Here is a 72,089-nt window from a genome sequence, read left to right on the forward strand (position 1 = left end):
TTCCTATTTCATTTTCATACTTTGACTTCAGCCTTTGACTTTTAAAGTTGTGTTCAGGCTATTGTCTCAGAAGATAATTCCTGTGATTCTTTGAAGAAAATCAAATTGTCTACAAACTACCTTTTAAATCATTTCCAAGTTGTAACCAATGAACCTTGAATAAAACAATTCTTATTTGCACCTGACAAGTTTTTAACTTGAATTTCTACTGAGTTTCAGCAATGTCTCAACAACAACCGGCAACCGTAATTTAAACAAAACTGGATCAAATCCTTAAGATACTACACCGAGCCATGATCACCCTACTCAAACCCACGTATCCACCCCATACCCGTAACCCAACAACCCCCCCCCCCCTTAACCTTACTTTAATTAGGACACTACGGGCAATTTAGCATGGCCAATCCACCTAACCCGCACATCTTTGGACTGTGGGAGGAAACCGGAGCACCCGGAGGAAACCCACGCACACAGGGGCAGGACGTGCAGACTCCACACAGACAGTGACCCAGCCGGGAATCGAACCTGGGACCCTGGAGCTGTGAAGCATTTATGCTAACCACCATGCTACCCTGCTGCCCCTGTGCTCTGTCAGAAGGGTATGGTACAAAGTCCCCACAAAATAAAAACATTGTGTTCAGATGATCCTGGAAAAGGAAAATCAGTCCCTAAAAATGTCTCAACATTTAGAGATCAGCAGAAGAAATCGGAGACAAAAGAAGAGAGAATCTTTTAATTTGGATAAGGATTTAAGAGGAGTTTATATTTTGTGCTGGATTATCTTCCTTTCCTGAGCTCCCACATATATCTGATGTAACTTTATTGCTGAGATTAACCCCATTGTACTGACAGCTCCTGGCTCCCCAGTGCCTCACATTAAAGTTCTGATCCTTGTGTTTAAATCCCTTCATGGCCTCATCTCTCCCTCTCTCCATTGTCGCTCTCTCTCTCCATGGGTAGAGCAGGGACAGGAATGGTTGTTGCAGGTTCCAGGATTTAGATGTTTCTGTAAGAACAGAGAAGATGGTAAAAGAGGGGGGGGTGTGGCATTGTTAATCAAGGAAAGTATTACGGCGGTAGAAAGGACGCTTGAGGACTCGTCTACTGAGGTAGTATGGGCCGAGGTTAGGAACAGGAGAGGAGAGGTCACCCTGTTGGGAGTTGTCTATAGACCTCCGAATAGTTCCAGAGATGTAGAGGAAAGGATTGCAAAGATGATTCTCGACAGGAGCGAGAGTAACAGGGTAGTTGTTATGGGGGACTTTAACTTTCCAAATATTGACTGGAAATACTATAGTTCGAGTACTATAGATGGGTCAGTTTTTGTGCAGTGTGTGCAGGAGGGTTTTCTGACACAGAATGTAAACAGGTCAACAAGGGGCGAGGCCACATTGGATTTGGTACTGGGTAACGAACCCGGCCAGGTGTTAGATTTAGATGTAGATGAGCACTTTGGTGATAGTGATCACAATTCGGTTATGTTTACTTTAGCAATGGGCAGGGATAGGTATATACCACAAGGCAAGAATTATAGCTGGGGGAAAGGCAATTATGATGATATTCGGCAAGATTTAGGATGTATAGGATGGGGAAGGAAACTGCAGGGGATGGGTACAATCGAAATGTGGAGCTTTTTCAAGGAACAGCTACTGCGTGTCCTTGATAAGTATGTACCTGTCAGGCAGGGAGGAAGTTGTCGAGCAAGGGAACCGTGGTTTACTAAGGAAGTTGAAGCACTTGTCAAGAGGAAGAAGAAGGCTTATGTTAGGATGAGACATGAAGGCTCAGTTAGGGCACTTGAGTTACAGGTTAGCCAGGAAGGACCTAAAGGGAGAGTTAAGAAGAGCGAGGAGAGGACACGAAAAGTCATTGGCGGATAGGATCAAGGAAAACCCTAAGGCTTTCTATAGGTATATCAGGAACAAAAGAATGACTAGAGTAAGATTAGGGCCAATCAAGGATAGTAGTGGAAAGTTGTGTGTGGAATCAGAGGAGATAGGGGAAGCTTTAAATGGATATTTTTCGTCAGTGTTTACACTGGAGAAAGACAATGTTGTCGAGGATAATACTCAGGTTCAGTCGACCAGGCTAGATGGAATTGAGGTTCACAAGGAGGAGGTGTTAGCAATTTTGGAAAGTGTAAAAATAGATAAGTCCTCTGGGCCAGATGGGATTTACCCTAGGATTCTCTGGGAAGCCAGGGAGGAGATTGCAGAGCCTTTGTCCTTGATCTTTATGTTGACTTTGTCGACAGGAATAGTGCTGGAAGACTGGAGGATAGCAAATGTTGTCCCCTTGTTCAAGAAGGGGAGTAGAGACAACCCTGGTAATTATAGACCTGTGAGCCTTACTTCGGTTGTGGGTAAAATGTTGGAAAAGGTTATAAGAGATAGGGTTTATAATCACCTTGAAAAGAACAAGTTGATTAGCGATACTCAACACGGTTTTGTGAAGGGTAGGTCATGCCTCACAAACCTTATTGAGTTTTTTGAGAAGGTGACCAAACAGGTGGATGAGGGTAAAGCGGTTGATGTGGTGCATATGGATTTCAGTAAGGCGTTTGATAAGGTTCCCCACGGTAGGCTATTGCAGAAAATAAGGAAGTATGGGATTGAAGGTGATTTACCGGTTTGGATCAGTAATTGGCTAGCTGAAAGAAGACAGAGGGTGGTGGTTAATGGCAAATGTTGATCCTGGAGTTCAGTGACTAGTGGTGTACCGCAAGGATCTGTTTTGGGGCCACTGCTGTTTGTCATTTTTATAAATGACCTGGAAGAGGGTGTAGAAGGATGGGTTTGTAAATTTGCAGATGACACGAAGGTCGGTGGAGTTGTGGATAGTGCTGAATGATGTTATAGGATACAGAGGGACATAGATAAGCTGCAGAGCTGGGCTGAGAGGTGGCAGATGGAGTTTAATGCGGAAAAGTGTGAGGTTGTTCACTTTGGAAGGAGTAACAAGAATGCAGAGTACTGGGCTAATGGCAAGATTCTTGGTAGTGTAGATGAACAGAGAGATCTCGGCATCCAGGTACATAAATCCCTGAAAGTTGCCACCCAGGTTAATAGGGCTGTTAAGAAGACATATGGTGTGCTAGCCTTTATCAGTAGGGGGATTGAGTTTCGGAGCCACAAGGTCATGCTGCAGCTGTACATAACTCTGGTGCGGCCGCTCCTGGAGTACTGCGTGCAGTTCTGGTCACCACATTATAGGAAGGATGTGGAAGCTTTGGAAAGGGTTCAGAGGAGATTTACTAGGATGTTGCCTGGTTTGGAGGGAAGGTCTTACGAGGAAAGGCTCAGGGACTTGAGGTTGTTTTCGTTAGAGAGGAGAAGGCTGAGAGGTGACTTAATAGAGACATATAAGATAGTCAGAGGGTTAGATAGGGTGGACAGTGAGAGTCTCTTTCCTCGGATGGTGATGACCAACACGAGGGGACATAGCTTTAAATTGAGGGGTGGTAGATATAGGACAGATGTCAGAGGCAGTTTCTTTACTCAGAGAGTAGTAGGGGTGTGAAATGCCCTGCCTGCAATAGTAGTAGACTCGCCAACTTTAAGGGCATTTAAGTGGTCACTGGATAGACATATGGGTGAAAATGGAATAGTGTAGGTCAGATAGGCTTCAGATGGTTTCACAGGTCGGCGCAACATCGAGGGCCGAAGGGCTCGTACTGCTCTGTGATGTTCTATGTTCTATGTCTCTCTCTGCCGCCAAACAGCCCAATCCTTTCACTGTGCCCAGTTACGCATTCCCCCACCCCTCCTCGAACCACCTTTGGTAGCTATGCCTTCACTGGTCCAGGCCCCGATGTAATTCCCATCTAAAATCCCCTCGCCTCGTTCTCCTCCTTTCAGATTGTCCTTGAAACCCTTGACCAGGATTACAGCCGCCCCTCCCTTACACCCCTCCTTCTTTGGATCACTTCCACTAATGCAACTGTGTGAAGCCCCTTTGGTGGTTTTCCTCTTTGAACCATTCTTTGAATTGAGGCGCGTCTGTAAAGTGACTGCTCGGCTCTGTGGAATACACGGACTGTATGCATGAGGACCAACAAGTGACTGACCCACAGGGCTTTGTCAGCCTGGTCAACTCAAACCCTGGTGACCAGGATGTGCAGAATTGAGTACATAGACACACAATAATCTGCTGTAGACCAGGCGAGGTTGGAGGGGGACCTGCATTCGGAGTATCTTTATGGTGTTTCCTCACTGCTCCTATTATGCAGTGTAGGCTCGGCACATTGTGAATGGCTGTAGTCTCTGCTTCCACAACCCCTGGTGAAAATGTCCAACTCAACACAATGTGACCTAAACGTGGGACTCTTCCTTGCTCCTGTGGGTCAGGAGGAACATTTCTATAATCCTATAATTCTATATAATTATTTCTGTCTGCAATTGGCCCAGTCTTCTTCAAGGTGCAGCAGTGCTGTCTATGGACAGAAGGTCGGTACTGCAGTACAGGAAAAGTGATCTATCTCGTTTCCCAAAAAAAAACCCTGGATAAACTGAAAGAGAAAGAGAGAGAGGTTTCTATTCATTTCTCTCACTCCCCCCCCCCCCCCCCCCCCCCAGTCTCCTATCTAAGAAAGGCATTTCTTTGGCTGTTGCCAATGGAAACCAAAGTGAATCAATCGCAGCACAGTCAAGGTAATCATCAGCTGACAAGATGTGGCAGCATCTTTTACTCTAGAAAGGACAAGTGCAGAGAAGGCCGGTCACAAATTGTGTCCATGTGGTCCTGATGTACAAGGTGCTGAAGGTTGGAGATTGTAACTCAAACCTCACAAGGTTCTGCAGGAAGAAGGGGAAAATAATTACTGCAGTTTGCAAAAGACGAAGAAGTGGAATGAAAACTACTTTTTCCAATACTTATCCTAGTTTTAGTTGACTAATTTACTCTCCCCCTGCTCCTCCTCCTATCTTAAAGGTATGGACAGTTGAGTTAGAAGGTTGTTGGTTCAAACTCCGCTCCCTTGAGCATAAAACCTGGGCTGCAGCTCCGACCGAGTGGATGGTGAACTGTCCGAGGTACTGAAATGTTAAACTGAAGCACTAGAATGTCCTCTTGAGTGTGTAAAAAGTCCCAGAGCATCATGCGAAGAACAGATGGGGCAGTTCTCCTCTGTGCGGATTTAGTTATTTCCCTCAGACAATATTGCGAGAGCAAACCATCTTGGTCAATAACTCAATACTGATTGTGGGATCATGGTTGGTATAATTTGGCTGCCACATGACCTATATTGTAACAGTGACTGCACCAAAATTATTTTACGAGAAATGAAGTAGCTAAGAACATAAGAAATAGAAGCTGGTGTAGCCCACTTGGCCCCTTGAGACTGCTCCGCCATTCATTAAGATCATGGCTGATTTGATTGTGGCTCTGACTTCACTTTCCTGCCTGTATCCCATAAATCCCAACACCCTTGTAGGTAAACAATCTGCCTAACTCAGCCTTGAATGTATTCAACACCCGAGTCTCCTCTGCTCCCTGCGGAAGAGAATTCCAAACATTCACAAGCCTCTGAGAAAAGAAATTCATCCTCATCCTGGTCTTAAATGGGACAAGTTTTATTTTTAAATTGTGCTCCCCCCCAAACCAAAGTTTGCGATTCCCACAATGAGTTGAAACATTCCCTCAGCAGCTACCCTGTCAAGTGTCTTATAAGATCACCTCTCATTCTTCTAAACTTCAATAAGTGTGGACCAAACTTACTCCACCTTTCCTCAGAAGGAAACCTCTTCATCGCAGGAATCAACGGAGTGAACCTTCTGTCAACTACCTTGAAGCATATTCCTTTTAGAGTGAGGAGACTAAAGCAGTCCTCTCGGTGTGGTCTCACTAACTCCCTGTGTGCTTGTAGCAACACTTCCCACTTTTATCCTCCATCCACTTTGTGATCAAGGCCAACATCCCATTTGCCTTCTAATTGCTTGCTGTACCTGCAGGCTAACCTTTCATGTCCGAGGACACCCAGCTCTCTCTGTATGGCAGCATGCTGCAGTCTCTCTCCATTTAAATAGTATTCTACTTTCCCATTCTTCCTGTCAAAGTGGACAATCTTACAGTTTCCCTCATTGTTGTCCATCTACCAATTTCTTGCCCGCTCACTGAATCTATCTAAATCACTTTGCTGATTCTTTGTGTCCTCACAGTTTGCTTTCCGACAGATCTTCTTATTGTCAGCAGATTTGGTTACAACATACTTGCTCGATTCAACCAAATTGTCAATATACTAAACAGTTGAGGTCCCAACACTGATCCCTGTGTCACACTAGATATGGTACACCAATCTGAAAATGAGCCACTTATCCAGACTCTTTGTTCCATGTTAGTTGGCCAAAGCTCTAACCATGCTAACATATTATGTCATATGTGGTAATCTTTTATGTGCACCCCATTAAATGTCTTTTTTACATCCAGATATACTACATCTACCAGTTCTCCTTTGTTCATTCTAATTGTTACATTTTCAAAGCACTCTGAAGCAGCAAAAGTCCCCAGTCCTTTCCCCATCTATTTTAGTTCATTTTATTCAACACATTCATTGAATAATTAATGTTATAATGTACTCTTACAAACTTTAGCATCCTCTGGGGAGAGAGAGGGAGGGACAGTGCTTGAAGAGGGGGAAATGGCACTTATTACTAACCTCGGGTCTGTTTCAGAGCCACAATGTTCTCTAACATCAATATTCCAGTAGTCTGTTTAAATAGCCTGTAATAGAACACAGGCAACTTAGGATATCTGCCTGCATTGGAAGAGGAGAAAAGAACAAAATATCGGAGTGAAAGAGAGACACACAAACATTTTAATATCGCAGTTTGTAGAGTCTTAAAAGTTTTTACAACATAGAAAGAGGTCTTCCAGCCCATCGTGTCTGGGCTGGCCATCAGGCACCTATCTACTCTCATCCCATTTTCCTGCTCTTGGCCTGTAGCCTTGTATGCTTGTCTAAATACTACTTAAATGTTGTGAGGGTTCCCGCCTCCACCACCTTTTTCAGGCAGTGAGTTCCAGATTCCAAGCACCCTCTGGGTGAAAAAGCTTTTCCTCAAATCCCCTCTAAACCTCCTGCCCCTTACCTTAAATCGATTCCCCCTGGTTACCGACCCCTCGTCTAAGGGGAAAGGTTTCCTCCTATCGACCCTATCTGTGTCCATCAGAATTTTATACACCTCAATCAGGTCCCCCCTCAGCCTTCTCTGCTCGGAGGGAAACAGCCCCAGCCTAACCAGTGCCTCTTGATAGCTGAAACACTCCAGCCCAGACATCACCCTGGTGAATCTCCTCTGCACCTTCCCGAGTGCAATCATTTCCTTCCTATAATGTGGTGACCAGAACTACACACAGTACTCCAGCTGTGGCCTAACCAGCGCTTTTTACAACTGATTCATAACCTCCCTGCTCTTATATTCTATGCCTCAGCTAATAAAGGCAAATATCCCATCTGCCTCATTAATCACCTTATCTACCTGTCCTTCTGCCTTCAGCGATTTATGGACATGCAGACCAAGGTCCCTCTGGTCCTCTCACCTTCCTAGTCATCATTCCCATCATTCATTGTATATTCCCTTGCCTTGTTCATCCTCCCAAAATGCATCACCTCACACTTTTCAAGGGTTAAATTCCATTCGTCACCGTTCTGCCAGATAACCAGCCCGCCCATATCACCCTGTAATCTAAGGCTTTCTTCCTCACTATTTACCATACCAACAATATTTGTGTCATCTGTGAACTTACTGATTCCAACCCTCCACATTCACATCCAGATCATTAATGTACACTACAACAGCAAGGGACCCAGCACCAATCCCTGTGGAACACCACTGGACATAGGCTCCCAGTCATTTAAAGAACCCTTCGACCATCACCTTCTGCCTCCTGCAACTAAGCCAATTTACAATCTAATTCACTAAATTGCCCTGGATCCCATTGGCTCTTACCTTCTTGACCATTTTCCCATGTAAGATTGTTTCAAAAGACTTATTGAAGTCCGTGTAGACTACATCAACTGCACTGTCCTTATCTACACACTGAGTCACCTCCTTGAAATATTCAATCAAATTTGTAAGCCATGAGATCCCTTTCACACAGCCATGCTGACTATCCTTGATTAATCCTTGCCTCCCCAATAATTTCCCTCCCACTACAATTAGACTAACTGAGCTGTAATTTCCAGGTTTATCGCTGTGACGATATTGAATAATGGAACCACATTAGAATCATAGAATGCCTAGAGTGCAGAAGGAGGCAATTCAGCTCAGCACATTTGCACTGTCTCTACGAATGAGCAGCCTTTCCATGCCCACTCCCCCACTCTAAAAGCATAACTCCACCTTCGCTGCCCATCTTTGGACACTACAAACTCCACACAGACATCATCCAAGGCCGGAATTGAACCTGGGTCCCTGGTGCTGTGCGGCAGCAGTGCTAACCACTGTGGGCTGACCTCCAGTCCACTCGGACCTCATCTCTGGAGAGAGAAGATTTGGAAATTATTGGGCTGGATTCTCCACCACACCGTCTGTAGCGTAAGTGGGGGGAGGGTGGGGGGGGGGGGGGGGGGGGGCAAGGCCAGTGGAATCAATACCCTAGAGTTGAAAGTTCAGCAATCGGAAGAAGGCAAAACAAAACCAGTCTTTTTACAAACCCAATATATAGGAATAGGAACAGGAAGATATCTTTCGGCCCCTTGAGACCTGCCCAGTCCAGGTTTGCAAGGTTGGCGGGCTTAACCTGATTTACTGGCTTGCTTGGAATGATAGAATCTTTCAACAGTGGAGACCATTCAGCCCATCATCCCTGTGCTAGCTCTTTGAAACAACAGTCTAATTTAATCGTACTCCCCAGAAGTTATCCCGTAACCCTGCAAATCAGGCCACCCTTTCAGGTGGTGCGTCCCAGATCTGAACAAACCTCAGCATTGAATGAAAACCTAATTTCCTCTCCAGTTCTTTTGCCCATTATTTTAAATCTGTGACCTCCCATGGCTGACCTGCTTTCCAGAGGAAACAGTTTCTTCCTATTTGCCTCTATCGAAACTGTAATGACTTAGACCAGGCCTTTGAGATTGACCAATTGGAATACGAGTTCCCTGATTTGTGGGCCAAGCAGAGAACCTCTACTTTGTATATCACAGGGAGTGTCAGTACCTCTGCACTCCCAGTATGGACAGCAAGCTGAATGCACCTGGTCGCACTGCTGTTGTTTTTGTTAATAAAATGGATTCTGGTGAAGGGAGTTCTGCCTCCGTGGACTTCTTACAGTGGCAACGAGGAAAATGCAATGACTGAAGGAACCTGCTCATTATCAGCCACCACATATTGAGGGTAAGCCATTGACAGGCAAAATGCCTTTATTTGGGAAGTTGGATTCTTTTGACACTCCAGTGGAAGACTGGGCTCAATATGTAGAGCCGATTAAGTGCTTTTTCAGGGCGAACAATATAGTTCCGGATGAAAACAAGTGGGTCATTCTGCTGACCGCATGTGGGCCAACAGCTTTTGCCATTTTGTGCAGTTCAGGAGGCACAGGACACAAAAAATTTCCAACAATTGACGGACTTAATAAAAAAGTACTATGACCCTAAGCCACCTCTGATCCTGCAAAGGTAACGGTTTTACTCCATATTCCGAGACACGGGGAAGTCAATCACTAATTTTTTTAAATGATTATGACGATTAGCAGACGCTTACGAATTTGTCCTGACGCTAAATGAGATGGCCCGAGACCGATTGGTGTGCGGAATAAATAATTTAGCAATACAAAAAATTCTGTTAGCCGAGGCCAAGCTGGATTGCAAACAAGCATTGCAGTTTTTGTCCTTGGAAAAAGTGGTGAGCGGAGCACATGAGTTCCAGGGTACTCCAATGGAGGTAGACGCCAACACCAGTGAAACTGAGTTAAGGGACTACCACTGGGGGAAAAGGCAATTGCATAGCCACCCTCAGGAACGACTTGGATACTAGGGAACCCGGGCCCACTTGCCGAACCACTCCCCAAAAAGGGAATATTAGGACCATACAGACTTATGCCTGGCAAGAAATTATAGTTGTTGCCCGAATTCAGAGCCAGTAAGGAAAATAGAAGTCAAAAACCAACATTTCAGAGAAGGACATGTAGGCCAGGGTACAATAGAATGCACACCCATGGAAGCCACCTACCTCCGATGAGGAACAACTAAATTGTGTAACGATGATTAAATCAAGACCCATAAAATTAACCATAAAGCTGAACGGACGTCCAACATTAATAGAGGTCAAGACGGGAGCAGCTGTATCAGTGATAGGAGAAACAGTATTTAATAAAATTCGCACTGGACTCCAACCCTTATCCCTAACCAGGACCTTGGCAAAACTGAGGACATACACAGGGGAACGACTGAGAGTGTTGGGCACAACGCATGTACCTGTGGCTTATGGAGAGCAACTGATTAGGCTGCCTTTAATGGTAGTGGCCAAGCGTATTGGGACGAAACTGGCTAAAAGAGACCTAGCTGGATTGGGTGAACATTTTCCAGCTGGAAAATGGTTGCCTGAGCGAAGTCCTGTGCAGATCACCAGAGGTTTTCCGAGAAGGGCTCAGAACAATAAAGGGGGAGAAGGCGACATTACATGTAGATCCAGAGGCAGTCCCAAAGTTCTACAAGGCCCGACCGGTACCTTTCACATTAAGGGAGAAAGTCGATACTGAAATCAAGAGATTGGAGTGTGAAGGAATAATAAAACCAGTCCAGTTTGCAGAATGGGCGGCACCCGTCGTGCCTATTCTTAAGCTGGACGGCTCAGTTGTCTGTGGAGATTTCAAACAAACGATTAATCGCTACTCACAATTGGACAAATACCCAATTCCCCGGATTGAGGATTTTTGTGCAAAGCTGGCTGGAGGACTCCTATTCTCAAAGCTGGATATGAGCCACGCGTATCTACAGCTGAAGTTGGACAGAGTCCCAAAAATTCTCAACGATCAACGCACTAAAGGGCCTTTGTCACTACACAAGATTACCCTACGGCGTATCGTCAGCCTGTGCGGTATTCTAGAGGACGATGGAGAATATATTACAAGGGTTACCACAGGTGGCCATATACCTGGACGACGTCCTCATTACGGGAAAAACCTGGAGGAAGTCCTGAGGAGGTTTTCAGCAGCAGGCGTACGCCTAAAGAGGGAGAAATGTGTTTTTCTAGCATCTTAAGTAACCTATCTGGTTGACAAGGTTGACAAATCAGGGCTGCACCCTTTGGAGGATCGGGTGAGAGTGATTGTAGATGCCCCGGCACCCACCACAATCCAGGAGTTAAGATCTTTTTTAGGACTGGTGGCGTACTACGGAAAGTTGATACCGAGCAGGACTTCCATCTTGGACCCTCTACACCAATAACTAAAAAAGGGGCTAGCCTGGGAGTGTCCGCTTTCAAGAAGGTCAAAGAACAGCTCTCCTCAGAAAACCTTTTGGCACACTATGACCCCAGAAAAGAGTTGGTGTTCACTTGCGATGCATCTCCATATGGTGTTGGTGCAGCTGCGGCACACAGAGAGCAAAACGGACAGGAATGACCTCTTGTGTTTGCCTCCAAGACGCTGGCAATGAAAGTACGCCCAAATCGAAAAGGATGGACTGGCTGCGATCTTCACAGTGAAGAAATTGTGCCAGTATTTGTACGGGCGGAAATTCACGATAATCACAGACCACAAGCCATTGCTGGACTTGCTGAAAGAAGACAGACTGGTGTCACCAATAGCTTCGGCCCGAACCCAACGCTGGGCCCTGCTACTGGCAGCATACCAATATCAATTGGAGCATCGGCCGGGAACCCGGCTGTCAAACGCCGACACACTAAGCAGGCTGCCATTGGTACCCAGAATAGAAGAAATGGTGATGACACTACATTTCCTGGATACCCTTCCGGTGGTCGAGCAAAACATTCGTTTGTGGAGACAAAGGGACCCAATTTTAGCAAAAGTAAAACACATGGTGCTAACAGGGAAGCTGGAAAGGCCAATCCAGGCGGAATTCCACCCTTACTGAAGCAGGAGAGAGCAGATCACTGTGGAAGACGGGATACTGTTATGGGAGGGGGGGCACGAGTAGTAGTTCCAAGTCAAGACCGTCGAGCCTCAAAAATGAAGGAGGCCAGGAGCTATGTCTGGTGACCGGGCCTTGACACAGACATAGCAGCATTGGTAGGTCGGTGCCAAGTATGCCGTCAACGGCAGGAGGTGCCACCGGCAGTCCTTGGGAATGGCCAGGTAGACCAAGGTCGCCAATTCATGTCGATTTTGCAGGCCCGTTTATGGGTTCAATGTCTTTTGAGATAGTAGACGCCCATTCCAAACGGCTGGATGTCTCCAAAATAAACTTGGCAAATACAACAGCAGCAATCGAAAAACTTTGTATCTCATTTGCAACACATACGCCGGACGTTTTCCTTCAGACAATGGAGCGGTTTTCACCAGCCAGGAAGTCATTCGGCACATAAGGACGGCACCATACCACCTGGCATCAAATGGGTTGGCGGAGAGAGCCGTCCAGACCCTAAAAGTCGAGTTGAAAAAACAGTCGGCAGCATCAGTAGACACTAAACTATCGCGCTGTCTATTCGACTATAGGACAACTCCACACGCCACAATTGGATTAGCACCGGTGGAGCTACTCATGGTTGACAATTCCAATCCAGGCTGTGCCTACTATTCCCAAATTTAGGCTTAAGAGTAGAAAGTCACCAAGAGACCCAATGCAGGGGCCACGACAGCACTCGCCAAGAAAGGCAGTTCAACGCGGGTGAAAAGGTATGGGTCAGAAATTATGCAAATGGCCCCACATGGGTAGCAGGAATGGTCAAGGCCAGGACAGGACCTGTGTCGTGTGAGATACGTGTGGGAGATAGCAGGAACGGTCAAGGCCAGGACAGGACCTGTGTCGTATCAGATACATGTGGGAGATAGCAGGAACGGTCAAGGCCAGGACAGAACCTGTGTCGTATCAGATACATGTGGGAGATAGCAGGAACGGTCAAGGCCAGGACAGAACCTGTGTCGTATCAGATACATGTTGGAGATAGCAGGAATGGTCAAGGCTGGACAGAACCTGTGTGTATCAGATACATGTAGGAGATAGCAGGAATGGTCAAGGCCAGGACAGGACCTGTGTCGTGTGAGATACGTGTGGGAGATAGCAGGAACGGTCAAGGCTGGACAGAACCTGTGTGTATCAGATACATGTAGGAGATAGCAGGAACGGTCAAGGCTGGACAGAACCTGTGTGTATCAGATACATGTAGGAGATAGCAGGAATGGTCAAGGCTGGACAGAACCTGTGTGTATCAGATACATGTAGGAGATAGCAGGAACGGTCAAGGCTGGACAGAACCTGTGTGTATCAGATACATGTAGGAGATAGCAGGAAAGGTCAAGGCTAGGACAGAACCTGTGTCGTGTGAGATAGGTGTGGGATATAGCAGGAATGGTCAAGGCCAGGACAGAACCTGTGTCGTGTGAGATAGGTGTGGGAGATAGCAGGAATGGTCAAGGCCAGGACAGAACCTGTGTCGTGTGAGATAGGTGTGGGAGAAGACATCATAACAAAAGCACCTGGACCAGGTTCAGGCCTCGGATTCGTTTCCTACCATAGGACGTGACTCAGACTAGCATACCAAGCACCGTGGAGAGTCCTCCCCGACAGACTAATCACATCCCTCCGACACCACTGGTGAGGACATTGCACTCTGATATGGACACCATAGATGACACCGCAGCTGCCCCTCAGGCACTCTCATCGGAAAAGGCGGGCATCTAGCCATTATACCCCCCCCCCCCCCCCCCCCCCCCCCCCCCCCCCCCCCACTACGTCGGAGGCCGAAATGGAGGACCCGGACTCGGCGCGGAAACAAAGAGACCGTGAGTCACGAGGACCACGGGGGGGCTCCTGGGACTTTGAGGGGGGGAGGTGTAATGATTTAGACCAGGCCTTTGAGATTGGCCAATTAGAATACGAGTACCCTGTTTAGTGGCCCAATCAGAGAACCCCTTTGTCTATATATAACAGGGAGTGTCAGATCCTCTACGCTCATGTGCATTCAGCATGCTGTCTACACTGGGTCGTATTGCTGTTGGTGTAAATAAAAGGAATTCTGGTAAAGGGACTTCTGCTTCTGTGGACTTACCACAGAAGTCCCTCGTAATTTTGCAAACCTCTATTGGGTGTGTCCTTGACCTCCTCTGCTGTGAGGGGGGGTCAAGCTTATGTATTCTAACCTGTGCAGGTAAAGTTTCTCATCCTTGATGTAATCTCCTATCAACCCCGTCTGTGCCCTGGACAAGGTCTTGCCATCCTTCCTGAGATGCGGTGCCCGGAATTAGGCAGAATCCTCCAGCTAAGGCCGAAGCAGTGATTTCTTTGAGCCCTTTGTCCAATGTCAATTACAGTTCTGAAATGTTCAATTAACCCCCGGCCTCAACAGAGAGTGAGAGAGAGAGAGAGTGATAGAGAGAGAGAGAGAGAGCAGACAGAGAGAGACAGAGAGAGAGCGAGAGAGAGACAGAGGGAGAGAAAGAGAGACCTACATACGAAGAAACGCTTCGAGATATAAGCCCTGAACAAACTCGCTCTAATTTTAAGTTAACACCCAAGCTTGTTCGGATCTCTCTCCAAAATATTGAAATGGTCCAACGTCTGTGCCAATGAGTTTGCACCTACCATAAAGAATCAGCCTTTTGAAAGTCACCGATCCATATTCCTTGAACTGCAGCAGCATGAAACATTTATCAGGATTCATCTCAATGACATACGATGTCCGGAGCAATTCGTCTGGGATAAAGAGACAAATGGAAAAGATGTGTAATGATCAAACCAGTTTATCTAGGACATTGACAGGAACAGAGGCTCTTCTACTGATTGCCTGTCTCACCCACTGTCCAACTTAGTCCCAGAGGGGGAAAGGACAGTGTCTGAGGCACTGTGCCCACCCAGTCCCAGACCCACTGTGCCCACCTAGTCCCAGACCCACTGTGCCCGCCCAGTCCCAGACCCACTGTTCTCACCTAATCCCAGACCCACTGTGCCCACCCAGTCCCAGACCCACTGTGCCCACCTAGTCCCAGACCCACTGTGCCCACCCAGTCCCAGACTCACTGTGACCACCCAGTCCCAGAGGGGGAAAGTACAGTGTCTGACCCACTGTCCCACCCAGCCCCAGAGGGGGAAAGGACAGTGTCTGACCCACTGTCCCACCCAGTCCCAGAGTGGGCAAGGACAGTGTCTGACCCACTGTCCCACCCAGTCCCAGAGGGGGAAAGGACAGTGTCTGACCCACTGTCCCACCCAGTCCCAAAGGGGGGAAGCACAGTGTCTGAACCACTGTCCCACCCAGTCCCAGAGGGGGAAAGGACAGTGTCTGACCCACTGTCCCACCCAGTCCCAAAGGGGGGAAGCACAGTGTCTGACCCACTGTCCCACCCAGTCCCAGAGGGGGAAAGGACAGTGTCTGACCCACTGTCCCACCCAGTCCCAGAGGGGGAAAGGACAGTGTCTGACCCACTGTCCCACCCAGTCCCAGAGGGGGAAAGGACAGTGTCTGACCCACTGTCCCACCCAGTCCCAGAGGGGGAAAGGACAGTGTCTGACCCACTGTCCCACCCTGTCACAGAGGGGGAAAGGACAGTGTCTGACCCACTGTCCCACCCAGTCCCAGAGGGGGAAAGGACAGTGTCTGACCCACTGTCCCACCCAGTCCCAAAGGAGGGAAGCACAGTGTCTGACCCACTGTCCCACCCTGTCCCAGAGGGGGATAGGACAGTGTCTGACCCACTGTCCCACCCTGTCCCAGAGGGGAAAGGACAGTGTCTGACATACTGTCCCACCCAGTCCCAGAGTGGGAAAGGACAGTGTCTGACCCACTGTCCCACCCAGTCCCAGAGGGGGAAAGGACAGTGTCTGACCCACTGTCCCACCCAGTCCCAGAGGGGGAAAGGACAGTGTCTGGCCCACTGTCCCACCCTGTCCCAGAGGGGGATAGGACAGTGTCTGGCCCACTGTCCCACCCAGTCCCAGAGGGGAAAGGACAGTGTCTGACATACTGTCCCACCCAGTCCCAGAGTGGGAAAGGACAGTGTCTGACATTTGTAAGGGCAACAAGCAGTTGACACGGAGTTGGTGGGGAATCAAAACTTTCTTTATTTTACACTCGACTATTATTTACAGCTCCAGTAACTCCCTGCTGTTTCTTCTCCAGTTGGTGCCTTACTGGCCGACTCTATTTGTACTCAGCGAACATTGTTAAGTGTCCCCTGCCCTTTTATCGGGGAAGCTCATATTCTGCAACATCCATGGAGTAGTGAATAATTCCCACCCCGTAAGACCCAAGTCAGAAGAATCCCCTGAAGACCGTTGTGAAGGAGGACGCTGGACTCTCTTTTTTTTTTAAAGAAGTGTTTTTTTGGATTTTCACCTCTTCGGTGGAATTCTGTTCCGGAGAAAATGGGCAGGATTTTCCATCAACTGTTGCCGGAATCGGGGAACGCGATTGGGCGGAGAATCGGTTCGACACCAAAATCATGGCCAGTTTCACGCCATTTTCCAATTCAGCGTCACTTCGACAGCGGCGTCAATGCGTTCCACTCCACACGCACGTCAAACGCCGTTGGCATATCAATAGCGGGCCTGACCTAGTATTCTCTGGGGTCTCCGCAATTCTCCGCCTCCACGGGGGACTTCCCTACGGCGAGGATGACTTGTGCTTTTAAACATTGAGAAACTTGGCGCCGCGGCTGATGAGGGAGAGAAAGGTGATAGGACACAGAGAGGCACGACCCTGGGCTGCCAGTCCAGGCACTAGCAGGGCTGGCCGGAATGGGGGGGGGGGCCCTGCCAGGGCCGGGGTGGGGGCCTGGGGGACAAAGCGACTCTTCACGGGACTGGGGCAATGTCCAGTCACGGATCACCATTGCCGAGGCCTGCAAGGCAACCATCTTGCTGCGAACCCCACTGACCTTGTCCCCTGGTTCTGCAGAGTGAGACCAGCCAGATGGGTGCCCCCACCCCATCACCCTGCAGCCCAGCCCCCACCCTTTGCCATCCTCCCCTCCAACAGGCTGCCACCTGCCCGCGAGCCATCACACGGCCCATCCAAGGGCAATGTCAACAGTAGCCCCTACAGAAGGCGGCCAGATGGGGCTGCGGAATGTACTGCCTTCATGGGCAGCGGAAACCGACGGTACCCCTGGCAGCAGGGACGGGTACCCAGGCCAAAGGGGGATGGGTGCCCAGGCCAGAGGGGGACGGGTGCCCAGCCAGAGGGGGACGGGTGCCCAGGCCAGAGGGGGAAGGGTGCCCAGGCCAGAGGGGGACGGGTGTCCAGGCCAGAGGGGGAAGGGTGCCCAGGCCAGAGGAGGACGGGTGCCCAGGCCAGAAGGGGACGGGTGCCCAGGCCAGAGGGGGACGGGTGCCCAGGCCAGAGGGGGACGGGTACCCAGGCCAAAGGGGGACGGGTGCCCAGGCCAGAGGGGGACGGGTGCCCAGGCCAGAGGGGGACGGGTGCCCAGGCCAGAGGGGGACGGGTGCCCAGGCCAGAGGGGGACGGGTGTCCAGGCCAGAGGAGGACGGGTGCCCAGGCCAGAGGGGGACGGGTGCCCAGGCCAAAGGGGGACGGGTGCCCAGGCCAGAGGAGGACAGGTGCCCAGGCCAGAGGCGGACAGGTGTCCAGGCCAGAGGAGGACGGGTGCCCAGGCCAGAGGGGGACGGGTGCCCAGGCCAGAGGGGGACGGATGCCCAGGCCAGAGGGGGACGGGTGCCCAGGCCAAAGGGGGATGGGTGCCCAGGCCAGGGGGGGGATGGGTGCCCAGGCCAAAGGGGGACGAGTGCCCAGGCCAGAGGGGGACGGGTGCCCAGGCCAGAGGGGGGACGGGTGCCCAGGCCAGAGGGGGACGGGTGCCCAGGCCAGAGGCGGACGGGTGTCCAGGCCAGAGGAGGATGGGTGCCCAGGCCAGAGGGGGACGGGTGCCCAGGCCAAAGGGGGATGGGTGCCCAGGCCAGGGGGGATGGGTGCCCAGGCCAGAGGGGGACGGGTGCCCAGGCCAAAGGGGGACGGGTGCCCAGGCCAGGGGGGGATGGGTGCCCAGGCCAGAGGGGGACGGGTGCCCAGGCCAAAGGGGGACGGGTGCCCAGGCCAAAGGGGGGATGGGTGCCCAGGCCAGAGAGGGACAGATGCCGAGGCCAGAGGCCCCCCCACCACCGCGTTGGGCACCGATGGGACCAGGAGTACAGGGATGGGGACGGGCCATTCGAGGGCAGAGTCCACAGTGCCAAACGGGGTCATCGTGTTGCCCGGTGTACCTGATTGGCCATGAGGGTACGCACCATGCTGACATGTCGACCTTTCACCCCCTGCAGACAATGGATATTGGAATTCAACCAGCAATGGTGGCCTTCCTGCTGGTCGCCGCAGCCCTGGGGAATGCCCGGCGGCTGTACGAGCTGGAGCTAATCGAGGAAGAGGAGGAAGTGTGCAACAGCGGAGCAGGCAGCAGCGGAGCAGGCAGCAGAGGAACAGGAGGCAACCACTGAGGATGGAGAGCCGGCCAACAGGTCGAGGAGAAGGAAGAGGAGGTGCCGTTGGCATGCCGTTGAAGACTCCGGCTGAGCAGGGGGTCAGTTCAACAATCTGCCTGAACATTGCATAGCTGTACCGCGGGGGGAATTGGGGAGGACACCCGCTACCGGCGGACGTCAAGGTGACGGTCGCCCTGAGCATTTACGTCACAGAGTCTTTCCAGGCGCCGAGTATGGACCTGGTCAGGATCTCACAGACCTCGGGGCACAGGTGCGTCCGCGCTGTCACGGAGGTACTATATGCCCAGGCGGATCAATATATGAACTTCGATGTGGACCGAGCCCATCAGGATGCCCGGCTAGAGGGTTTGAGACACCCCGGGTCCAGGGGGTGATCGATGGGATGCCTGCCACCCTCCAAGCTCCTACCGATGACAGGCTGCTCTACACAAACAGAAAGGGGTTCCACTCAATGAACGTGTAGCTGGTGTGTGACCTTCAGATACACGTCTGCACCCAATACCCGGGCAGTGTGCACGACACTTTCATCCTGGATGATTCCCCGCCTCTTCGAGGTGCCCCCCTCTCTGGGGGTTTGGTTCCTGGGCGACAGGGGCTATCCGCTGTGGCCATGGGTGATGGCATCTATCCGGAGGCCACAGACCGATGCAAAGCCCATGCAGCAACCAGGAGCGTGATTGAACGGTACCTCGGTCTCCTGAAGATGTGGTTCAGTTTCCCGGACCGATCGGAGGGTCACTCCCATCGCGCAGCAGATGTTGGGGGAGGAGGATGAAAGCCAGACTTCGTCCAACATTGAGGATGTGGGGTGGAGGGGGTGGGGGGGGAAGAATGGACAGGACATTGGGCACAGGAGGCCGCACAACATGCTTGCGGCCACGGAGCACAAGGAGTGCACCATCTCCATCTATGACTGCGCCACCACCTTCTGGGTCTGTACCACATCAGCCAGTGACTGCGCCACCTCCCTCTCCATCATGGGCGAGGTTGCATGCTGGCTTTTTCAGGGCTCTATGTTCCATTCAGTGATTGCCACACATTCAAAGTGGCTTTTTCTTTATTCGTTCATGGGACGTGGGCGTCGCAGGCTGGGCCAGCCTTTATTACCCTTGAGGTGGCATTTAAGAGTCAACCACATTGCTGTGGGTCTGGAGTCACATGTAGGCCAGACCAGGTAAGGATGGCAGATTTCCTTCCCTAAAGGACATTAGTGAACCAGATGGGTTTTTACGACATTCGACTTTTAAGTCCTGATTTGTATTGAATTCATATTTCACCATCTGCCGAGGTGGGATTTGAACCTGGGGGCCCAGAGTAGTACTCTGGGTGTCTGGATTACGAGTCCAATGACAATATCACTGCCACCACCTCCCCTTGAGGTGCGGGAACCACGTCCCGGACGGCCATCAAGGAATTGGGGCAGCAGGGTAGCATGGTGGTTAGCATAAATGCTTCACAGCTCCAGGGTCCCAGGTTCGATTCCCGGCTGGGTCACTGCCTGTGCGGAGTCTGCACGTCCTCCCCCTGTGTGCGTGGGTTTCCTCCGGGTGCTCCGGTTTCCTCCCACAGTCCAAAGATGTGCGGGTTAGGTGGATTGGCCCTGCTAAATTGCCCGTAGTGTCCCAATAAAAGTAAGGTTAAGGGGGGTTGTTGGGTTACAGGTATAGGGTGGATACGTGGGATTGAGTAGGGTGATCATGGCTCGGCACAACATTGAGGGCCGAAGGGCCTGTTCTGTGCTGTACTGTTCTATGTTCTATGTTCTAATTGCACTTATCGTTTTAAAGCACAGCTTTCCTGAAATACTTGTCACTAGTAAGATCACTCCTTTCATAAATGAGGAGTTCTCCAGGTTTCCGAAGGTCTGCAGCATATCTGTCCCACTCCATCCGGCTTCGTATGGGCTAGCGGAGTCACCGGTTCAAACATTTAAAAGGGGCTTTAAGAAACAATCTTTGGGTTCGATGGCCACAAGACTGGCTTGTTTCTTGTTTAGCTCCAGGAGCACTCTGCACGCAATGACAAAGTAGCCCTCACGGGATTCTAGATGGGCCGGAGACCTTGTACTCACCTGAGTATGATTTTTCAAGACATAGGTGCAAAAGTGCGCCACAACCAGGAGCAGCAAAGGCATTGCCCCTCTCTAAGTCAACCTTCCGGGCACTTCATACCAGGTGACTCGCTGTTTGTTCACAACTTCGCCGAGAGTGCCCATTGGATCCCTGCCACCATTACCCTTCGCCAGACAAGGCCAGACTCTTACGAAGTGCAAGCCCAGGATTGTATTGTGAGAAAGCACCTTGACCATATTAAATCCTGGTCACCGCTCTTTAGACGGTTCCTCGTTCTCGGAAACTTCCTCCAAAAACCGTACCTTCTCCCTGATGAAGCCACAGTAGCACTTCGTCCTCAGCGACCTCTTCTAGAACCACATTTGCGGCCTATTCAGGCCTCTGCGGAACCCTCAGGGAGTCACGTTGCGGAGATGCCTGAGGTGGTGGACTCTAGTTTGGGGATGGAAACAAGGGCGATCTCCGATGGGGAGACCTCAGATCCACAGCCTCAGGAACAGCAACCGCCGCGACATTCAAGCCTGAGGCGGTGGAGGCCTTCGAGATGTACACCATCCGACTGCCAGTTAAGCATCAAGAGGATCCAGCGCCGGCTTCCGGTGATGGGGATGAGCTGAGCGGATGCATAAAAGGTGGCTCTCCTCCTCAAAACTTGAAATTAGGCACTTTTAGTCCAAAAACACATTGTTAAACCCCCTACACTCCTCCAACAACATCACAATGAACGAGGCATGCCAGGCAACAGCCTGAGGAGGAGCGAAAAGGTGGCAGTGCCAGTAAAAGTCTGGAGAGGAAGATTGAGGCAATGGCAAATACGGAAGGTAACAAGGATCTGGTCACACCCGAATGGGATGGCCGCCAGGATGGATGCTGGGATACACCCCTATTAATAAATGGAGAGACCGCCTAACACAGGAACTCCAAGTGCTCAAAGATGCCATCAAATGATGGCGACAGTGAAAGTGGCCATCGTGGAGACGCTGGTTCTCCCTTCAAGCAGCGGTGGAAGAGAAAACGGCATCTGGAGACACAGAAGGCCATGATCAACCAAAGCAAGCGGGACGCCGCACCGGAGACGGAGCTGGCAAGGTTGGTGGCGATGTAAGGGAGGCAATTCGAGGACCAAGAGAACCGGTCACGTCGCCAATAACTCCACATTTTGGGCCCAACGGAGGACACTGAGGACAGGAACGGAGTACATGGCACAGATGCTGGTCAAACGTGTTGGAGGGGAAAGCTTCCCCAAGCCCCAGAAGTGCTCAGAGCCCACAGGCCACTCCGGCCAAAGCCCAAGGCCGGGGAACAGCCACGGACCACCATCGGAAAACTGCACCAGTATCAAAACCGGGAAAATATCCTGAACTGGGAAAGACACACACCATCCTGTAAATGGGAAGAACACTCAATCCATGTGTACCAGGCTATTGGGGCAGTCCTGGCCAAATGCCGGGCGGGATTTAACACAGTCAGGCCCGTTACAAGAACAACGTGTGGTTTGGAATGCTGTGTCCCACCAAATTCCGGGTGACTTTCCCGGATAGGGAGTACTATTGCACCGACAGAAGCAGACAAATTCTTGGGCAAGCACGGGCTGGGAAGCAACGACACCAGCAGAGAACCAGAACTCTAGTCTAATTGGGCAAAACAAAAACGGAGAGACTGTTTGTGCGGGACTGATCTGTCTCGTCTTTGATCTGTCGATGAGTCTAGGAAAGGAGGGGGTGAGAGCAGTAGGACGCAGGAGGGGGAGGGGGGGGGGAGAAGAGAAAGTCAATGGTCAGGGGAAGGTGTGGATTGATCCCGGGGGGGGGGCACCATACTAGCAGGTGAGCTAGCACAGAGAAGGTACTAGCGATGGGAGGGGGTGGGGGGGGGGGGAGAATTGGGGGGGGGGGGGCGGGAGAGTGCCTGGCAGTAGTGGGGGGGGGGGGGGAGAAAATTCTGCAAGGGGACGAAAAGCTGGGGTGGAGGGGGAGCCCATAGGGGTGTGGGTCAGGGGTGCGGATATGCCCAGGGGGGAATGTTGAGGGGTGGTGGAGGTGGGGGTAGAAGCCTGGCTATGACAGATTGCACATGGTGACAACAGAAACAAGTTCACTGCAAACAGCCATTTTGGAGGGTCCTCAAACAAAAGGAAATCCCAGAGTGCTGGGGCGCATCCACATGGCGTACACAATGATGGCAGCCATCTTGGTTGGCCCCTGGATGGAGCAAAACCCTGGAAGACAGGGGTAGAGCCACTTGATGAGTACAGTTGCCCCTACAGGAGGGAAGGGAACAGAAATCCGCAATCAGTCACCTCAAAGGATTTACAGTGCAGAAGGAGGCCATTCGGCCCATCGAGTCTGCACTGGCCCTTGGAAAGAGCATCTTACCCAAGCCCACACCTCCACCCTATCCCTGTAACCCACCCAACCTTTTTTGGCCACGAAGGGCAATTTAGCACAGTCAATCCACCTAACCTGCACATCTTTGGACTCTGGGAGGAAACCGGAGCACCCGGAGGAAACCCACGCACACAAGGGGGGAACATGCAGACTCCGCACAGACAGTGACCCAAGCCGGGAATCGAACCTGGGACCCTTGAGCTGTGAAGCAACCGTGCTAACCACTGTGCTGCCCTTCTGCCCTGGAATGCCCGGTGACAAGATCCAAAGTCTTTATCCGTCTGAAAGGTCTGAGAGCCGATATCATCTTCCTGAGGGAGAAGGACTGACTGCGGGTAAGAAAGAGCAGGGTGGGACATACCTACCATTCCTGCTACAGGACCAGGGCTGGAGGGGTGGCCATGTTGCTCAATAAGAGGACAGCATTTACAGCGACGAAGCCGGCTACGGACCAAGGGAGAACGGCACGTCATGGTTAGTGGTGTCCTGGAGGGGACCAGTGGTCCTGGTAAACGTGTTCACTCCCAACTGGGACAATGCGGAATTTATGCAGAAAACCATGGCGGACATCTACGACACAGACACACACCAACCCATCATGCGGGGGTGGGGGGTTTAACTGCATACAGAACCCACGGACAGACAGAGAAAATCAAATATGGCAAAGGAATTGAATGCTTTCAAGGAACAGAGGACACATGGCGTTTCACACACCCAGGGGAAAAGGAGTTCTCTGTTTTCTCCCAGGTACGCAGGGTATATACTAGGATCGCCATTTTGGCAGTGGGGAATGCGGTGCTTCCAGGGGTAGTAGGAGTGGAGTACGCAATCGTAACCTCCGACCACACTCCACACTACGTGGATGTGAAGCTGGACTCGGGCCGGGAACAGCGCCCTCCTATGGAGGCTGGACATGGCCAATAAGGCATTCTGAAAACGGCTATCACAGACCATAGATGGGTACCTTACCAATAACCAATATGGGGAGGTCTCACCTGCCACGTTCTGGGAGGTGCTGAAGATGGTGGGAATTTATTGTGTACAATTATAGGAAAGAGAGGGCGGCCAGGCAGCAGCTAGTCGACTCCATGGCGGTGTTCCTCGACCCCGACTGTGGAACTAATAGCGGAGAGAAAAAAGCTACAGGTGGCCTTTGACCTGCTCTCCACTGGGGAAGCAGTACACGAGCTCCCCCAGACATGAACATGGGACAAAGCCAGCCACCTGCTGGTCCACCAGCTGAGAAAGCAGGCAGCCACGAGGGAAATAGCCCAGGTTCAGGACGGTAGTGATAGGCTAGTCACCACGGCAGAAAGGGTTAACAAAGCCTTTGCAATCTTCTACTGGGGTTCTGAACCTCACAACTTATTCTCAGAAGCCATCATCGAGCAGTATGTGCAGATTCTGCAACATTGCTGCGGCCTGCAAGGCAGCCATCTTGCTCTGTATCCCACTGACTACCCAGCTTGCCCCTGGATCTGCAGAGTTCCACTGGCCCCCTTATGGCTGCCCCCACCTCACCATCTCCGGGGATGGGGGAGAGGGTGGAACACAGTGGGGGCATAGTCCGCAGTACCAACCGGGGCCACCATGTAACCCAGTGGACCTGGTGGGGCACGGGGGGGTACGCATGCTAACGTGTCGACCTTTTGCCCCCTGCAGTCAATGTATATTGGAATACAACCAGAAATGGTGGCCTTCCTGCAGATCCCCGCAGCCCTGGGGGATGCCCTGCGGCCGTACGAGCTGGATCTGCTCGATGGGAAGGTAGCTTCTGGAGCCTGCCCCAGAGGAACAGGAGCCAGTCGCTGATGATGGACAGCCGGCCGCCCAACAGGCCGAGGAGGAGGAGGAAGTGCACAAGTAGCACAAGGCCTCGTTCATATCGGCAGCGCCTGACATTTGAGGACCTGCCAGACCTCAAGCCGAAGACTTCGGCTGAGCAGGGAGGCCATACGCAGATCATGGTGCTCGTGGCACCATGGGGGAATGGGGGAGGACACCCACTCGCGGTGACTGTCAAGGTGGCGGTTGCGCTGAACCGTTACACCACGGGGCCCTTCCAGGCACCGGGATCTCACAGAGCTCGGTGCACAGGTGCATCCGTACCATCTCCGAGGCCCTATGTGCCCAATCGGCACAATACATCGATTTCAATATGGACCGAGCCCACAAGGATGCACGGGCAGCGGGGTTCGCCACCATCGCCGAGATGTCCCTGGGTCCAGAGGTGATCCTCAATGGGGTATAGAGTTTCACAGTCCTTCCGATATCTGAGGTAGACTACCGACTTTGAATAAAACATACACTTGGCTCTCCCTCGGCGGACACGCTTCAGCAAACTGCTCCAACACAGCCTCCAGGTTATCCAAGTGCCCTTGCTCAGGGGCCCCTGTGACCAGCACGTCATCTAAATAAACATATGGGAGCCCCCGCAGGATGTTCTCCATTACCTGATGGAAAATAACACAGGTGGAGGACGCTCCGGAAGGTGGCCCCATATACTCTTATAGGCCCCTGTCTACACCCCTTTGCAGAGAAGGTACATGCCATCCAGCAGGCCCTCACCCCGACGAATGCCTCAGATCTTCGATCTTTCCTCAGTCTCGTGAACTATTATGAGAACGTGGCTACCACATTTGCTCCCTGACACCTCCTTTTGAAAAAGGCCCCTGTGTGTATTGATGGTGACCCTGCTTGCCAGAAACAGGATCCAACTCAAGCTGAAAATAGGCGTGGTTCCTATCGAGCTTTGTGAATGAATATCTCCCTCCCCCTGTAAGCTTCGCGTGGAGATCCTCAATGTGGGACATGGAGAAGCCGGTCAACCACAAAGCCGTGTTCACTGTTAATTTATCATTCCCGCATAAACAACCCGCTTCGCATGGCTTCACGCCCAGTGCCAGCGATGCTGCCCAATTTGTGAATCGGACGGGCTTACTGATTCCCCACGGATTCCAACCGGCCAAGTTCAGTCTCCACCTCTTCAAACAAGGCATCGGGAACCGAGCGTGCCCGGGAATATCATGGCGGGACTTCCAGGTTTTCCCGTATGCGGGCTACAGCCCCTTTTATCTTCCCCAATCTGGGTTAGAACACTTTGGGGTGTTCTCCTGAAACCTCGCCCAATCCTCTGGAACCTGATGAAGAATGTGCTGCCAGTGCAGCTGCAGGTGACACAGCCACTCACTGCCCAACAGGCTGGGCCCATGGCCATTTGCACCCCCCCTACCCCCCCCCCCCCCCCCCCCCCCCACCCCCTCCACCCCACCCCCCATGCAATTTTACCACAATGAACTGGCACCATAAACCACCGTGGTCCTGGCAGTAACTGCGATAGCCAATGGTTTTCCAGTCTGGTCTGGGTATTTGTCAAATCCAGGGTCTGAACTCCATATCCAGCAGGTGTCCATTCACACATACCGCAACATTAATGGGGGCCACTCAGGGGCTGCTCCACAATGCAACTGCTTGCGGTCGTCCTCCTCCTGGCTCATCTAAATAGAAAGAACGGGCGCTTTGCTGGCAGCGGCTCCTACCAGGGCATCTGGCTCTCTGCTTCACCCGTGGTTTGCTCATACCCCGCGGGATCAGCGACCACAAGCCCCACATCGGCCTGGCTCCCCTTCTACCGACTCCGGGGGACATTCACACTGAGGCTCGTCCTTCGGCCGATGGGTCAGGCCTTTACAATGCTCGGTCCAGGGAAGGGCCGAGGCCCCAGGACGGGAGAGGGCATGCCCTAAGGCCTTCACCTCCTTTCCCTGTATCTCCTCACTCTCACTCAGCGCAATCTGGACGACATGTTGCAAAGTTAGGGGTTCAGTCAGCACCTTCTTCTGTGAGGCCCCGTTGTTTAGGCCGCAAACCTAGCAGTCACGTAACATTTTCGACAAAGCAGTGCTATATTCCCAGAATTCCGCAAGGTTTCATGACCTTGATTAAAAACTCATTGATGGACTCACCCGGGGTTCTTTCAGCGGTATTAAACCGTTACCGTGGTGCTATTACCGACCGGGTGGGATTAAAACGTTGCCCCACTAATGCAACACGTTCATCCAAAGGTTTAGTGTCTGGGGCCTCTGGGTTGATACGGCTCCGTATCTCTCTCAAAGTGTGTGTGCCACAGGCAGGGAGCTTCCAGCCCAGCATCAAACGCGTCCAACCATCTGAATAGAGGCATAATTGTAGGCAAATTCCAATCTGTATGTGATAAAGATGAGGAGGTGGCTCAGCAGCATTGATAGCTAACTAGTCTTTATCCACATTGCCAGGTTTGTAAGGACAACAAAGACCCCCCACTAAGCTGCTGGAGAAACAAAATTTACTTTATTTTACAAAACTATTATGTACAGCTCCTGTAGTTCACTACTGAGTCTTCTCCAGTTGACGCCTAACTAGTGGACCCTATTTATATAACGTGAACATTGTTAAGGGTCCCTGACCCCGAATTGGGAGCTCATATTCTGGAAGAACCACGAGGTAGTCAATCATCCCTACTTTGATAAGGCTCAGAGAGTCCAAAGTAAGACATAGTAAATGGCATTTAGTTTACAATTATTTACATGAGTGCTGACCTTTTATACCAGCAGGGGTAACCTACCCCACCCCCAGAGGGGAGCTCATACTCCTCAAGGAACACAGGATCATCCCCACTACGCATGTCCCACGCAGGTTATTATATTCCTCCTCCCCCCAGCAAAGTCCATAGACACCTTCAAAGGACGATGCTGAGGAGAAGATGATGAAGTTGCGAAGATCATTGAGGAAGAGGAAGAAGAACCGGAGCAGCACCAACAGCAGTCGGATGACAAAGACGTTTCAGCTCCTGCAGGTCGCCGTCGAGAGGAGGTGCAGGGTGGGCCGGCGTGTACCTTGTCGGCAAACGACATTTATGGCCGGAACGCCTAGGCCGATCATTGGTCGGGGGGTGGGGGGATAATGACGTCGTTGTCGGAGATCCCAGATGTTTACATCTCCAAACCGGAGAACATCAGGCATGTCAGCATCGCGGGAAAATGCAGGTGTCGCAGCAGCCAGTCGTCCCGGCAATGGAACCGGAGTATCTGAGGAAGAGGTCTGCTGCGGTACCTGACAAAGAAGAGACCGCCGGGAACGGATATCATCCATGTTTCTATCCAAGCATCCTATCTGGCTGCATCACAGCCTGGTACGGCAACTGCTCGGCCCAGGACCGCAAGAAACTTCAGAGAGTCGTGAACACCGCCCAGTCCATCACACGGACCTGCCTCCCATCCATGGACTCCATCTACACCTCCCGCTGCCTGGGGAAAGCGGGCAGCATAATCAAAGACCCCTCCCACCCGGCTTACTCACTCTTTCAATTTCTTCCATCGTGCAGGAGATACAAAATCCTGAGAACACGCACGAACAGATTCAAACAGCTTCTTCCCCACTTTTACCAGACTCCTAAACGGCCCTCATATGGACTGACCTCATTAACACTACACCCTGTAAGCTTCATCTGATGCCGGTGCTTATATAGTTACATTGTATACCTTGTGTTGCCCTATTATGTATTTTCTTTTATTCCCTTTTCTTCCCATATACTTAATGATCTGTTGAGCTGCTCGCAGAAAAATCCTTTTCACTGTACCTCGGTACACGTGACAATAAACAAATCCAATCCAATCCATGTCACCTTATAAGCTGCCTACAAACACAAACCTGGTAAGACACAGGACCCGATTGATGGACGATGATGCCAGAGAACAAGTGTGCGCCTTCGGTAAAGTTACGAACGTTGACTGCATTGTCAGGCGCAAAGCATCAAAGAGGTCGATGTCGATCCGAAAACGATTCTTGGTTACGGCGCACCTTAGTGCCAATGTCTGGCATCAGCAAACACAGACGCGTCCGAAGCTGTCAACCCATTAACAGCTCAGCAGGGACCATCCCAGTCACCAGGTGAGGACTGGTCCTAAATGAAAACAAGAATCTTGTCAGCCGGGTATCCATCGAGCCCACAGTCTGATTCTTCCATTCCTTCTTCCACCCCCTTGAGAGCACATGCTCTCTTGGCTAAACCATTCGGTGATAAGGGGCGGTGAGGACATGGCAAATGCCGTTGCACTTCGCAAAAGCGGCAAACTCTACCCTCATAAATGAGGCTCAATTATCAGTGATGAGCACCTCGGGTGTGCCAAGGACTGATAAAGAAGCACGTAGGTACTCTATAGTCTCCCGGGATCTGATGGACGTCATCCTGTGGACCTCCAGCCACTTGGAGTGGGTGTTCACCATGATCAGGAACATCAACCCTAAAAAAAGGGCCATCAAAATCCGCATGAACGCCATCCTAAAGGTGACTCAACCACTCCCAGGGATGTAAGGGAGCTTCTGATGTTCCTGATATATGGGGCAGTCCTGGGCTAGTGCCTCGATATCTGCGTTCAATCCTGGCCACCAAACATAGCTTCGGCCAACATCTTAATCTTGGAAGTCTCCAGGATGCAACGCGTGGAGATCCTTCAAAACCAAAGCCTGCAGGGATGATGACCCTCATGTCCCATTGGACGATACCGCCCTCCATGGTCACTTCTGAGAATTTGGGAGAAAGTGTCTACAACTCTCCTGGAAGCTGTTGGCACTGCCCACCGAACAACACCAGCCGACGTACCTTAGCCAGCACAAGGGTCGGTCTGCGTCCACTCGCGGACAGAGGACGCAGTCACAGGCAAAGAGTGCATAAAGCTGAGCACTGCAATGGCTTCGTCCGCAGTGTGCGGGTCAGTGGCCGCAACAGGCAAGGGGAAGACAACTCAACTCAACGCATCGCAATTTGTGTCCCTGGACGGTGTTCAGAAGAGTACTCATATGTGGAAAACAACAGAGACCCAGTGTCTGGGAGGCAAACATGATTGGACGATCACGGCCTTCACACATCTGAAATGGCAGCTTATGCCAAATGGCAATGCATCGCATGTCATAAACAAAGGTTTGGACGAGTCATAGAATCCCTACAGTGCAGAAGGAGTCCATTCAGCCCATCAAGTCTGCACTGACCCTTCAAGTGAGCACTCGAACTACCCCATCCCTGCAACCCCATTACCAAACCTACACATGCCTGGACAATAAGGGGCAATTCATCATGGCCAATCCATCTACCCCATACACCTTTAGACTGTGGGAGGAAACCGGAGCACCTGGAAGAAACCCACACAGACACAAGAAGAACATACAAACCCAGGAAGAACCCGGAATTGAACCTGGGTCCCTGGCGCTGTGAGGCAGCAGTGCTAACCACTGTGCCACCGTGCCGAAGTCGAAATTAGTCAGCAGCTTCAAAGAGGTGCTATACTACCTTAAAGGCTGTCAGCTGGGTTGGGCCCCAAACCCAGCGGTGGCACCAACCCTGGGTTGGGCCCCAAACCCAGCGGTGGCACCAACCCTGGGTTGGGCCCCAAACCCAGCGGTGGCACCAACCCTGGGTTGGGCCCCAAACCCAGCGGTGGCACCAACCCTGGGTTGGGCCCCAAACCCAGCGGTGGCACTTTGTCGATAGTAGCCAGGTTAGGGACAAAACTCCCAGAATAATTTTTGAGACCTAAAGAAGAACAGAGCTCTCTGACGTCTCTTTATCGCCTGTAATTTATCCGCTACCATTTGTAGCCCTTCCCAAACAATCCGGTAGCCCAAATAAACCATATCCTTGGCATGAAAGACGCATTACTCCCTGCACAGGCAGACCCCAGAGAACTTCTATAGCACAGACTTGAAGCTCCTCCGTGGCCCCTGTGATCAAAGTTGAAGCTGCGTTACGTCACTACCAAAACAGCCTGTGTCAAACTGCATCCGGAGCAAATGTCCATTGGCTCGCACCAGAATACGGATCGGGGCTGTACAGGGAGCCAACACACAATTGAGATGCACTTTGACCTCATCCTCAGCCTCTTCCAGGTCGGCCAAACATATAGAACATAGCACATAGAACAGTACAGCACAGAACAGGCCCTTCGGCCCTTAATGTTGTGCCGAGCAATGATCACCCTACTCAAACCCACGTATCCACCCTATACCCGTAACCCAACAACCCCCCCCCCCCCCCCTTCCCCCCCTTAACCTTACTTTTTAGGACACTACGGGCAATTTATCATGGCCAATCCACCTAACCCGCACATCTTTGGACTGTGGGAGGAAACCGGAGCACCCGGAGGAAACCCACGCACACACGGGGAGGACGTGCAGACTCCGCACAGACAGTGACCCAGCCAGGAATCGAACCTGGGACCCTGGAGCTGTGAAGCATTTATGCTAACCACCATGCTACTGTGCTGCCCCCAAATATGGGCCTTACCCTGGGGCGTCCGCTCTCCTGCCTCCGGTGGCTACGTCTGACCTAATGTCTGCACGTCACGCAGGGGGCGGAATTGTTGTCAGAGGAGTCCAGGAACAGTGTGCGGTGTGGAACCTGGCCCCGTGACCAAAGGTTGGAACCGCTGCGGTGTTCCGTCCGAGCCATAGAGGAACCATGTGGCAGCAGCACCGGAGAGCACTCACTTCCATACCCTGTAACTCTTGAAGGCCCCTTGCGGCGCTTCCTTGAGAAAGGGAGATTTGCATCGCTTGTTGAAACGTGAGGGAACTGTCACCCAGGAATTTCTTCTGAGGTTCATTGTCGTTTATCCCACAGACTAAACACCCCTGCGGGGCACCCGCTAAAATGGGGCCCTACTCACAGTATTCGGTGATCTTCCGAAGTCGCTAAACAAATCCCACAACGGCCTGCCCTGTGGACCTCTCGCTGTATTGAACCTGTATCGGTGAACGATGATAGACGGGGTTGGGTTGAAATGCTGTCCCATAGCGACGAGCAGGTTCGACATCATCGAATTGGGCGCCGCCGGAAATATGAGGCCCTGGATCATTCAAAAAATAAGCGCTCCACAGGCCATCAGCAATATTACGATCTGGCGCTCATTCTCTGCGATATTATTGGCTCTGAAGAAGTACCATATTCACTCTGCGCGCTGATTCCAAGCTTCCATACCAGGGTCAAAGGCATCCAAACAGAGACATCGCCAATCACCCAACCTTGCCAGAAGAAAGAAAAATCAACTTGGGGAGATGGCTCAGCGGGATAGGTTACACGTCAGCAGCACCAGATTTACCCTCGTCGCCATTTATTAATGCTTGAGGAGTCCAAAGAAAGCAAAGGTAAACAGCATTTATTTCACAATTATATACGTGAGTACCGATAGACTCTCACCAGGTACACTCTCCTGTCAGTCGGTTCCAGACTGGCCCGCCTTTTATACAAGTACGGATAAGCTATCCCTCCACAAGAGGGGGAGCTTGTACTCCTAAAGAGCATGGGGAAAACAATCATCCCCACACCCTATATCCCATGCAGAACAGAAATTCATCCCAAGGAGGGGGAAACATGCGAACAGGAGGACAAGGCATCCATGGCTGACAAAGGAAGTTATGAGACAGAAAAAGAAAAGGAAAAGGAATAGAAGGTGGCAAGGATTAATGGGAAGCTAGGGGATTGGGAGATTGGAAAAGAAAGGGGGGGGGGGCTGGAGAGGATGAACACTAGTTTTACACAGCCATATCTAAATTTTGTAATTAATAAATGCACTGTTCTAGGTTTTTTTAAACGGTGATTTGACTTTATTCACATGTATACAGGTATAATATAATTGTTTCTCGAGTACCTCCAGTAATATCACAGAGAATGAGCACCGACCAGGCTCATGGCCTGTGGAGCACGTACGTTTGGAATGATGCACCTCCCCAGTTTTTACTTCCCCACACCCATTTCTTTACTGTTTATTTACATGATCTTGCTAATTATATAGCATTGTTGTTTTTACCTTGTTTGTATTATCTTCTCTCTTTTCCCCCCTCCCTCTTCTTTGTGTACACCTGTATATATACCATGTTCGAAAAACCAATAAAAACATTTATTTAAAAAAAGTGAGCAGAGGACATCTAAAATGGTTATAAGGAGGATGGGGGAGGCAGAGAAGATGAAAGATGAGTGCAAGCTAGCTAGTAATATAAAAGAAGATAGCAAGAGATTTGATATTTGAAACTTGAGAGGCAGGAATAGACATTGGACCATTGGAAAATTAGGCTGGAGAAGTAGTAATAGGAAACAAAGAAATGACAGAGGAACTAACTAGTTACTCTGCATCAGTCTTCACGGTGGAAGACACCAGTGGGATACCAGAACTCCAGGAGAATCAAGGGGCAGAGGTGAGTGCAGTGACCATCATTAAGGAGAAGGTTCTGGGGAAACTGAAAGGTCTGAAGGTGGATAAATCATCTGGACCAGATGGACTACACCCCAGGGTCATAAAAGAGATAGCTGGGGAGATTGTGGAGACATTGGCAGTGATATTTCAGGAATCACTGGAGGCAGGGAGGGTCCCAGAGGACTGGAAAAGTGGCTAATGTAAGACTGCTGTTTAAGAAGGAAGGGAGACAGAATAGGAAATTATAGGCCGTTAGGCTGACTTGGTCATTGGTTAGATTTTAGAGTCCATTATTAAAGATGAGATCGCGGAGTACTTCGAAGTGCAGATTAAATAGGACTGAGTCAGCACAGCTTCGCAAAGGGGGGGTCATGTCTGACAAATCTGTTAGAATTCTTTGAGGAAGTAACAAGGAAGTTAGACAAAGGAGAACCAGTGGACGTGATCTATTTAGATTTAGGTCTTTGACAAGGTGCCGCATAGGAGACTGTTAAATAAGTTAAGAGCCCATGGTGTTAAGGGTAAGATACTGGCATGGATAGAGGATTGGCTGACTGGCAGAAGGCAGAGAGTGGGGATAAAGGGGTCTTTTTCAGGATGGCAGCCGGTGACTAGTGCTGTGCCTCAGGGGTAGGTGTTGGGACCACAACTTTTCACAATATACATTAATGTTCTGGAAAAAGGAACTGAAGGCACTGTTGCTAAGTTTGCAGATTACACAAAGATATGCAGAGGGACAGGTAGTATTGAGGAAACAGGGGGGCTGCAGAAGGACTTGGGCAGACTCGGAGAGTGGGTAAAAAATGTGTCAGATGGAATACAATGTAGAAAACTGTAAGGTTATGAACTTTGGTTGGAAGAATAGAGACATGGACTATTTTCTAAATGAGAAAAGGTTTAGAAAATCAGAAGCACAAAGGGACTTAGGAGTCCCAGTTCAAGATTCTCTTAAGGAGGGGCAGCACGGTGGCACAGTGGTTAGCACTGCTGCCTCACGTCGCCGAGGACCAAGGTTCGATCCTGCCTCTGGATCACTGTTCGTGTGGAGTTTGCACCTTTTCCCCATGTTTGCGTGGGTTTCGACCCCACAACCCAAAGATGTGCAGGGTAGATGGATTGGCCATGCTCAATTGTCCCTGAATTGGAAAAATGAATGGGGTACTCTAAATTTAAAAAAAAAGATTCTGTTGTTGGTTCACAGATCGATGGAATGAAAACATGCAGGTACAGTCGACAGTTAGGAAGGCAAATGCAATGTTTTTTTAAAAATAAATTTAGAGTACCCAATTCATTTTTCCAATTAAAGGGCAATTTAGTGCAGCCAATCCACCTGCTCTGCACATCTTTGGGCGAAACCCACGCAAACACAGGGAGAATGTGCAAACTCCACACCAACAGTGACCCAGGGCTGGGATCGAACCTGGGACCTCAGCACCATGAGACAGCAATGCTAACCACTGCGCCACCGTGTTGCCCCTGGCAAATGCAATGTTAGCATTCATGTCGAGAGGGCAGGGATATATTTCTGAGGCTGTATAAGGCTCTGGTCAGACCCCATTTGGAATATTGTGAGCAGTTTTGAGTCCAGTATCGAAGGAAGATGCCTTGTAAAGGGTCCAGAGGAGGTTCACACGAATGATCCCTGGAATGAAGAGCTTGTAATGCGAGGAGCGGTTGAGGACTCTCGGTCTTTATTCGTTGGAGTTTAGAAGGATGATGGGGAATCTTATTGAAACTTACAGGATACTGAGAGGCCTGGAGAGAGTGGACGTGGAGAGGATGTTTCCCCTAGTCGGAAAAACTATAACCCAAGGCCACAGCCTCAGACTGAAGGGACAATCCTTTAAAACAGAGATGAGGAGGAATTTCTTCCGCCAGTGTGGTGAATCTGTGGAAGTCATTGCCGCAGAAGGCTGTGGAGGCCGAGTCACTGAGTGTCTTTAAGACAGAGATAGATAGGTTCTTGATTAATTAGGGAATCAGGGGTTATGGGGAGAAGGCAGGAGAATGAGGATGAGAAACGTACCAGCCATAATTGAATGGCAGAGCAGACTTGTTGGGCGGAATGGCCGAATTCGGCTCCTATGTCTTGTGGTCTTATGGTCTTATGGTTTCCTCCGAGTGTTCTGCTTTCCACCCACAGTTCAAAGATGGCAGGTTGGATGGATTGGCCATACTGAAATTATCCCTTGGTGTTCAAAATTAGCTGAGGTTACGGGTGATCAGTGCAGACTTGATAGGCCGAATGGCCTCCTTCTGCATTGTAGGGCTCCCATGAATCTATGATTGAGGAACCAAGCTGAGTGGATACAGAGTAACTGTGATCTCATTCAATGAATTGGCCCCTCCTGCTCCAATGTGGATTGCTCCCATGTATATAATAGATTACAGTAAGAAGTCTTACAACAGCAGGTTAAAGTCCAACATGTTTGTTTCAAACACTAGCTTTCGGAGCACTGCTCCTTCCTCAGGTGAATCAAGCAGTACTCCGAAAGCTAGTGTTTGAAACAAACCTGTTGGACTTTAACCTGGTGTTCTAAGACCTCTTACTGTGCTCACCCCAGTCCAAAGCCAGCATCTCCACATCATATAATAGATCAACCCACAAGATAATACTGAGGGACATTGAGGGAGAAAGCTCCTGCCTATATAAAATATATTCCGTTTGTGGGTGTGTCCCTGCACAGTGAATGGTTTGAGCCGTGGAACCCTCCCTGTTGTGAGCTCACCGTCCAGTTTCTGGGTCGTTTCGTTGACATGATAGGTCCATTCCATAGTCATACATTCCATCGATCTGTGAACCAACAACAGAAAATCATATTCTTGTTCACTCTCCCAGCTCCTTGACTGAACTCACTCTTCACAGCCCCAATGCTTTTCCGAGCACCTTTTTTCCAGTAATTGTCAATGGGTTTAAGTTCCTCCCGCCTCCTGATTTTCTACTATTCTTGAGGTGTTTACCGTGAAGACAGATACAAAATGCTTGTTCAAAGTCTCTGCTATTTCCTTGCTTCCCGTTAATTCCAGAGTCCCATAGAACATACAGTGCAGAAGGCCATTCGGCCCATCGAGTCTGCACGGACCCACTTAAGCCCTCACTTCGACCCTATCCCCGTAACCAAATATCCCCTCATATTCTTTTTATTTGGTCACTAAGGGCAATTTATCATGGCCAATCCACCTAACCTGCACATCTTTGGACTGTGGGAGAAAACCGGAGCACCCGGAGGAAACCCACGCAGGCACGGGGAGAGCGTGCAGGCTCCGCACAGGCAGTGACCCAGTGGGGAATCGAACCTGGGACCCTGGCACTGTGAAGCCACAGTGCTAGCAACTTGTGCTACCGTGCTGCCCTCTCATCTTCTAAGGAGCCAATGCACAGTTTATTCGCTCTTTTCCTTTTTAACTGCTTGTAGAAGTTTATCCTGTCTGATTCATGGGGCAATTCTAACTCCACGTTGTGCTGGATCACCTCCCGCTACTCCTGAAAAATAGCAGGAGAAGCCTTAAACGTGGGGATGGATTCTCCGAAAATGGGACTATGTCACCACGCCTGTGTAAAAGTGCTGACGTTTCACTCCGGAATTTCCTCAAAAAACAAATAAGCCAATTCACTCACCTTCAGGGGGCGAGCAGGGACCCGGAGTGATTCACGCAGGTTTAGCTGTGGATACGGGTTCCCACACTTCCGGTTTTGAGTCTGCATATGCACCAATAGCCGCGCCGAGCGCCATGGCGGACTCGGACCGTGGAGGCAGCTTCGAAATGTAGGTCCCCCCTGATCGGCCGCGTGCCCTTGCATCCGACCGGCCCAATCTGTACCCCGGCTGCCCATAAGGCCCCCTCCCCCTCCCCCCCAAGTGCCCGATTCCCCCCCCGCCCCCCACCAGGGTGGCTGCGGATGGAGGATCGCTGGGCGAGCCACTGGCAATGGTCCCCCAGCCACGCGGCGTGCTCCGTGATTATGCCGATTCTCGGGTCTCGGAGAATCGACTGACCGGCACCAGGCCCGATTCCGGCGTGAAATTTGATTCTCCGCGCAAGACGAGATTTCGGCGCGGGGTTGCAAAGAATCCAGCCCCCGGTTAGCGACCGGCTACCGATTGGAGCACCATGCGCCCAGCTCACGACACCTGGCATGATCTGGATCGCGCCCTCACTGGGAATGAACCACACTTACATATTTAAATGAATCTTTAAACTGCACATGCAAATATGCTCAGCCCGTTTGAGGCCGGTGTCTCCCGGTATCCGGGATTCAGCAGTCCCATCGGTAACCGCGAGGCCGGCGCAAATCAGTGCTGGTTTCCTAAATGGAAACCAGACATGATGGTATCTCTGGAGGGGGGTAGCGGGAGGGCTTGGAGGCCATTGGAGCCCCAGGTGGGCGGACACAGGGATGGAGGGTTGTCACTGCCAGAGTGCCAGAGATGGGCATTGAGAGGGACCAAAGCCATGAAAGGGTGGGGAATTGAGGGGGGGGGGGGAGGCCTGGAGAGGGTGGGCATGAAAGAGGGGGCATGAAGGGAATGCATGGGGATGGATCCTGAGAGAGGAAGGGGATTGTAAAGCAGAGGGACCTTTAAGATGCTGGGACCCTCAGCAATCCCACAATGGAGAGTGCTCACTTGGAAGGGTGGTGGTCAGCAATGCCCCGATTCCAGCCAAGCCAGGATGGCTGGAGGGAGGGGGGGGGGGGGGGGGGGAGGGAGGGGGGGGGGGGAGGGGGGGCACATGGACCTTTAGTGATTGGGTGAAGTTGCCCTTCCAGGTCAAGGGTTGGGATTGTTGACCACTTCTGTCGTGAGGGTGGGGGGGGGGGGGTTGCGATCTCCACGGGTGGGGGAACCTTCCAATTAACTCAAAGATCTGGGCACCCTGAGCTCTGAGCCAGACTTGCCGGCGTCTTTAGCTCACCCTACTCCAGAAGAAAACCGCAGGTGTGGAGGAATCAGTGAGAACTTCTCCAAGCTCCAAAAGAAAAGTCACCAAGTGTTGGTGAATTGCGATGGCAATCGCTCCAGAACAGCCATTGGGATTTGCACGGTTTTTCTTTTGACCTGGACATGCTGGGAGAGAGTTTAGAGGTCCCAAGGCTGCAGAGGAAACGCTTTCACTTACTTCTGACAGATCTGTGAATGTGACTTAGGATGTGTAGGTTGGAGAAGTAGGCTGCAAGGGTTGGGCACACTGGATATGTGGAGCTTGTTCAAGGAACAGCTATTGCGTGTTCTTGATAAGTAAGTACCAGTCAGGCAGGGAGGAAGGCGTAGAGCGAGGGTACCGTGGTTTACCAAAGAAGTGGAATCTCTTGTTAAGAGGAAGAAGGAGGCCTATGTGAAGATGAGGCGTGAAGTTTCAGTTGGGGCGCTTGATAGTTACAAGGAAGCGAGGAAGGATCTAAAGAGAGAGCTAAGACGAGCAAGGAGGGGACATGAGAAGTCTTTGGCAGGTAGGATCAAGGAAAACCCAAAAGCTTTCTATAGGTATGTCAGGAATAAAAGAATGACTAGGGTAAGAGTAGGGCCAGTCAAGGACAGTGGTGGGAAGTTGTGTGTGGAGGTTGAGGATTTAAGCGAGATACTAAATGAATACTTTTCGTCAGTATTCACTCAGGAAAAAGATAATGTTGTGGAGGAGAATGCTGAGACCCAGGCTATTAGAATAGATGGCATTGAGGTGCGTAGAGAAGAAGTGTTGGCAATTCTGGACAAGGTGAAAATAGATAAGTCCCCGGGGCCTGATGGGATTTATCCTAGGATTCTCTGGGAAGCCAGGGAAGAGATTGCTGAGCCTTTGGCTTTGATTTTTATGTCATCATTGGCTACAGGAATAGTGCCAGAGGACTGGAGGGTAGCAAATGTGGTCCCTTTGTTCAAGAAGGGGAGTAGAGATAACCCCGGTAACTATAGGCCGGTGAGCCTCACGTCTGTTGTGGGTAAAGTCTTGGAGAGGATTATAAGAGATACGATTTATAATCATCTAGATAGGAATAATATGATTAGGGATAGTCAGCATGGTTTTGTGAAGGGTAGGTCATGCCTCACAAACCTTATCGAGTTCTTTGAGAAGGTGACTGAACAGGTAGACGAGGGTAGAGCAGTTAATGTGGTGTATATGGATTTCAGTAAAGCGTTTAATAAGGTTCCCCACGGTCGGCTATTGCAGAAAATACGGAGGCTGGGGATTGAGGGTGATTTAGAGATGTGGATCAGAAATTGGCTAGTTGAAAGAAGACAGAGGGTGGTGGTTGATGGCAAATGTTCAGAATGGAGTTCAGTTACGAGTGGTGTACCACAAGGATCTGTTCTGGGGCCGTTGCTGTTTGTCATTTTTATAAATGACCTAGAGGAGGGCACAGAAGGTTGGGTGAGTAAATTTGCAGACGACACTAAAGTCGGTGGAGTTGTAGACAGTGTGGAAGGATGTTGCAGGTTACAGAGGTACATAGATAAGCTGCAGAGCTGGGCTGAGAGGTGGCAAATGGAGTTTAATGTAGAGAAGTGTGAGGTGATTCACTTTGGAAAGAAAAACAGGAATGCGGAATATTTGGCTAATGGTAAAATTCTTGGTAGTGTGGATGAGCAGAGGGATCTCGGTGTCCATGTACATAGATCCCTGAAAGTTGCCACCCAGGTTGATAGGGTTGTGAAGAAGGCCTATAGTGTGTTGGCCTTTATTGGTAGAGCACAGTAAGAAGTCTTACAACACCAGGTTAAAGTCCAACAGGTTTGTTTCAAACACGAGCTTTCGGAGCACGGCTCCTTCTTCAGGTGAATGGAAAGGCTTGTTCCAGAAATGTTTATATAGACACAGTCAGAGATGCCCCGGAATGCGAGCACCTGCAGGCAATCAAATCATCAAAGATGCAGAGAGAGAGGTAACTCCAGGTTAAAGAGGTGTGAATTGTCCCAAGCCAGTTCAGTCGGTAGGCCTCTGCAAGTCCAGGCTTGTTGGGGGCCAAATGTAATGCGACATGAATGCCAGATCCCGGTTGAGTCCGCATTCATGCGTGCGGAACTTAGCTATAAGTTTTTGCTCAGCAATTTTGCGTTGTCGCGTCTCCTGAAGGCCTCCTTGTAGAATGCTGACCCGGAGATCAGAGGCTGAATGTCCTTGACTGCTGAAGTGTTCCCCAACTGGAAGGGAACAGTCCTGCCTGTTGATAGTCGCACGATGCCCGTTTATTCGTTGTCGCAGTGTCCGCATGGTCTCGCCAATGTACCACGCTTCGGGACATCCTTTCCTGCAGCGTATGAGGTAGACTACATTGGTCGAGTCGCACGAGTATGCGCCGCGTACCTGGTGGGTGGTGTTTCCACGTGTAATGGTGGTGTCCATGTCGATGATCTGGCATGTCTTGCAGAGATTACCCTGGCAGGGTTTTGTGGTGTTGTGGTTGCTGTTCTGAAGGCTGGGTAATTTGCTGCAAACAATGGTTTGTTTGAGGTTGCGCGGTTGTTTGAAGGCCAGTAGTGGGGGTGTGGGGATGACCTTGGCAAGATGTCCATCCTCGCTGATGATGTATTGGAGGCTGCGAAGAAGATGTCGTAGTTTCTCCGCCCCAGGAAAGTACTGGACGACGAAGGGTACTCTGTCAGTGGTGTCCCGTGTTTGTCTTCTGAGGAGGTCGGTGCGGTTTTTTGCTGTGGCGCGGTGGAACTGTCGATCAATGAGTCGAGCGCCATATCCCGTTCGTACGAGGGCATCTTTCAGCATCTGTAGGTGTCTGTTGCGCTCCTCCTTGTCTGAGCAGATCCTGTGTATACGGAGGGCTTGTCCATAGGGGATGGCTTCTTTAATGTGTTTCGGGTGAAAGCTGGAGAAGTGGAGCATCGTGAGATTATCTGTGGGCTTGCGGTAAAGCGAGGTGCTGAGGTGACCGTCCTTGATGGAGACGAGTGTGTCCAAGAATGGAACTGAATTTGGAGAATAGTCCATGGTGAGTTTGATGGTGGGATGGAACTTATTGATGTCATCGTGTAGTCGTTTCAGTGATGTCTGTGTGAGAACCTCTCTGGCCACATCGAGGGCATCTTGAAACCCATCGTACAAGGTACACCCAGCTTCTGTCGCGACACGACGGACTTCCTACAGAAACTCAGCACCCATGGACCAGTTGAACCAGGAACATTCCTCGTCACAATGGATGTCTCGGCACTCTACACCAGCATCCCCCATGACGACGGCATTGCTGCAACAGCCTCAGTCCTCAACACCGACAACTGCCAATCTCCAGACGCAATTCTGCAACTCATCCGTTTCATTCTAGACCACAACGTCTTCACCTTCGACAACAAATTCTTCATCCAGACGCACGGAACAGCCATGGGGACCAAATTTGCACCTCAATATGCCAACATCTTCATGCACAAGTTTGAACAGGACTTCCTCACCACACAGGACTTTCAACCGATGCTATACACCAGATACATCGATGACATTTTTTTCCTTTGGACCCACGGCGAGACATCACTGAAACGACTACACGATGACATCAATAAGTTCCATCCCACCATCAAACTCACCATGGACTATTCTCCAAATTCAGTTCCATTCTTGGACACACTCGTCTCCATCAAGGACGGTCACCTCAGCACCTCGCTTTACCGCAAGCCCACAGATAATCTCACGATGCTCCACTTCTCCAGCTTTCACCCGAAACACATTAAAGAAGCCATCCCCTATGGACAAGCCCTCCGTATACACAGGATCTGCTCAGACAAGGAGGAGCGCAACAGACACCTACAGATGCTGAAAGATGCCCTCGTACGAACGGGATATGGCGCTCGACTCATTGATCGACAGTTCCACCGCGCCACAGCAAAAAACCGCACCGACCTCCTCAGAAGACAAACACGGGACACCACTGACAGAGTACCCTTCGTCGTCCAGTACTTTCCTGGGGCGGAGAAACTACGACATCTTCTTCGCAGCCTCCAACACATCATCAGCGAGGATGGACATCTTGCCAAGGTCATCCCCACACCCCCACTACTGGCCTTCAAACAACCGCGCAACCTCAAACAAACCATTGTTTGCAGCAAATTACCCAGCCTTCAGAACAGCAACCACAACACCACAAAACCCTGCCAGGGTAATCTCTGCAAGACATGCCAGATCATCGACATGGACACCACCATTACACGTGGAAACACCACCCACCAGGTACGCGGCGCATACTCGTGCGACTCGACCAATGTAGTCTACCTCATACGCTGCAGGAAAGGATGTCCCGAAGCGTGGTACATTGGCAAGACCATGCAGACACTGCGACAACGAATAAACGGGCATCGTGCGACTATCAACAGGCAGGACTGTTCCCTTCCAGTTGGGGAACACTTCAGCAGTCAAGGACATTCAGCCTCTGATCTCCGGGTCAGCATTCTACAAGGAGGCCTTCAGGAGACGCGACAACGCAAAATTGCTGAGCAAAAACTTATAGCTAAGTTCCGCACGCATGAATGCGGACTCAACCGGGATCTGGGATTCATGTCGCATTACATTTGGCCCCCAACAAGCCTGGACTTGCAGAGGCCTACCGACTGAACTGGCTTGGGACAATTCATACCTCTCTCTCTGCATCTTTGATGATTTGATTGCCTGCAGGTGCTCGCATTCCGGGGCATCTCTGACTGTGTCTATATAAACATTTCTGGAACAAGCCTTTCCATTCACCTGAAGAAGGAGCCGTGCTCCGAAAGCTCGTGTTTGAAACAAACCTGTTGGACTTTAACCTGGTGTTGTAAGACTTCTTACTGTGCTCACCCCAGTCCAACGCCGGCATCTCCACTTTATTGGTAGAGGGATTGAGTTCCGGAGCCATGAGGTCACGTTGCAGTTGTACAAAACTCTGGTACGGCCGCATTTGGAGTATTGCGTACAGTTCTGGTCGCCTCATTATAGGAAGGACGTGGAAGCTTTGGAACGGGTGCAGGGGAGATTTACCAGGATGTTGCCTGGTATGGAGGGAAAATCTTATGAGGAAAGGCTGATGGACTTGAGGTTGTTCTCGTTAGAGAGAAGAAGGTTAAGAGGTGACTTAATAGAGGCATACAAAATGATCAGAGGGTTAGATAGGGTGGACAGTGAGAGCCTTCTCCCGCGGATGGAGGTGGCTAGCACGAGGGGGCATAGCCTTAAATTGAGGGGTAATAGATATAGGACAGACGTCAGAGGTAGGTTTTTTACGCAAAGAGTGGTGAGGCCGTGGAATGCCCTACCTGCAACAGTAGTGAACTCGCCAACATTGAGGGCATTTAAAAGTTTATTGGATAAGCATATGGATGATAATGGCATAGTGTAGGTTAGATGGCCTTTAGTTTTTGACTTCCCATGTCGGTGCAACATCGTGGGCCGAAGGGCCTGTACTGCGCTGTGTCGCTCTATGTTCTATGTTCTATGTGAAGTGGACATGCTGGGAGGAACATCAAAGACTTCCAACACTTCAGAGGGAAGACTTTAAACTGAGACGTAACATGCTGAAAGACAGGTTGATGATTTTCACCTTACAGATGGGAGGAACTGCCACACGATCCCCATTCCGGGAAAGACCCCGGACCTGAGTCCCTCCATCCCAGCCCAAGCCCAGCAGACCCCCAACTCCCCAGAAGGAACACCCCTGAGAATCCTGCAGATACGTGTCGGAAAGGTACTTACCCCATTGCAACCACACCCCCTCCCCCACCAGAGTCCAAGGTGCTAGGATTGTACTGCCACGGGGTGGTGGTCTGAAGGGGAGATGGGGGAGAGGCCCTTAATGGAGGGGGGGGGGGTCTGAGGGGTGCCTGACAGACGGAACTAAGGAGGGGCGATCTAAAGAGAGGGCTGCATTTGGGGAGCCCATAATGGGGTGTCGCTCACTTGGGGGTTTCCTTGCCAGCGATCGGTGGGGCTTGGGGTTGAGGGCTGCAGCATTATTCAGAGATCAATCTCCGAGGAGCGTAACCTGTTAGTGAGTTTAGGCCCCCCCCCTCGCAAGTCCAACGTAAAAGCCGACCTTCTGAAAAAATGATTCTGAGCGCCATTGAATGGTTTGTGAGCAGCGCTCCCAGTGGGAATGGGTTTTCCCGCTGGTGGGAGCACTTAGACTCAAAATGGGAGAATTGTGCCCCTTGTTCATTACAAAGGGAATGGAATTTAAAGTAGGGATGAATTGCTGCAGTTGTGTCAGACCTTGGTGAGACTACACCTGGAGTACTGTGTACAGTTTAGTCTCCTTATTTGAGAAAGAATATAATTGCATTCGAAGCAGTTCAGAGAAGGTTCACTCGACTGGTTCCTGGAATAAGGAAGTTATCCAATGAGGAAAGATTGGCCAGATTGGATATTGCAAACGATATCCATTGGAGTTTGGAAGAATATGATGCAATCTTATTGATACACATGGGCATAAAGTTTACGTATCTCAACTGGCATGTTTGTAGACGGTGGGGGTCGGGGGTCGGTAGTGAGCATCATGCTGGGTTCCTGCCTCTCCTGACCTCTGGTGGTAGGGGAGACATCCATCAGAAACCCCCTTTTAACTTTGACACCCCCCACCACCATGCGGTCACTTAATGCTCATTGGAGCCTGAAATCTCTCTGGAACAGACATCGGGAACTATACCATCCCAAAAACCCTGGCCAGAAGAGCCTGAGGGGACCTGACAGAGTGGACACTGAAAGGATTTCCCTTGTGGGAGAGAATAGAACTGGGAAACACAGTTTAAAAATAAGAAGTCTCAGTTTGAAGAGGAGATTTTTTTTCTCTCACAGGGTTGTGAGTCTTTGGAACTCTCTTCCCCAGGAAACATTGGAAGAGGAGTCATTGAATATTTTTAACATCGAATTGGATAGATTGTTTATTGATAAGGAAGACTTAGGGTATAGGAGGTAGGAATGAAAGTGGAGTTGAAGCAACAATCAGCTCAGCCTTGATCCTATTGAATGGCGGAGCTGGTGTGAGGGACTGAATGGCTGACTCAACCTGCTCATTCGTATGTTTGTTTGTATGTACAGCACAAAGGGAGGAGTCCATTTGGTCCATCCTGCTTGTGCTAAGAGTGTGGTCAACACAACCCCATTTAAGCAGTGAAGTACATACTGGCTGAGACGAAGAGCTCCTTGCATCTGCAACATCTGCTTTCCCTCTATGGGCGTGAACACGAAGACTGCGCTGTCCATTTCCAAGTATTTAGCCACCAGGGATGTTGTGTCTGCAGCCACCCCGATAATTAACCATCTTCCCGAGTACTGCAGAAGGAAAAAGAAAAACAAAACCCATCAGCAAAACTCCAAGGAGATTGCAGACAAAGTTATCTTGGCTAACAGAGGTTACAAAGCATTAGAAGGTGTCTCCATTGCAGACACAGAGCAAATCAACAGATGAGACTAAACGTTACAAAAATAAGAAGGGAACTGTGGGTTGACTGGGACCTGATGAATTTCATCTTCGTGTGTGAAAAGAAGAAGCTGGTGATATAATTCATTTATTGGTTTTAATCTTCGAGATTTGGGGAAGGTTGCATTCGATTGGAAAATAGCTAACAGAGCTCCTTTTTTTCAAAAAGGAAGTGAACTGAAAACAGGAAACTATCGGCCAGTGAGCTGAACATCTGTCACAGGGGAAATATTAGAAAGTAATATTAAAGATGTCATAGCAGGGCATTTAGATTAATGGAAGGTGATTAGACAGTAGGAATGGGGTCAATATCGTAACGGGTAAGTTCGCTCAGGATGTTGGTGGTGGGGAGGGTTTAACTAATTTGGGGGGGGGAGGTGGGTTGCTGAGTGGAGGTACCATACACAGCTAAATATAGAAGAAAAAAAATTGTGTCAGCCGAGAAGGCAGAGCAAAGATAGACATGTTTGTACAATGGAATATGCCTGGATGACATTTACTTTAATGCAAGGTGTCTTAAGGGGAAGGCTGGTGAACTGAGAGAGTGTTGATTAACACATGAGAGAAAGATATTATTGCTATCACAGAGATATGGGTGAGGGAGGGGTAGGACTGGCAGCTCAATTATTCAGTGTATAGTATCTTCAGGCGAGATGGTGGGGGAGTTGGTGGTGGTGATGGTGGTGGTGGGGGGAGGGGTTCTAAAAGATGAGATGGTGTCATAATATTGATAAGAACTTATTCTGTATATAAACCGTTTGATATCCTCTCGATTAGATTCCAGTCTGTAACTCACTCCTAGTCATCCATTATTCTATATATAAACAATCTGAACCCCTCGATTAGATTCCAGTCTGTAACTCACTCCCAGGTATCTATTATTCTGTTTATAAACCATCTGAACCCCTCGATTAGATTCCAGTCTGTAACTCACTCCCAGGTATCCATTATTCTATATATAAACCATCTGAACCCCTGGATTAGATTCCAATCTGTAACTCACTCCCAGGTATCTATTATTCTATATATAAACCATCTGAACCCCTCGATTAGATTCCAGTCTGTAACTCACTCCCAGGTATCTATTATTCTATATATAAACCATCTGAACCCCTCGATTAGATTCCAATCTGTAACTCACTCCCAGGTATCCATTATTCTATATATAAACAATCTGAACCGCTCGATTAGATTCTATTCTGTAACTCACTCCTGTTATGGACGGCTAGTCAGGTCAATAATGGCTAAGATACCGAACCAGATGCGTAACATTTTTCAATTTGAAGACTGCGTGTTCCAGTAATGATAATATAAGAAGTAACGCTTGGTTAGTTTACAAACAAACTTTATTAAAACAGAAGAAAAGTAAACAATATCTAAACTTTACTTCAGCTCAAATATTAATAAAGTACCAAAGAGCAAATTGCTGGAAAATCTCAGCAGGTCTGGTAGCATCTATAGGGAGAGAAAGGAGCTAACGTTTTGAGTCCAAATGAACCTTTGTTAAAGCAGAGTGCATGCAGTTTCTTAACCTTAACACACTAGTTTCCATTAGACAATACAATAACAGAACCTTCAGCTCTCCTTCCAATTTACAGACAGAAAAAAATCAATACTTGAATTTCTGATCCAACTTTCTTTTTGGGTACGGACATTCATTCTGAACCCTTTTCCAAAGCCTGCCTTTGTGTCAACTTTCGTGACCTCTCTGCTCGGTTTTCACAGCCTTCTGCTGTAACCTTTCAAAACAGCATTTCTTCTTCCCTCTCTCTCTCTCTCTTTCTAAGCTCCGCCCATCCACTCAAAAAAAGGTTCTCCCCTGAGGTGGCCAGACTTGAATCCTTTATTGTTATAATGGCTGATTTCTCACTCATATTTATACAAAATAAGTGCTATGCTGGCAAATAGATCATCAGACTCTGTGATGGGATAATTACTGGTCAAACAAGGTTGTCCTGAATGACAATGGATCTAGAGTGAGTCATCCTGGCTGAACCGGGGCATCCTGTTTATTCCCACCAATGAGGATGGGTGCGATCCAGCAGCCATGCTGTGCCCAAAACGCAGCTCGCCACAGGGCAACATGGCCTTTGAAAGCTGGGAGACCCCGCTCACAGGATCTACCCGGCTCGCCACGCCTTGCAAGATTCAACGCAATCTCACGAGCTGTTGCGATGTGAATCCCGCCCATTGTAGGCGGAATCACTTTTTAGCAAATCTGCTCATTCAAACGAGACAGATAGGGCATGATTCTCTGGCTTTGTTATGCTCTCGCTCAAATGTAATGAGGTTGGTGAATAGCGGGAGGGGCCAAAAATGAGAACCGCACCAGGCACCAAACACCTTGCGATGCAACTGGCCTGCTCCCATAGGGGAAATCAGGATCTCTCCATTGCGAGGCGAGAAACCAATTATCTCCACTTAAGCCCCGTTTCCATATAATTAATGAGAAAAACCCGATATCCAATGGCCTCCAGTCTTTCAGCAGCCACCCCAGCACTTCACACAACCCAAGAGGATTCCCATGAGTGGGCGGGCCATGTAGCATGTGTGAGTCATTGTCTTGCATCCCAATCAGACCTTGATGCCTGGACAATATACCTGAACACTGCGGGAGACAACACCACACATGCAGAGGCCAACACCCTAACACCCAGGGGATGGGACATAGCTCCCGGACATGTTCACGGCTGGAGGCTGGGTGAATGCGAAGAGAGGGGACCAGCGCTGGCCCAGGTGACATTATGACTGGGTGTCCGAGGTACAGGGCCTGGGGTCCGGTGAAGGGGGCCCGCTGCGGCTGCAGTGCGTGGGCAGGGCGTTCCAGGGGCTTGCAGAAGGTCAATGGGGGAATGGAGAGTCACGGGATGGGAGCCACCGCTGTTTGTCAGTCTGACACCCTCTCCCAATTCCTTACAAATAATAAACGCCCAGACAGGGTTATTGGATGCAGATGTTACCCCAATGATGCTGCTGGTAGGCGATGCTGCCTCGGGATCATTCCCGGGTTCTGTGTGGTATCATAGAATTTACAGTGCAGAAGGAGGCCATTTGGCCTATTGCACCTGCTTCGGCACTTGGAAAGAGCACCCTACCTAAGTCCACACCTCCACCCTACCCCGCAACCCCACCCAATAGGCCAAGTGACTGGGACATGCTCTGCAGCACCAAGGCAATGCCCAGCTGTGACTGGGACAAGCTCCGCAGCATCTCGGCCATTCCCATCGGAGAGCGGGACATGTCCCGCAGAACCTCATCAAGTTTAGCCTGGTACTGGGTGACATCCACCAGCGAGACAGACATTCTGCCGAGACCCTTAGCCTTGGCTGCCACCGACTGCCCGACGCCTTGGACACCTTCACCAATGGTGCCAAAGTACCATGGTACAATGGTGCACCAAGCTTTCCACTGCAGTCGCCACCCTCGCAGTGTTGGCCTCAGTGCCACGCGTTGCCGGCGCCATCTCCTGTGCCCGTAGCCTCTGGGACTCCTCCAAGCGTATGTGGATCTGCTGGAGTGACGCTGACATCTGCCTCTGAATGTTCCGGCTGCTCCCTATCGTCTCCATCAGTTCCGAAACTGTGTACCACAGGCTCAACGTCAGGCTGGGATCTCGCAGGCCTCTGACTCCTCTCTTGCCTGGGGGGTTCCTGCCTCCACCTGATGTACATCAGCAGCAGTGTGGTGCTCACCAGATTGTGCCCCCAAAGCCCGTCCATTAACATGTCCCACCGAGATATGTGTACCTGTGCTGGTGGAGGGTGGGGATGACAGCCGTGCCAAGATTATTACGCTGGCAACCTCGGAGTTCTCATCCGAGGTGGTCTCATGGGAGGCAGGAAAGGGTACCGCCTGGGATGGGCCAGCTCCATCAGCTGGAGGACGTGTGGGTGAATGGATCTCTGGTCAGTGGGAGGGATGGGTCAGTCAGTATGGCAATCATAACTCACCTCTGACAGGTCCCCCGTGTGGAGCCTGGTGGTTCCTCACCTCTGCAGCGTCTGCCAGTCTCCGCGTGAATTACCGTGCTGGCCTCGGCCACACCCGTCACCTCCCGGGCCCACTCCTCGAAGGAGGTAAAGATTCTTAAGTCCGACGCCGCTCCTGACGATTATGGGAGAGCTTTTCCTGAGGAGGGCATTGTTAGCCACACGCGTGGATCACAGCGGTAGGAGGGGTGTGTGAAGGAAGGGTTGAAGGGGGAGGGGGGTGGATGCTCCCTTGTGGGGGGGGGGGGGGGGGGGGTTGTTGTCTACTCACTCGTGCTGCCCGCTGTAGGCCGTTGACCTTTTTTCGGCATTGGAGGCCAGTCCTCAAGGTCACACCGAGCTCACAGCTGCTGCCCCCTCGTCCAAGGCAGCACTGGCTGCCCTATGGCTAACCCCGCCCCCCCCCCCCCCCCCCACCGCCCCCCCCCCCCCCCAACCCCCCACCCAACCCCCCACCAGAACCCTCGGACATCCCTCCTGGACTCCACCGCGTTCAGGAGCCTCCCTAGGTCAGCATCTCTGACTCTTGGAGCCCGTGTTCTCGGCCCATTATTGTGAGCTGGCTGGGGGTGCAGAACGAGTGCAGCTGAAGGGCTGCTCTACCTGAAGAAGGAGCCGTGCTCCGAAAGCTCGTGTTTGAAACAAACCTGTTGGACTTTAACCTGGTGTTGTAAGACTTCTTACTGTGCTCACCCCAGTCCAACGCCGGCATCTCCACATCATGGCTACCTTATTAGCGGAGGGCTGGCGAATCAGCATCCGAGCCTTCATTTGCGGCGAGAAGGCTGCGAGGCCTCATTAAGTGGACCAATTAACGTTGAATTGCGTTGCCGGTCTCGCTGGGCCGAGCGCCAGGAAGCTCGTGACAATTCCCACTCCTCCCACACTTAGATTCCGGAGAATCCCGTGCCTAATCTCACTCTAATGTGCAGATTCCCGATGTATCTGGTTTTGAGATTCAATCTCTTCACCTCAGAGGCCTTGGGCAAGGGTCGTTCAACACTGGTCCCCACAAACAGGGACCAGACGGGGGTCTCCACGGGGGTCGCCTCCACCCCCCTCAGCTGCATGCCCTTTGGGAAGGGTGGTACCCTGGCACTGCTGGTGCCACCCAGGTATCATGGCAGCGCTGGTTTGGCACGCTGGCAATGCCACATGGGTTCCAGCTGGCACTTCCAAGGTGGTGCTGGCAGGGTGCCAATTTGGCACTGCCAAGGTGCCCAGGTGGTGCTGGCAGGGGCACTGCCAGGGTGCCAAGCTGGCAATTCTTGCGCAATCAGGCCAGGGTTGCCCAGCGTGGATGGGGGGATGCAGGGACCCTCCTATGCTGAGTTCGGGCTGGGGGTGAGGTCAGGCACCGTTTTGGGGGCCTCAGAGATCGGAACGCCATCGCTCGTGGCAATGGGGCGTTCAGGCGAGCAGAGCTTCCTACTATACAAAATGGGGCTATTGCGGCCTCGACTGTGCATTCCCCATTAAGGCCCCTTATTCAATGTAAATCGTGTTAAATAGCCATGTAGTTCCAGGAGCTGCGAGTGGCAGACACATGCAGCTAAACCCACTCGCTGGGGGACTTTGTTCTTTTGGGAGAATCACACCCGTTAAGTCTGAATTGGACAAGCTAACTGGGGCGATGGGTGTATCCCTCTGACTCTGCTGCTGGCAGTCCTTTGAACCCCTAAATTGCCGGCCACATCTTGGACCCCATTTCCGCACCCAAGTTCCTAGTATCTCCCCATCGTGACAATTCCCTTCCAAAAAAAAAGCCATCAATAGACACAGATGGCTTCATTTTCTGAACCCTTTTCAATCTAGACATTATTAATGATTACATACAGTTTACATGCTAAACAGTACATATATTTTTCATTTTTATACAAGCAAACATGAATGTAGTCCATTGCTGGCTTTCCGCATGTCACGGCCAAGACAGTGCGCCAGCAATCATCTTTTCTTTCCAATACTTTGACATTAACCCTGTCCAAGTAGTCCTGTTATTATCAGATCTCCAAATGGTCTCAGTGTCAACCTCCATACTTTTACACAACAGAATTTCATCAATAATTCAGTTACGTGCAGTTGGCTGGTTTTACCAGCAGAGTTTTCCACTTAGAACATAGAACATAGAACAGTACAGCACAGAACAGGCCCTTCCGTCCTCGATGTTGTGCCGAGCAATGATCACCCTACTCAAACCCACGTATCCACCCTATACCCGTAACCCAACAACCCCCCCCCTTAACCTTACTTTTATTAGGACACTACGGGCAATTTAGCATGGCCAATCCACCTAACCCGCACATCTTTGGACTGTGGGAGGAAACCGGAGCACCCGGAGGAAACCCACGCACACAGGGGGAAGACGTGCAGACTCCACACAGACAGTGACCCAGCCGGGAATCGAACCTGGGACCCTGGAGCTGTGAAGCATCTATGCTAACCACCATGCTACCCCTAGACTTAGTTGTATGACAGACTTGTTGGATCTTTGTTGCAGCATTCATCGTCAGTTCATCACAGTCACCAATGGTTTTGCATCCTGCTTCTTTTGCTGTCTGATGAGGAGAGCCAGATTAATTGGTGACAGTGGTGCATTTGGACAGGGTTAAACAGCCACCATTTCCTGTTGACTATTCTGGCTACATTTGTAGCAGCTCTTCAGCCTCCAGATTCCACAGCTCACCATGGATGATGCTCTCTGTGAAATGCTGAGACAGCTTTAATCCTTCATCTGTTCCTCGTCCGTCACCACATCCTAGTGTCTTCACTTCCCCATTATGATAGCAATTTGGCTGCTCTTGGGAGCTCGACAGTCCCTGAAGATTCTTTCATTACAACCTGCTGCCTTGTGAATAGCTCTCCCACTTGGTGTAGATGCCTTCCCTCCTCTCCAATCTCATGCAGGCGATTGCTGGTAGGTCCTTTTGCAATCTGATGTTGGATGTCAGCTTTCCTCCTAATCTGTCTTTCCAGACCCACGTTCTCTTCCGTGTCACCATCACTGGTACCGCTTGCAGGCTGGAGTTCCCATGCTTCTTAAACCTTCCTTTCTCCATTCACTCTGTCAAGGAGTTCTATTTTTCATTTCCGTACATCAGTCATTTCAGTTTGTACCTGTGCTGTTGCTAACGGATGGATTTTGCATGGATTTTCTTTAATGGGAATTTCCTACATCCTGCTTAATTACTTTTGTACATCCCAAGTTTTCCCACCACACAGCTCCATGTGACTAATGACTCTTCAGGTCAAGTTGATTTTCCATCTGATCAAACATGGGGCCCGATTCAACTAAAAGAGAACAAAGCCCCATGGTGAGCGCCTTTAGCCACATGTTTACCGGCTCTCGCTAACATCGAGAAACACATGGCTATACAACACCTCTCACATTAAATAAGGGGCCTCGGTGGGGAACTTGCAGCCAAGGTCGTAGATAACCCCATTTTCTACAGCGAGGAGCTCCTCAGATAACAAGAGGCCCTCAACTCAAGGATCCTCAGGGTCCTGCACCTCCCAAAACACCCACATCTGGCAGCCCAATCACCAGCACACAAAAAATGCCAGCTTGGCACCATGGCAGTTCCCCAGCCAGCTGGCATCTGGACAGCACCAGGCTGGCACCCAGGTGGCACTGACAGGGTGCCAGGTTAGCACTGCCAAAGTGCCAGGTGGCACTGCCAGGGCACCCAGGTAGCACCAGCAGTGCCAAGGTACCACCATGCACATAGGGCCTGCACCTGGGGGCCTCCGACATCCTGGGGAACCCCACAAGTACCGTTGCATCTGGTCCCCATTTGTGGAGACCAGCACTGAACCGCATTCAACCTGAAATCTCCAAGGCAAAGGTGACAGATCCCACATGTCAGGTACCGCAGGAATCTGCACATTAAAGTCAGACTAGCTGTCTTGCTCTAATATGCGGACTTGCTAAAAGGTGGCTGTGTCCACAATGGGCAGGATTTACATCACAATTTCTCGCGAGATGTTGCGAGACGGGTAGATCCCCGGAGTGTGGTGTCCCGGTATTTATCAGCCTTGGCCAGCTGCTTTTCGGGCGCAGCTTCGCCGTTGGATCGCTCCCCGCGGCTTCTGACAATTCACCCACCACCTGCTCTTGTTCTTTACTAACCATCTGATCAAATATGGTTTCTATCATTTCAGTCCCAGCCTCCCTATCGGTACTCCTCAAGTTCTCTTCCTCCTGTCTCAGTCTGTGGCTTGGTGATCGGGTTATTAAACAATCAGGAAACATTCTTGGATGTACTTCCTGTGACATCTCTGTTGTTTGACTTTCCACTGGCTTTTCAACTACAGTAGGCTGCACTCCCACCTGTGACCCAGTGACATAATTCCCCAGGAGAATTGGCATCTCTGACAATGGTATTTCTTCTGCTGTTCCTACTGCTACTTCACCACTTTTTAACGGACTCTCTAACCTTACATAATGGCACCCTACTGATCTCACCATCAATCCCACATATTGCTGCCTTTTCCAACAATGTGCCTTCCAAACCACATATCTCCTTATCTTTCAACATTAAAGACTGACTTGCGGACTTGACTTCCAGCGGCGGCAGGGAGCGGTCGTGGGCAACGGAGCTCCGGAGGAGGGGACGCAGTCACGTCCCGTTCCCCAGAAAAAACTTGTGCCAAAGCGTGCAAACCGGCCGGACTGCCCCTCCCCACCCCCCACCACCCCGCCACACGGCAGGAGAACGTGGGGCAAGAAGAGCGGCGGCCCAGACCAAAGTCGGGACCGGGACTGAGCAGAGCAAGCGACAGAGACCCCCCCCCCCCCCCCCCCGGCAGTGACCACGAGGCGGACGGCGGAACAGAGGAGGACTTCAGGCCTGGCCAGAAGCCTCTCTCTCTCTCTCGACTCTCCTGACCCGGTATGTGGGTGAGTGAGGGGGAAAAAAAAGAACTTTCCCCTTTTTTAATGTATAAAAAAAACAGTGTTAAAGGGGAGAAGAGTGGGGGGGGGGGGGGGGGGGGGGGGGGGAGGGGTAAAAAAAGAAAAGTGCCAGAAGGAAGTCAAAGCAGAGGGAGAAAGGGAACCAAACGCAGACGGGGCAATGGGCGAGTCCGTTCAGACGAGCTAATCGGCGCACGAAGCGGCAGAACGGAAGGCTCGCCGCAACAAAAAGAACTCGACAGACAGGAGCATTTTCCCCCTGGGCCAGGGGAGTAATGGAAGGCAGGCTTTGCCGAGGCGCTGAGGGAACATCAGCAGGAAAACAAGGCAGAGGCCAGAGCAGACATGGAGGCCGCAGTTCAGGCAGCAATGGCCAAGGCCCAGGCGGAGGTGCAGATCGCCCTGGGCAGAGCAGAGGAGAAACTGGAAGCCCAAGAGGAGAAACTGGAAGCCCAAGAGGAGAAACTGGAAGCCCAAGAGGAGAAACTGGAAGCCCAAGAGGAGAAACTGGAAGCCCAAGGGGCGACCATTAAGGAGCTGGAGAAAGCAGTGACTGACGAGAGCGACCGGATCACAGCCCTGGAGAAGGAGGTGGCGAGACTGAGCCCAACACAGGGGACACTGAAGGGCAGAGTGGACGATCAGGAAAACCGCTCGAGAAAGCAAAATGTCAGGATAGTGGGCCTGCCAGAGGGGATCGAGGGTAGAAACCCTACGGTCTACGTGGCCAAGATGCTGGGCAACTTAGTGGGGAGTCCCTAACCCACCAGAAATGGACAGAGCGCACCGGTCGCTGCGCCCGATGCCCAAGGCAGGGGACCACCCGCGGGCAGTTATAGCTAAACTGCACCGGTACCGGGATAGGGAGACAATCCTGCGCTAGGCCAGGCAAAACAGAACCTGCAAATGGGAAGGTCTCTTCGTTAGAATTCACAAGGCATTGGGGCAGACCGAGCCAGGAGACGGGCAGAGTTCAATTAAGCGAAAGCAGCCCTTCACAAGTGCAATGTGCGTTTTGGTACCCAGCGAAACTCTGGGTCACATACCAAAAAGGAGAATACTTCATCACAGCCCCCGCCAAAGCAAACAGGTTTGTTGAGGATCACAGCTGGAAAGCCGCCAGCACGAGTAGGAATAAGAAGCCCCCGGCAAGGTGCAACAACACAACGACAGGGGGTGGGGGGGAAGGGATGAGGCAACACCAGGCCACCCCGCTACCCCCTGCCACGGCGAGAGCACACCTGAACAAAACTACACGAGGGACCGCTTCAGGTGGGAGACCCGGCCCCAGCACAAGGGAACGAGAGTGATGTGACCATCAATTCACACGACACGTGGTTGGAAGTGGACAGTGGTTTTAATGATCTTACAACGGAGCCTACCTGCGACGAGATGAACTGGCAGGCAGGCTCAGACTGCCAGGCTTTATACTTCCGGCTAGTGGGAGGAGCCATGGGCGGAGCCATGGACAGAGCCCAGTACAAACTCCTCATCTCCCCCTAGGGGCAGAGCCGTGCAACTGCTCGTATACCGAGCTTACACAGACACAGTACATCATATACAATAACAGTGTGAATAACACAGACTGTGATTCACCACAGAGAGTAGCGGAGAAGGGAGAGCAAGTGAGAGGAGTGCAGGGAAGGATGAGCGGGCAAAAAACCGCAGAGGCCGGGCAAGGGAGAAGCAACACAGTAACTCCCGAGAGGGAGGCCACTGCACGAGCAGGAAAGCTAGCCCCGCTGCAACAAAGCAGGGCCGCAGCGCGCCCCCAACAGGGGGGAAGGCGCCACGTTAGGGGTGGGGGGGGGGGAAACCACTCAACAGAGGCAGGAGAGCAAACAGGGATAGGAACAGGGGAAAGAGGGACAAGAGGGGTATACGGGAGAGGGGTAAAAAAGGTGAAAGGGAGGGACCGGGGGGGTGAAACACAGGGAGGGACCGGGGGGGGTCGTGAAACACAGGGAGGGAGGGACCGGGGTGGGGGGTGGTGAAACACAGGGAGGGAGGGACCGGGGTGGGGGGTGGTGAAACACAGGGAGGGAGGGACCGGGGGGTTGGATCACAGGGAGGGAGGGACCGGGGTGGGGGGGGTTGAAACACAGGGAGGGAGGGACCGGGGTGGGGGGTGGTGAAACACAGGGAGGGAGGAACCGGGGAACCGGGGGGGGGGGAGGGACCGGGAAGGAGGGTCAGAAAGGGAATAACAATAGGGCTACAAAGTGCCACAATCAAGGTCTTAGAACAAGAAATCGCTGCAAGCACTCACCCAGTACGATCTCTGGGTGAAGGGAGACCCCAGAGTGCAGCGGACTGCCCGCGTAGCGGACGCACAGTGGGCGGCCAGGTTGGGTGCCCCCTGGACAAAGGGAAACCTCGGAGCGCAGGGACCCGACCGCATGGGGAGAGCAGTGACAGCAGCCATCCTGGACGGCCCCCTAACAAAGGGAAACCCCGGAGCGCAGGGACCCGACCGCATGGGGAGAGCAGTGACAGCGGCCATCCTGGACGGCCCCCTAACAAAGGGAAACCTCGGAGGGCAGGGGCATGTACAAAAGGTAAGTCCCACAGGAGCAAGGGGACAGAAGCCCCCCCCACCAGGATAGTCACCTGGAACGTAAGGGGACTGAACAGCCCAGTGAAAAGATCCAGAGTCCTCACCCACCAAAGAAACATGAAAGCCGACATCGTCTTCATCCAAGAGACACACCTGAGAGAGCAGAACCGACTGCGGGTAAGAAAGGGCTGGGTGGGACAGACTTACCATTCCTGCTACGGGACGAGAGCCGGGGAAGAAAGGGCTGGGTGGGACAGACTTACCATTCCTGCTACGGGACGAGAGCCGGGGAAGAAAGGGCTGGGTGGGACAGACTTACCATTCCTGCTACGGGACGAGAGCCGGGGAAGAAAGGGCTGGGTGGGACAGACTTACCATTCCTGCTACGGGACGAGAGCCGGGTGGGGGAGGGGGTGACAATACTGGTCTGCAAGAGGACGATATTTAGGGCGACAAAGACGGTTACGGACCCCGGGGGACGGTACGTCATAGTCAGCGGGCGCTGGATCGGGCACCGGTGGTACTAGTTAACGTGTATGCGCCCAACTGGGATGACACGAGCTTTATCAAGAAGACCATGGCGGAAATCATGGACATTGCGACGCACCGACTAATCATGAGGGGGAGGGGGGGGACTTCAACTGTGTACAGGATCCAACGACTGACAGATCAAGCCCCAAAATGGGGAAAACCTCAAGCATGGCAAGGGAACTCAGTCACTTTATGGAACAGATGGGAGTGGTGGGCCCCTGGAGGTTCGCCCACCCAGGGGAGAAGGAGTTTTCCTTCTTCTCCCCAGCACACAACGTTTTCACCAGAATTGACTTCTTTATGGTGGGGAAAACGGTGCTTCCGGGTATAGACAAAGTGGAATACTCCGGAATTGTGATATCCAACCACGCTCCACACTATTTGGATGTGAGGCTGCAGAGAGGCAGGGCCCAATGCCCCACATGGAGGTTGGACATTGCCCTACTAGCTGACAAGGCCTTCAACGAAAAGATATCGTGGGCCATAGCAGAGTACACGGAGAGCAACCAGAACGGGGAGGTCTCGCCCTAGCGCATTCTGGGAAGAACTAAAGCCCGTAGTAAGGGGAAATTATCGCTTTCAAAGTGCAAAGAGATAGGGAGGAAAAGGCGGCTCAGCAGCAGCTGGTCGACTCCATCTTGGAGGTAGACCATAAATACTCTAAGGCCCCGACTCTAGAGCTCCTGGTGGAGAGGAAAGAACTACAAAGGATCTTTGACCTGCTCTCCACCAGGAAAGCAGTGCACCAACTCCGCCAGGCATGACACACCAACACACACACACCAACACACACACACCAACACACACACACCAACACACACACACCAGCACACACACACCAACACACACACACAAACACACACACGCCAACACTCACACACACACACACACCAACACACACACACCAACACACACACCAACACACACACACCAACACTCACACACGCCAACACTCACACAAACACTCACACACATACACACATCAACACACGCACACACACCAACACATACACAGACCAACACATACACACACCGATACACACGCACCAACGCACACACACCTACACACACACACCAATGCACACACACCAACACACACACACCAATACACACACCAACACACACACACCAATGCACACACCAACACACACACACCAACGCACACACACCAACACTCACACACGCCAACGCTCACACAAACACTCACACACACACCAACACTCACACACATCAACACACGCACACACACCAACACACACACCAACGCACACACACCAACACACACCAATGCACACACACCAACACACACACACACCAACGCACACACACCAACACTCACACACGCCAACGCTCACACAAATACTCACACACACACACACCAACACTCACACACATCAACACACGCACACACACCAACACACACACCAACGCACACACACCAACACACACCAATGCACACACACCAACACACACACACACCAACACACACACCAACATTCACACACATCAACACATGCACACACACCAACGCACACGCACACCAACGCACACGCACACCAACACACACACACCAACGCACACACACGCCAACACTCACACACGCCAACCCTCACACAAACACACACACATATCAACACACGCGCACACACCAACACTCACACACATCGACACACACACACACACCAACATACACAGACCAACACATACACACACCGACACACACGCACCAACGCACACACACCTACACACACACACCAATGCACACACACCAACACACACACCAATACACACACCAACACACACACACCAATGCACACACCAACACACACACACCAACGCACACACACCAACACTCACACACGCCAACGCTCACACAAACACTCACACACACACCAACACTCACACACATCAACACACGCACACACACCAACACACACACCAACGCACACACACCAACACACACCAATGCACACACACCAACACACACACACACCAACGCACACACACCAACACTCACACACGCCAACGCTCACACAAATACTCACACACACACACACACCAACACTCACACACATCAACACACGCACACACACCAACGCACACACACCAACACACACCAATGCACACACACCAACACACACACACACCAACGCACACACACCAACAGTCACACACGCCAACGCTCACACAAATACTCACACACACACACCAACACTCACACACATCAACACACGCACACACACCAACACACACACATACCAACACACACACCAACATTCACACACATCAACACATGCACACACACCAACGCACACGCACACCAACACACACACACCAACGCACACACACGCCAACACTCACACACGCCAACCCTCACACAAACACACACACACATCAACACACGCGCACACACCAACACTCACACACATCAACACACACACACACACCAACACACACAGACCAACACACACACAGACCAACACACACACACACCAACACTCACACACACCAACACTCACACACACCAACACACACACACACCAACACTCACACACATGCTAACACTCACACAAACACTCACACACACGCACACACCAACATGCACACACACCAACACTCACACACACATCAACACTCACACACCAGCACTGACACATGCGAACACTCACACACACGCCAACACTCACACACACACAGTCACACACACATCAACACTCACACACACAACAACACTCACACACACACCAACACACACGCGCACCAACTCACACACACACACACCAACACACCGACACATACACACCAGCACTCTCACACACCACCGCTCACACACACAGCAACACTCATACACACACCAACACACATGCCAACACACACACACACACACACATTCCTCCAGCAGGGTAGCAATCTATCAACTAGGACTCGAAGCTGAGTTCTCCATCCTTTCTCCAGGCACAGAGGCTCACTTCAGGTCACCCCCTGGCTGCTGTCAGAAGAGGCCTGAATTCCAACCCCAGTCCCTGCCTGGCTGGATTGCACATTAAACCCGTCCAGGCCCCCACCGTGTAATTGGAGAGAAGCTGCCTATCCGCCTGATCTTGTTTGTTTCTTACCGGAGCCGTGTTGAGGATTCCAGTGGGCACAGATTCAATAAATTTACATGGTTGCAAGAAAAAGACCGGGCAGAGAAATATTTCCCACAGTTGCTGGAACATGACTGTGTAAAAAAAATATCAGCACTTTCCAAATTGGACAATTCCCAGATTGACAGCCTTTAGAGTGGACACCAAGTTCTGGATTCCGAGTTCTGAACTCCTTTATGTTGTGTTGTATAGACAGGAGGCCAATTATTAACCGCATTTCCCAATCAGATTGAGCCACGCTGCAGAGGGGCAATCAGGAGGAAATAATGTTCCTCAGTGAGGAATGGTCTGTGTGGGCCAATCTCCCATTTTCCATACCAAACCCGCACATCCCGTTCTTCACCAGCTTCCGGGCCGGGTCCGGGAGGTGTACAGCGGACCAGTGACCAGTGCTGTAGGTGGCTGGATGGCCACAGCGGGTGGGCTGGACCTGTGTCCATGTCCAAGTCCGTGTGCCAGTCTCATGATACGGCATCAGGCAGTTCAGCTTCCTGGCCTTCGACGAGTGGAGGTGACGGCGACCCAGTTGGTGTCGGGGACCGAGGGCAGACCTGGACTGGCGTATCCAGTGCAGATGTTGTCCAGGTGGCGGCTGGCATCATGTCCCTGCGTCCAAACCGAATAGGAAACTGGCGCAGTGTCCCGGAGTACCAGGCCCAGGACCCATGTGGCATTGGAATTACGCAGATGGACAGCGTCTCCCCAATTTGAACTCACGCCATTGCGAGCGTCGTCCTGTGTCCGGAGCAGTCCTGTCGCTGGCCGATCCGAGCACCAATGTCCAGGATGACCAGACGGAAGCGGGTCTGGAGTCAATGCCCCATCAGCAACTCTGCTGGAGCCACACCCTCAGTGGCATGAGGGCTCGTCTTGTAACTGAAGAGGAAATGGGCCTCGCCCAAGGTTCCCTGGTCAGTTTCCTCATTGCCCTGGTGAAAAGTTGGACCGTCCTCTCAGCAGTGAAATGGGTCTGTATGTTCCATGACCTTTCACATCGTCCTTCCAGCTCCCTCCATCTATCGCCCCCTACGACTGGCATGTCCAGTCCATGTTTTATCCCCGAGTCCCCGTGAAGGGGCATATTACAGCAAGATAGCTAGTTTCATTACGATGTGCAGATTCCCGAGGTACATAAGACATGGGATCTATCTCCTTTGCCTCGGAGATCTTGGGTGAGTGCCATTCAGTACTGGTGTCTACAAATGGACTGGCACTTGTGTGGGTGTCTCAGGGAATCAGAGGCTCCCAGGTGTATTCTCTTTGGGAAGGGTGATACTAGTGCCATCTGGAGCCCTGGCATTGCCAGCCTGGCACCCCTGGCACTGCCAGCCTGGCACCCCTGGCATTGCCAGCCTGGACCCCTGGCATTGCCAGCCTGGACCCCTGGCATTGCCAGCCTGGACCCCGGCATTGCCAGCCTGGACCCCTGGCATTGCCAGCCTGGACCCCTGGCATTGCCAGCCTGGACCCCTGGCATTTCCAGCCTGGCACCCCTGGCATTGCCAGCCTGGCACCCCTGGCATTGCCAGCCTGGACCCCTGGCATTGCCAGCCTGGACCCCTGGCATTTCCAGCCTGGCACCCCTGGCATTGCCAGCCTGGCACCCCTGGCATTGCCAGATTGGACCCCTGGCATTGCCAGCCTGGCACCCCTGGCATTGCCAGCCTGGCACCCCTGGCATTGCCAGCCTGGACCCTGGCATTGCCAGCCTGGCACCCCTGGCATTGCCAGCCTGAAACCCTGGCAGAACTACCTGGTGCCAGGCTGTTGCCATGGGGATGCCATTTAAAAATGGTGCCCTGATCTCTTGCTACACTGAGGATTTCCGGCGAGCAGTGTTCCTCGGTGCATTGTACATTTCCCGCTGAGGCCCCTATCTAACCGGGGGCGAGTTAAATAGCGGGATTTTTCTCAGGGCTGCAAGCGCCAGGAAACACGCAGCTAAACATGCCCGATGTGGGAATTTGATCCCATTTGTTTAAATCGGGCCCACAATCTCCACTTTTCCCTTTCCCTAACACCTGAGCCAACAATCCAACTCAGTAAGCCGTTCCTGCCATTTCCTCCCATATCCCACGATCTCCTCAGCTCCAAAAGCTACATCAAATGATTTCTTGAAAACATACAGTGCGGGATTCTCCGCCCGGCGTGCCCTCGCCGGCACCTGCCAATGGGATTTCCCATTGTAGACCCCCCACACCTTCGGGAATACCAGCGCTGTGAGCGCGCTGCCAGCACAATGGAGAATCCCGTCGATGGAGATTCCGGTCCATCAACTGCTCCCTGTGTGATTGGTTGACACCCCATTCAATCCAACGGACTGGCGTGAAGAGACAGGAGGAACATAGCCATGTCTCGCTGCCTTGACTTTATTCCCTCTGGAATCTGGTGGCAATTAAAGTGGCTCGGGCACGTCTTCCACATTGTTGTTCCTCGATGGCGTTGTCATGTGGTGGCTGACCCTCTACACACTCTTCACGTTCCTGGCCCGCCTGATCCTCACTCTCCAATGAGCTCTCATCCTCCTCCATTTCTCCCTCTGGGGAGAGATCTCCCCTGTGCAGCACCAGGCTGTGAAGGGAACAACAGACAGCGATGATGTGGAATACCCCACCTGGACTATACCCCAAACATCGGAAGAGGCGCATCTTCAGAATGCCAATGATGTGCTCGATGAGGGATTGTGTGGAGCTATGAGCTGCATTGCATCTCTCCTCTGAACCACCCTGAGGATAATTACCGGTGGCATGAGCCACTGATTCTGTGGACACCCCTTATCTCCAAGCAGCCATCCACGTCCACATTCAGGCCCTTCGAGTAGCTGAGGGACCTGGGAGTAATTCAGGATGTATGATTCAGGGCAACTTCCAGGCTTCCGATGTTCACAGACCACTTGAAAACTGAAAGAATGAAAGCCTTTACAATTGATAAACATCGGGAGCTGCTACTGTGGAACGTCACGATGTGAAAGTAGCGCCCCCTCCTGTTATTCTCCAGCCTCCCCCAGTAATACTGGATCTCATTGATGCTGTTGTCAATATTACTACCCTCTCCCCTCAGCCCATCACTGGTGATGTGCCCATGCCCCATGTGGACTTCTATCCTCCCCATCGGGAGGCTGTGTGAACAGAGGAGGTCACCCACCCGCCCAAAGAAGCTTTCTATACCACCCCTCCATTCTTCAATATATTTTCTCCAAATCCAGGCCGCAGCAGCCTCCCATAACCACTGCGTTCCATCCAATCTGCAGACCAGTGCAGAGACAGGCAAGCCATTGGACACCCAATATTAACACGCCCTGCAGGCCAAGCTGTGCATTATCCCATTGAGCACTTGCCCTTCCCTGGGGCAGGACCATAACATGGGTGTTGTAAACAGCATTGTAGTGTTGCCCACTGCACCCCAGAATGTCTATTCTCTCTCTACTCCTGACTGCGGGCCCCAGAACAGTCTGTGCTCTCTCAATCCTGAATCTGAGTCCAAGCACAGTCTGTACTCTCTCTGTTTAACTCATCGGCTTCAGTGCTTTGTTGCAGTAACAGAAAGGGTCCAATGACCAGCTCTAACGAAGAATCATTCCGACTCGCAACATTAGCTCTGATCTCTCTCCACAGTTGGGATCAGACCGTCTGAAAGGTTCCAGCATTTTCTGTTTTTGTTTCAGATTCGAGAATTCGCAGTAATTTTCTTTTGCCCATGACTGCACTGGGGGGGGGGGGGGGGGGGGGGGGGGGAGACCCATAAGTCCTGTGGCCCCGAAATGCACAGTAGGCAGTCAGCGGCGTGCGCAGCTGTATGGCTGTCTTGCCGGCTGCGGCAATAGTGCTCCATGCCCATCCACCCCGACCCCACAGCCCACCTCCTGACCACACACCCCCTACTCCCCCTGGTCCTGGCAGAAGCCCCCGGGCCAGAGGTACAACAGTCAGCACACTATGGTCACGTTGGACACTTTCCTTATCCCCCCTCTCTCTCCTTCATCAGCCACGATGCCGGTGTCACAATTTTTAAAAGCACAAGTGAACCACGCCGTCGAGAATTTGGCCCATCGCAGGCGGATAATCATGGAGGCCCCGGAGAATACCGGGTCGGGCCTGCTAATTATATGCAAACGGTATTTACTGTACGCGCATTTTGGAACGCATCGACGCCGCTGTCAAGGCCACGGAGAATTGCGATTTGGCGTGAAATCGTCGCCCGCAGTGATTCTGGCATTGGAACCGTTTCTCCGCCCAATTGCATTTCGAGAAAACAGCCAGTGAGTGTGAACAGTGATTGTGAACGGACTGAATATAAATGACAGTTGGTGTGAAGTGATTATGAACAGACAGAAAATGGGAGTGAACAGTGGTTGTGAACAGAAGGTGAGTGTGAACTTGCAGTAAGTATGAACAGACAGTGTGGTCACACAGTGAGAGTGAAAAGAGAGACAGTGAGTGTGCACAGTGATCGTGAACAGACTGAGTGTAAATGTACAGTCAGCATGAGCAGTGAGTGTGAACAGATTGACTGTAAATGGACAGTCAATGTGAACAGTGGTTGTGACAGTGAGTGAGTGTGAACAGACTAAGTGTAAATGGGCTAAAGTGTAAGTGAGTGTGAACAGTGAGTATGAAAAAATAGTGTCTGAACAGTGATTATGAACAGACTGGGTGTAAATGGAAAGTCAGTGTGAACAGTGCTTGTGGACAGTGAGTTTCAACAGTGATTGTGAACAGACTGAGGGTAAATGGATAGCTGGTGTGAACAGTGATTGTGAACAGGCCATGAGTGTGAAAAGTGATTGTGAACAGACAGAGCATGTGTGAACAGACTTATTGTGAATGGGCAGTCAGTGTGAAGAGTGATTGTGAACAGTGAGTGTGCACGTGCAGTGAGTGTGATGAGATATACAGTGATTGTGAACGGATGGTGAGTGTTTACAGTGATTCAGGCCTGAGTTTCCCATTTCTCTGGCACACGTACTCGCCGGGCACAAAGCAAACGTCAGGCCCTGGGACAAGAGAAAGGTTTAAAACAATATTAAGATTGACTGTTTTGGGTGACTCCCAGGACCCAGACACCCCTGGGTTACTTGCGAGAGTCACTGAGACAGATTCCACATTTGACCATTCAGAGAGAGAGTTTACAGTGAGATCGGAGATTAAGGCCTCAATTTCCCATCAATCTGGCCCAGGTACTCAGCAGGTACAAACCGAATTTCTGGCCGCAATCGGCCCCAGGATATGCTCCAGGATTCTCCATTGTGGGTCTAGCTCACTGCCGCTGGCAACGACAACGGAAATGTTGGCGTTCAGCCAGATGTCCATTCGCAGCAACCGAACCGGAGAAGCCTGCCCATGATTCCACACGGTTTCGCTCAGTGGGCTAGACAGCTGGTTTGTAATGCAGAACAAGGTCAGCAGCGTGGGTTCAATTCCCGTCCCGGCTGACCCGAACAGGCGTCGGAATGTGGCGACTAGGGGCTTTTCACAGTAACGAAATATATTGAAGAATGGAGGAGGGGTGGTATAGAAAGCTTCTTTGGGCGGGTGGGTGACCTCCTCTGTTCACACAGCCTCCCGATGGGGAGGATAGAAGTCCACATGGGGCATGGGCACATCACCAGTGATGGGCTGAGGGGAGAGGGTAGTAATATTGACAACAGCATCAATGAGATCCAGTATTACTGGGGGAGGCTGGAGAATAACAGGAGGGGGCGCTACTTTCACATCGTGACGTTCCACAGTAGCAGCTCCCGATGTTTATCAATTGTAAAGGCTTTCATTCTTTCAGTTTTCAAGTGGTCTGTGAACATCGGAAGCCTGGAAGTTGCCCTGAATCATACATCCTGAATTACTCCCAGGTCCCTCAGCTACTCGAAGGGCCTGAATGTGGACGTGGATGGCTGCTTGGAGATAAGGGGTGTCCACAGAATCAGTGGCTCATGCCACCGGTAATTATCCTCAGGGTGGTTCAGAGGAGAGATACAATGCAGCTCATAGCTCCACACAATCCCTCATCGAGCAGATCATTGGCATTCTGAAGATGCGCCTCTTCCGATGTTTGGGATACAGTCCAGGTGGGGTATTCCACATCATCGCTGTCTGTTGTTCCCTTCACAGCCTGGTGCTGCACAGGGGAGATCTCTCCCCAGAGGGAGAAATGGAGGAGGATGAGAGCTCATTGGAGAGTGAGGATCAGGCGGGCCAGGAACGTGAAGAGTGTGTAGAGGGTCAGCCACCACATGACAACGCCATCGAGGAACAACAATGTGGAAGACGTGCCCGAGCCACTTTAATTGCCACCAGATTCCAGAGGGAATAAAGTCAAGGCAGCGAGACATGGCCATGTTCCTCCTGTCTCTTCACGCCAGTCCGTTGGATTGAATGGGGTGTCAACCAATCACACAGGGAGCAGTTGATGGGCCGGAATCTCCATCGACGGGATTCTCCATTGTGCTGGCAGCGCGCTCACAGCGCTGGTATTCCCGAAGGTGTGGGGGGTCCACAATGGGAAATCCCATTGGCAGGTGCCGGCGAGGGCACGCCGGGCGGAGAATCCCGCACTGTATGTTTTCAAGAAACCATTCGATGTAGCTTTTGGAGCTGAGGAGATCGTGGGATATGGGAGGATATGGCAGGAACGGCTTACTGAGTTGGATTGTTGGCTCAGGTGTTAGGGAAAGGGAAAAGTGGAGATTGTGGGCCCGATTTAAACATATGGGATCAAATTCCCACATCGGGCATGTTTAGCTGCGTGTTTCCTGACGCTTGCAGCGCTGAGAAAAATCCCGCTATTTAACTCGCCCCCGGTTAGATAGGGGCCTCAGCGGGAAATGTACAATGCACCGAGGAACACTGCTCGCCGGAAATCCTCAGTGTAGCAAGAGATCAGGGCACCATTTTTAAATGGCATCCCCATGGCAACAGCCTGGCACCAGGTAGTTCTGCCAGGGTTTCAGGCTGGCAATGCCAGGGGTGCCAGGCTGGCAATGCCAGGGGTGCCAGGCTGGCAATGCCAGGGGTGCCAGGCTGGCAATGCCAGGGGTGCAGGCTGGCAATGCCAGGGGTGCCAGGCTGGCAATGCCAGGGGTCCAGGCTGGCAATGCCAGGGGTCCAGGCTGGCAATGCCGGGGGTCCAGGCTGGCAATGCCAGGGGTCCAGGCTGGCAATGCCAGGGGTGCCAGGCTGGCAATGCCGGGGGTGCCAGGCTGGCAATGCCAGGGGTCCAGGCTGGCAATGCCAGGGGTCCAGGCTGGCAATGCCGGGGTCCAGGCTGGCAATGCCAGGGGTGCCAGGCTGGAAATGCCAGGGGTCCAGGCTGGCAATGCCAGGGGTCCAGGCTGGCAATGCCAGGGGTGCAGGCTGGCAATGCCAGGGGTCCAGGCTGGCAATGCCGGGGGTCCAGGCTGGCAATGCCGGGGGTCCAGGCTGGCAATGCCAGGGGTCCAGGCTGGCAATGCCAGGGGTGCCAGGCTGGCAATGCCGGGGGTCCAGGCTGGCAATGCCGGGGGTGCCAGGCTGGCAATGCCGGGGGTGCCAGGCTGGCAATGCCAGGGGTCCAGGCTGGCAATGCCAGGGGTCCAGGCTGGCAATGCCGGGGTCCAGGCTGGCAATGCCAGGGGTGCCAGGCTGGAAATGCCAGGGGTCCAGGCTGGCAATGCCAGGGGTCCAGGCTGGCAATGCCAGGGGTCCAGGCTGGCAATGCCAGGGTTCCAGATGGCACTAGTATCACCCTTCCCAAAGAGAATACACCTGGGAGCCTCTGATTCCCTGAGACACCCACACAAGTGCCAGTCCATTTGTAGACACCAGTACTGAATGGCACTCACCCAAGATCTCCGAGGCAAAGGAACATACATAGAACATAGAACATAGAACATAGAACAGTACAGCACAGAACAGGCCCTTCGGCCCTCAATGTTGTGCCGAACAATGATCACCCTACTCAAACCCACGTAACCCGTATACCTGTAACCCAACAAGCCCCCCCATTAACCTTACACTACGGGCAATTTAGCATGGCCAATCTACCTAACCCGCACATCTTTGGACTGTGGGAGGAAACCGGAGCACCCGGAGGAAACCCACGCACACACGGGGAGGACGTGCAGACTCCACACAGACAGTGACCCAGACGGGAATCGAACCTGGGACTCTAGAGCTGTGAAGCATTGATGCTAACCACCATGCTACCGTGAGGCCATGTGAGATCCCATGTCTTATGTACCTCGGGAATCTGCACATCGTAATGAAACTAGCTATCTTGCTGAAATATGCCCCTTCACGGGGACTCGGGATAAAACATGGACTGGACATGCCAGTCGTAGGGGGCGATAGATGGAGGGAGCTGGAAGGACGATGTGAAAGGTCATGGAACATACAGACCCATTTCACTGCTGAGAGGACGGTCCAACTTTTCACCAGGGCAATGAGGAAACTGACCAGGGAACCTTGGGCGAGGCCCATTTCCTCTTCAGTTACCAGACGAGCCCTCATGCCACTGAGGGTGTGGCTCCAGCAGAGTTGCTGATGGGGCATCGACTCCAGACCCGCTTCCGTCTGGTCATCCTGGACATTGGTGCTCGGATCGGCCAGCGACAGGACTGCTCCGGACACAGGACGACGCTCGCAACGGCGTGAGTTCAAATTGGGGAGACGCTGTCCATCTGCGTAATTCCAATGCCACATGGGTCCTGGGCCTGGTACTCCGGGACACTGCGCCAGTTTCCTATTCGGTCTGGACGCAGGGACATGATGCCAGCCGCCACCTGGACCACATCTGCACTGGATACGCCAGTCCAGGTCTGCCCTCGGTCCCCGACACCAACTGGGTCGCCGTCACCTCCACTCGTCGAAGGCCAGGAAGCTGAACTGCCGGATGCCGTATCATGAGACTGGCACACGGACTTGGACATGGACACAGGTCCAGCCCACCCGCTGTGGCCATCCAGCCACCTACAGCACTGGTCACTGGTCCGCTGTACACCTCCCGGACCCGGCCCGGAAGCTGGTGAAGAATGGGATGTGCGGGTTTGGTGTGGAAAATGGGAGATTGGCCCACACAGACCATTCCTCACTGAGGAACATTATTTCCTCCTGATTGCCCCTCTGCAGCGTGGCTCAATCTGATTGGGAAATGCGGTTAATAATTGGCCTCCTGTCTATACAACACAACATAAAGGAGTTCAGAACTCGGAATCCAGAACTTGGTGTCCACTCTGAAGGCTGTCAATCTGGGAATTGTCCAATTTGGAAAGTGCTGATATTTTTTTTACACAGTCATGTTCCAGCAACTGTGGAAAATATTTCTCTGCCCGGTCTTTTTCTTGAAACCATGTAAATTTATTGAATCTGTGCCCACTGGAATCCTCAACACGGCTCCGGTAAGAAACAAACAAGATCAGGCGGATAGGCAGCTTCTCTCCAATTACACGGTGGGGGCCTGGACGGGTTAAATGTGCAATCCAGCCAGGCAGGGACTGGGGTTGGAATTCAGGCCTCTTCTGATAGCAGCCAGGGGGTGACCTGAAGTGAGCCTCCGTGCCTGGAGAAAGGACGAAGAACTCAGCTTCGAGTCCTAGCTGATAGATTGCTACCCTGCTGGAGGAATGTGTGTGAGTGTGAGCTTGGGTGAGTGTGTGTGTGTGTGTTGGCATGTGTGTTGGTGTGTGTATGAGTGTTGCTGTGTGTGTGAGCGGTGGTGTGTGAGAGTGCTGGTGTGTGTGTGTCGGTGTGTTGGTGTGTGTGTGTGTGTTGGTGCGCGTGTGTGTTGGTGTGTGTGTTGGTGTGTGTGTGAGTGTTGTGTGTGTGTGAGTGTTGATGTGTGTGTGAGTGTGGTGTGTGTGAGTGTTGGCGCGTGTGTGAGTGTTCGCATGTGTCAGTGCTGGTGTGTGTGAGTGTTGATGTGTGTGTGAGTGTTGGTGTGTGTTGGTGTGTGTGTGTGTGTGTGCATGTTGGTGTGTGCGTGTGTTGTGTGTGTGTGTGTGAGTGTTTGTGTGAGTGTTAGCATGTGTATGAGTGTTGGTGTGTGTGTGTGTTGGTGTGTGTGAGTGTTGGTGTGTGTGAGTGTTGGTGTGTGTGTGTGTTGGTCTGTGTGTGTGTTGGTCTGTGTGTGTGTGTGTTGATGTGTGTGAGTGTTGGTGTGTGCGCGTGTGTTGATGTGTGTGTGAGTGTTTGTGTGAGGGTTGGCATGTGTGAGTGTTGGCGTGTGTGTGCGTTGGTGTGTGTGTGTTGGTGTGCGTGTGCGTTGGTGTGTGTGTTGGTGTGTGTGCATGTGTTGATGTGTGTGAATGTTGGTGTGTGTGTTGGTATGTGTGTGTGTTGGTGTGTGTGCGTGTGTTGATGTGTGTGAGTGTTGGTGTGTGTGTGTGTGAGTATTTATGTGAGCGTTGGCGTGTGTGAGTGTTGGTTGTGTGCGTTGGTGTGTGTGTGTTGGTGTGTGTGCATTGGTGTGTGTTGGTGTGTGTGCATTGGTGTGTGTTGGTGTGTGTGCGTTGGTGTGTGTGTGTTGGTGTGTGTGCATGTGTTGATGTGTGTGAATGTTGGTGTGTGTTGGTATGTGTGTGTGTTGGTGTGTGTGCGTGTGTTGATGTGTGTGAGTGTTGGTGTGTGTGTGTGTGAGTATTTATGTGAGCGTTGGCGTGTGTGAGTGTTGGTTGTGTGCGTTGGTGTGTGTGTGTTGGTGTGTGTGCATTGGTGTGTGTTGGTGTGTGTGCGTTGGTGTGTGTGCGTTGGTGTGTGTGTGTTGGTGTGTGCGTGTGTTGATGTGTGTGAATGTTGGTGTGTGTGTTGGTATGTGTGTGTGTTGGTGTGTTGATGTGTGTGAGTGTTGGTGTGTGTGTGTGAGTGTTTGTGTGAGCGTTGGCGTGTGTGAGTGTTGGTGTGTGTGCGTTGGTGTGTGTGTGTGTTGGTGTGTGTGTTGGTGTGTGTGTGTTGGTGTGTGTGCGTGTGTTGATGTGTGTGAGTGTTGGTGTGTGTGCGTTGGTGTGTGTGTGTTGGTGTGTGTGCGTGTGTTGATGTGTGTGAGTGTTGGTGTGTGTGCGTTGGTGTGTGTGTGTTGGTGTGTGTGCGTGTGTTGATGTGTGTGAGTGTTGGTGTGTGTGCGTTGGTGTGTGTGTGTTGGTGTGTGTGTGTTGGTGTGTGTGCGTGTGTTGATGTGTGTGAGTGTTGGTGTGTGTGCGTTGGTGTGTGTGTGTTGGTGTGTGTGCGTGTGTTGATGTGTGTGAGTGTTGGTGTGTGTGCGTTGGTGTGTGTGCGTGTTGGTGTGTGCATTGGTGTGTGTGTGTTGGTGTGTGTGTTGGTGTGTGTGTGTTGGTGTGTGTGCGTTGGTGTGTGTGTG

Source organism: Scyliorhinus canicula, chromosome 13, assembly GCF_902713615.1.
Source record: "Scyliorhinus canicula chromosome 13, sScyCan1.1, whole genome shotgun sequence".
Taxonomy (NCBI): domain Eukaryota; kingdom Metazoa; phylum Chordata; class Chondrichthyes; order Carcharhiniformes; family Scyliorhinidae; genus Scyliorhinus; species Scyliorhinus canicula.